Source organism: Mirounga leonina, unplaced genomic scaffold (genome assembly GCF_011800145.1).
Source record: "Mirounga leonina isolate KUSES-001 unplaced genomic scaffold, KU_Mleo_1.0 Mir_154, whole genome shotgun sequence".
NCBI lineage: Eukaryota > Metazoa > Chordata > Mammalia > Carnivora > Phocidae > Mirounga > Mirounga leonina.
In genome coordinates, this window is record NW_023270389.1 from 38,518,619 (window position 1) to 38,590,707 (window position 72,089).

At 42.9% G+C, this 72,089-nt stretch overlaps 1 long non-coding RNA gene and 1 pseudogene across 1 annotated transcript; one reads left to right on the top strand and one right to left on the bottom strand.

Annotated features, from left to right (window-relative positions):
* The first annotated feature begins 8,232 nt into the window (after positions 1–8,232).
* LOC118014327 lies at positions 8,233–8,524 on the top strand (annotated as a pseudogene).
* Positions 8,525–10,860: 2,336 nt separating this feature from the next.
* On the bottom strand, positions 10,861–59,733 carry LOC118014328. The gene is made up of 3 exons (XR_004680262.1): positions 59,716–59,733; positions 19,420–19,484; positions 10,861–10,878 (listed from the first exon to the last, which is right to left on the bottom strand). It is a non-coding gene; the product is annotated as an uncharacterized LOC118014328 (long non-coding RNA).
* Positions 59,734–72,089: the final 12,356 nt, after the last annotated feature.

The following is a 72,089-nucleotide window of genomic DNA, read 5'->3' on the forward strand; positions in this document are numbered from 1 at the left end:
TAGGCCTGGCACAAAGCAGGCTCTTAGTAAATCCATACAAAATGATATGTGGCAAAGATGTTCGATGGATAGATGAAAGAGTAAATATATTGGTTTTCTCTTGCTGCTGTAACAAATTACCACCAACTTAGTGGTTGAAAACAATACAAAGTTATTCTATTATATTCTGGAAGTCAGAAGTCCAAAAGTGGGTCAGCAGGGCTGTGTTCCTTCTGGAGGCTCTAGGGAAGAATCTGTTTCCTTGACTCTTAGAGCTTCCAGAGTCTACCTTCATTTGTTGGCTTGTGGCCTCTTCTTCCATCTTCAAAGTACATCATTCCAAACTCTGCTCCCATCATCCCATATCCTTTTCTCTATATCTCAGACTTTGACATCCCTGCATCCCTCTTATAAGGACCTCTGTGATTATATCATTAGGTCCAGCTGGATAATCCATGATAATCTCCCCCATCTCAAGGTCCTTAACTCAATCACACCTGCAAGGTCCCTTTTGCCATTTCAGGTCACATATTCACAAGTTTGGAAGATTAGGACATGGTTGCCTTTTGGGTGGGGGTTGGGGATGGGTAGCATTATTCAGACTTTCATGGCGAATCAATAGATTTTTCTTTTTAATGCTGAGTGTCATAGCAATAGAAGCTGCTAGTGGAAGTTACAAAAAGCTGAGACTAAACTCTGCCCAGAAAGGCAAGGACAAGCTTCACCGAGGGAATGATGCTTCAGCTGAGCTTGAAGAAGATACAGGAGTTCCAAAGGGACAGAGAAAGGCAGCCCTTCTAAGCGCCAGAAACAGCATAACCAAAAGCACAGAGGCACAGGGATGGGAGCAGTGGGTTGACACGAGGGAAGCAAAGGCTCGAGTGGAGGAGGCAATGAGAGGGAGAGTGGACTGAAGGCAGGAGCTTACCTGCCAAGCTAATGAGTTTGGAGTTTCCTCTGAAGTATGTGGGGAATCATTATGGAAGCAAGCAGAGATAAGACATGATTACATCACATTCTAGAACAGCACTATCGAAGTAACCTTTCCGCAATGATGGAAATGCTCTCTATCTGTACTGTTTAGTAGGTAACCATTAGCCATTCGGGCTAATTATTAAGTATTTAAAATGTGGCTAGCCATGGACTGAACTAAAATTTTATTCTCCTTTTTAAAGACGTATTTATTTTTAGATTGAAAGAGAGAGCGTGGGGTGGGGGAGGAACAGAGGGAGAGGGCGAGAGAGGCTTAAGAAGATACCCCGCTGAGCACGGAGCCCAACGCAGGGCTCGATCTCAGGACCCTGAGATTGAAACCTGAGCTGAAACCAAGAGTTGGACGCTTAACTGACTGCACCACTCAGGCGCCCCAAGAACTGAATTTTAAATTTTACTTAATTTTAATTAAATAGCTATATGTGCCTAAAGGTTACTATGTTGGACAACACCTTTTTAGAAGGATCTAATGGAGAATAGATGGAAGGTGACTTGGAAGTGTGAGAGGCTGAGGGCAGGGAGCCCAGAAGGCATCGCCCCAGATGAAAAGTGGACACTGTCTGAACTAAAACCCGGGTGGCAGTGATAGTAACTGGTGGAGACAGCAGAGAAAATCATCAAATGTAGTGTTAGGGAGGTCAGACTGATGGAACTTAGGTGTAGCCACGTCTAGGATGAGTCTCAGTTCCTCGCTGAGATGGCTGGATGGTGCTCTTCATCGAGCAAAAGGAGCAGAGTTTAAAAGTTAAGATGATAATTTTAATTTGTTCACAGAATGAAGTTTGAGCCACCTATTAAATGGAGACATTCTAAAATAAATATGTCTGGAGCCCAAGAAAAGCAGACCGAGGCTGCAGGTAAAGGTCTGGGAAGTGTAGGCATGTTGGTGAGGGTTGAATCCCCGGGTGTGGATGATCTGGCCCAGGATGAGTCAATAGCATAGAAAAGCAGGCAGCAGAAGACGGAACTGCGGGAAGCGCTAGCATTTGAAGGACCAGCAAAGGCTGGGGAGAGTGAATGAATGTGCTATGAAGAAAAGCAGGAGAGAGTAGGGCCTTGGATTCTGAAGGAGGGAAGAGACTCCGGAAGGAAATAATCCGTTTTTCTTAGGGAGGCCAAATGTCATAATGACTGCAACACTGTCTGGGGCTTGGAGATGGGTGACCCAGCAAGAGCAGTTTCAGCAGAGTGGGGGTTGAGGATAATGGAAGCTCAAGGATTCATGGGTGGTTGTGAGGAAGACAGCAGGGGCACCCCTGTGGACCCCAAGTATTAACTCTTGTCTCAAAGAGCTTGACTGAGAAGGAAAACGAAGTAGACCAGCGGTTAGCAAGAAGCACAAGGGCAAAAGATAGGTGAGGTGAAATTTGTACCCATTTACATGAGGGAAAAAAAAGAAGACAAAGGCTTGAGGGAGAGGGGAGCTAAAAATACAGGAGAGAGAGGAAAAGGTGGTGGATAAAGCAGCCAGCTGTCCAAACCAAGCAGTCTAGTATTTCAGTTTTCCATTTGATAAAAGCAAACAAAAGCACAGACATATAGATTCCATTTTTTAAATCCCATTTTAAAAAGTAATTGTATGTGCATAAGTAGTACAGTGTAAATGTAAAATGTAACTACAACATAGATTTTTATCAACATGCTTTCCCCGTCAGACCATTTTTGGTCCACAAATTCAATTAAAGTGCATCTGGTATTTCTGTCAAAACCTCTGACACACCAGGGAATGACGGATGGAGCAAGGTCTCCGCATCTCAGAGAATGAGCCCCTCGCCATTGGCTGAGCAGAGGCCAGAGTGACCTTTCCAGAGGTGTCACAGGAGACTTTGTGGGAGTAAAGTTTCAAGAGTTAAAAGGCCAGGCCCACCCTGCTCCCTCAGGTCTCCATTGCTCTCCCACCACCACCTCCCTTCCACACACGTGCAAACCCTACTTTCCATCAGGGCGGGTGTCTCTGTCTGTTCTGGTGACTCAGTACCACAGACTGGATGGCTTATAAGCTACAGAAAATTGTTTCTCCCCGTTCTGGAGGTTGGAGTCCGAGACCAAGGTGCTGGCAGATTTGGAGTCTGGTGAGGGCCCTCTTACTGGCTCACAGATGGCTGGCTTCTCACTATATCTTCCCTTGGCAGAAGGGAGGAGGGAGCTCTGTGGGCTCTGGGAGAAGGGCACTAATCCCACTCATGAGGGCTCTGCCCTCCTGACTAATCCCTTCCCAAATGCCCCCCCTCCGGATACCATCACCCTGGGCATTAGTTTTCAACAGAGGAATTTTGGAGGGACATAAACATCTCGTCCTAGAGCCATGACATAGCACAGTTCTGGGCTCACCTCCCATCCTTCACCCTGATAGTCACCGGTAAGCTCAGAACTGTCTCCCAGAAGTGGCCTTTTTATGATCAGAGAGAAAGAAGCGGGAGGGAGCAAGAGAAAGTCAGGCAGAGAGAAGATGGAAATACAGAGATCCCTGCAAGAGGGAGTGTGAACGTAACACTCGCTATACTTGGATACTTGGGGGCACCTGGACACTTTGTTACCCATTGTGGATTTTGGCCTTGAGAGTAACAGGGACATACAGAGTCAAGTTAATGTAATACTGGGAGAGTGACTATAGGCCAGTACTTTGCCAGCTCTCTGAGGAAGAGGAGGACGAAAGAGGAAGGAGGAGAAGGAACAAGAAGAGAGCAGAGGGACGAAAGAGAAGGTGGAGGGGAGGCTGCAAAAAAGGCCAATGCAACAATGTTTTGCTATACTCTCTAAATTCTTCACATATGCCCTTATCGTCGGCCCACACTCCCCATCAAATGCTGGGGTTGAAAATCTGTTCAATGTTAATGTGACTCTGGTGGAAGATTTTCTTCTCTTTATTGGCACTCCTAATGGTGGCAGCCTGGCCCTGTTTATTCATTAATGCCTGGAAGTCAATACTGAAGTAAAAGACAGAAGACTAGCAATGACAGAGCCAACATTTATTCCTGTGTCTCCAAGGAAGGGAGAACTTTCAAGACAGCCCAGATCTCTTTGTACCAGAAGCTAAACAATAATAAACAAACAAACAAACAAACAAACAAACTTCCAACTGGACAAGTCATGTTCAGACAACGAAAATGTGGCTTGGAGATGCTAAATGAATTGCCCAAAGGAGTAAACTGGAGCCCAGGTCCCCTGACTCCTCATCTAGTTCCCTTTCCACTGCCTCTGCGGTTTTCAGGTTCTGTTCCCTGGAGGAGTCATGGAGAAAAGGGTTGGGTGGGAGGAAGCCTGGTGGAGTGGACAGACTGTGTTTCCCCCACCCTTTCAACCACATTCAATCACAGCAATTCCTGTTTATACGACACACACATGCGCGCGAGCTCATGCATGAGCACACACGGGGCTTCTGTATAGTATTTCCTTTGAAGAAAATTTAAACTACTGCTTTACAATCACATTTATATTTACATCTTAGGTATAAGAAGCCAGGCCCTATCCTAAAGACTCATTGTCAAACATAGAAGGCTTTTTTCAATATGAACATGGTATGAAACTAATGAGGCACCTAACTGAATGGGGGAGATGGGTGGGAAAAAAGTTCAGGAGGATTCTTTCACTGGGAAGTGTAGGATGGTGGTTCTCAAACTTTTTTGTGCATTGAAATCACCTGGAGAGCCTGTTAAAGCACAGATTGTTGGGGTCCATGCCTGAGATTCTGATTCCGAAAGTATGGGATGGAGCCCAAGAATTTTCATCTCTAACAAGTTCCTAGATGCTGCTGATACTGCCAGTCTAGGGACCACACAGGGAATCACTGGGGAGAGTCCAGACTGTTGAATAGGAGTAGGTTCTACATGAGGTCCTCATAATGTTTCAAACTAATCTTTTGGAGAAGCAAGAAGGACTTCTTTCTGAGGCACTACTATTCAATCAGTGAAAATAGTATCTAGAGCTTTCTAAGACATAGAAAATGTTTATGCTATATATTGAATTTAAAAAGAATATGATTTCAATGAGAAAAAATAGAAAAAAACCCTGAAGTGTGCTAATTGTTTTCCCTGCTGCATAAAACAGACATTATTTGATCTCCAGACATTATGTAGACATGGTAGTTGGTGGTTGATGTGAGAACAAATGCTTATATCTATATGTATATTGGAGCTACTCATCCATTTAAAAACCATTCATAAACACTGGGGTTTAGGGTGGAAATAAATCCCTATTTATATGCATATGAGTGTCATGTGCGCTCATTCCTTCCACAAATATTTATAAATGCCTACCAGATGCCAGGCACTGTGCCAGGCACTAGGGAAAAGACACGTTCGTTGCCTTCAGTCCAGTGAAAGAAACAGGAAGTGAGATAAGAGCTAATGGAAGCATATGGAAAATTCTATGGGGGAGGAACCATTTGGTTTGACTGATATTCAGATCCGTTTCGGACAATTTAAGTTTGGGCTTGTGGAATATCCAGGGAGAGATATGAAGTAAAAGCTGGAAATATGTGTCTGTAACTCATGAGGAAAACCTGGGTTGGAGATGAGATTGAGAATCTCTAATTCTGGGTATAAATGATTTCTCCATGAAAATGAGTGAAGTATGAGAAAAGGAGTATCAACTAGAGGAGGAGTAGCCAGTAAAGAAGACTGGGAGGTTGACCTTGGGCTAATAGAAATGTAGATAAGGTAATGTATAAAATTAAGGACACTTTAATATTTCTGTTTTAAACAATAATGACTTATTTGCTTGAAATAAGATTTCTTTAGTAATTTCATCAATCTGCCCCTGCAGGAAAGAGGGGATATGCTGAGTGACTCATAACATGTCTTATACTTCCTGGTTAGAATCCAATCTTGCTCAGTATTTTCATATAAATCATGGTGCCTTATTTAAATAAACAAAGATTATCCTCACAAATATAGCTCAAAACCCTAGTTAGTAATGTTTCTAATAGTTTCTCCTTAAGGCCATTAGCTTTTAATCGCTGAGTCATATACATACACAGTATTGGTTATGTGCAGAAACAAGTCAATTTTTATTATTGGTGAGCGAGCAAATGTATGATGTCATCTCATATACATGTGCACACATGCGCACGTGCACGCACACACACACACACACACACACACTATCTTTCTCCCCCTTCCCTAAACCTCACTTCTCCTTCTTGGCTGTCTTTAAGGTACAATTACAACACTATGAATGTCACATTTCTAGTTACAGTTGTCATGAGCTTTTAAAAATTTAAATAAAAATCATTACTCAACCCATGGCTTAATAATCAACTCAATATACATTTAATAAGCACTTTTGTTCACGCTGACACAATTGTGGGTTAGGTGACTCTCCCTGCACCAACTGAACTTATTGAGCAATAAGTAAGTCTTTTTATGATCAGAGAACATCGGCTCTCTAGTTATTTATGTGTGTGTGTGTGTATATATATATGACCTTATTTAAAATGTGCAGATGATGTTGTTTGGGGCTTTTTTATTACATATAAATTATATAAAAATACAATTTCAGGTTATCATTTTGATCATTGTACAAGCTATATATATGTAAAATCATAGATAAGAATGTAAGATTTGTAGGTTTGGGGGTGAAAGGTTTGACTACAAAGAAACAGCACAAGGGATTGTTGAGGGTGATGGAACCATGCGGTATCTTGATTGTGGTGATGCTTCCACAACTCCGCATTTGTCAAAACTATAGAACTCGAAACTCCAAAGAATTTTACTATATGTAAATGTAAGAATAAAACAAAATTTTTAAAATGTTGATCCATAATAATTACTACTTCAAAGGGTGTTATTTAAAATAAATTCGACTTGTCACTTTTTGGTTAAACCATTTACACACACACACTTCTCTGTGTAGAACTTCCAGACAAAGTTATTTATTTGCTTGTAATCTTACTCCAGGGGAATTCGGTTGACTTTCCCAAGATACAATGGAAGGTGGCTGTTCAACCCTTTTTGCCCGTGGTGCCTCAAATTTCTACTCGTTCGTTAAGAGAACCCTCCAGAGACAGATGTATTACAGCATTTTGAGAACAATATTCACACCCATTGCTGGAGAGTGAAAAACGATAGCTGAAGGTTCAGCTCTGTGAAACAATTTAGCGGCTAAATGTGTTACTTAGGAACTAAATCCAAGCAGGTACTTGGAAAGAAGCAATTCGAAATGGTGACAAACACCTCCCACGGTATATGCATATTAAGACTTGTGCTCAGGTCTCCATGCGGCTTCTGAGCACAAGTAGATTCCAACTCCGCATCTCTCACGCACTCTGTTACCTCATGGCCGTCCCTTGTGGGTGATGGATGCTAGCGTTCACAGAACAGCGTGCTGATGCATTTTTTCCTGCCATTGTATGTAACATGTTTTCTAATTCTTTTGCTCTATTCAGCATTTGACCCCAACGATAGGGGATTATGGTATTAACTCTCTACCCAGCACACATTCTTTACCGACTCCCACTAAATACTGTAAGCCTGTGGCAGAGAGGAATAAAAGTGAAAGCATACCGTCTGGTCTTAAGCTGAGCACACAGAGGGTCGTGATCCAATTGGAAGGGAAGCAGAATTTTTAAAAAGAAAGAGGTTTGACCAAATTTTAATCCTTGTCATTTTCATTTCTCTTACCCTGTGGATTTGGGTGATTTTATTTACACTGTCAGCTTGAGCCTAGGGATTGGAAATCAGGCTTTTATGGAGATTATTAAAAGTACATAGAAAAGGTTGGGCTCACTGATATATGCTGCTAAAAATATGAATGTGAATGCCCTGGTATTAGATGCCACTGGCGTACATTTCATCCTCCTTAGAAGGTTATTCTTGGGAGCTGGACCTGGTGCGACGGTAATGAGATGCAGGCTGTCAGGATATTTCTAATAGGTAGCAAATGACCAGGGATGGAGGTGAATTAGCATTACTCAGATGAGAAGGTAGCTCTTTATACCATTAATGCCAATGCAAAGTAAAAGAGAGGGCATTGCAAAGTAGGGGGAGAAGGAGGGCAGGGTTAAAGCTTCAAGGATTTATCGATGGGTTGGACGGGCCGCAATGTCACCCAAGTCCCTAGGCTGGGTTTTCGTTGGCATGAACTTCTCAGATGCATCGCTAGCGACTTTGAGTTAGGTAATGTCATGTAGGCCTAGGTTACGAAGATAAAGCCCTAGACCTCAGCCACAGTCTTTAAGATCTCAGCAGATAAAAATGAAATGGCTTACCCAATCACAAAATACTAGAAGCATTCAATGCCGCGGTCTCGGGTTTGCTGGAGGGTATTTGAAAATGTTATTACAATGCTGTAGGGTTCCATAAACCGGGGTTAATGTGAGATGATACAGCATACGAGAATGATGATGTGAAAGAGGCCACACGAAGGCTTCCTGAGAACCTTTATAACGACAGGATGTTTCACATTGAGAGAGCCCTGGACCTGACCATGCGGCAGCAGGTCTGATCTTCAAGAGCAGTGGACAAAATATGAGGCGGCTAAATTCTACCTTGAACCATATCTGAAAGAAGTTATTCAGGAAAGAAAAAGGAGAGAAGAATGGGCAAAGAAATAATCATGGAATGGAAATCTGCAGTTGCCTCTGCCTTCAAATATTTTTAAGTTGGGTAAACCTGAAATGTACAATTTAGAATGGTTTGAGCTGCAAATGTATTACTTTAAAAGATTTTTTAAATTTCATTTATTTATTTGAGAGAGAGAGAGAGAGCACAAGCAGGGGGAGGGGCAGGCAGAGGGAGAAGCAGACTCCCCGCTGAGCAGGGAGCCCGACTCGGGACTTGACCCCAGGACCCCGGGACCATGACCTGAGCAGAAGGCAGACACTCAACCAACTGAGCTACCTGGGTGTCCCTGTATTACTTTAAATAAATGTTTATTGTAATGATAAACAAAACAAAACAAAACACTAGAAGCATTCATGCTTCAATGAGGCAGGTTTAGGATCTCAAAGACATAGAAGTACTACTTGACAAAGTAGCTGTCTATGTGGGACTCATGTCCTTGCAAGGTTATAGATTATAATGATCTCTATAGGCTTAAGAGGGTTTTTAGAGAACTGCATGCCTCACAGCTTGGTGATGGACCACCAGGAGAAAATGGGGTATCTGAGGCACTTACTGCCAACCAAGGGGGCCGATGGCATTCCCAAGCCTACTGCATGGCCTCCTTGGGTGGCACTGATAGATGGAGAGTCACTACCATGCTGAAGCTGTAAAGTGTGTTCCACAAGTAGAAATGGGGAGGAAGGCAGATGGCAGGAAGCAACTGACCAAGCGTTTATTTCACTTGGAGCTCTCAGGGTAAGGACTGAGGTTCAAAACTCTTTGCCATGTCCTAGATGCCTATGTATAAATGAAATTGTGCTATCCTGCCATAGAAAAAGGTACGATCCAAAAAATATCCAGGCCATTGAGAAGGGACTACTGTGATAGGTGGTCCTCCAATGTCTTCACTGTTTGAACCCTTAGTTCTGAACCACTGGTCCCTACTCACTTACATTCTACATCCTGACTGGGCCTCAGGTCTGGTGATTGGTTTTCCTTTTGAGAGCCTTACCCACTCACCCCCCAAACCAGCCACCCTCTGACTAAAATGTTTATTTCCTTCTTAAGCTTTGATCCCTATTCCTGCTCAGGCTGGGCTGCCTTCATGCATGCTGAGTAAACACGTCCACCTGGTCTGGATGGCCACATGGCCCCTCTCCCTGTCAATGTGTCCCCATGCCCTGAGAGTGGCTCTCCCTCCCGGTGTACCACCAACAGGTAGGATCTGTCTGAGGATACCAGTCAACTGCCACAGAAAGAAGTAAAATGGGTCCTTTAATGGGATGACAATATAAAACAGCTGTGGACCATGGCCCATACCACCCCACCCATCCTTCATTAACTGTCTTTGTAAAATATAAACATATATAGTATGGTCTTTGTATATTTTTTTCAAATCAGGTTTCATATATTTTATTTACCATATGTGCATAACAATTCCTCAAGACAGAAAGGATAAATATGAGTTCTCTCTTGGGTACAACAGTATGAGTAAGATAAAGACAAGTCAAGTGACTTGGCCCATATTACATAGCAAGGAAATAATAGAGCATTCTATAGGGCAACCCTCCTGGTCAGTGTGTAATCTGCTACCTACACTCCCTTGGGCTGAGATCCTCTGGAGAACAGGATCAAATCCACGTGGTCACTCTGTATGGAAACTAATAAATAATTTTGATGGTAGGATGATACATTTGAGGATGATGATGAGAATGATAAATATGTTTTCCATCTCCAAGTGTAGAAATCAATTTCATTTTCCTGACTTGCATATCTGCATGCCTTCAGACTAATTGTTACTTCTACTTAGAATGCCTTCCACCTGCCCTATTTGCCTAGAAAATCCCTCTTCATCCCTTAGAACCTGATACACATGTAACCTCCTCTGTGAGGTCTGTACCTCTCACTGCCCCACCCAACCTCCATACAGAATGAACTATGTCATATGTTAATGGTGTGACACTTACAGTATAATTCTTGATGTCATTATCTGTTTATCTATATGTTTCTCCACCAGATTATGGACAAGACCAGGAACAACGTTTCATTCCTTTTTGCCTTCCAGTCTCTGTCACGGTGCCTGACAAGTTATAGATACTCAAAATGTATTTTTTGAACAATGATGATGATGGTGATGATGATGATGATGGGGTAGGAGGATGATTTCACTCCTTTCAAGAGAAATGAAGAGCTCTTCCAGCTCTAGTGTATTAGTTAAGGTAATCAATCCAGGCTGCTATAAAAGACAATTTCCAAATATGAGTACTAGAACCTGGTACAAGGCTATTACTTACTCATGAACATCTGGTGTAGGTTGGGCTCCTTCCACTGTGTGGTTGTCCATCTTTCAGTCCTTTGCTTCCAGCTATTCAGATGAAAGAAAAACAAGACGTACAAGATTTTAATACAGGTGGCCTTGAAGTAACAATCATCTGCCCATATTCCACTGAGCAAAGCTCAGGATCACATGGCCCATCTAACTTCAAGGCAGCCTGGGAGATGTAGCCTTCCTTGTGTCCAAGAAAAACCCCAAATGGTGAACACTGAAAGATTTTTGCCATAGTCTGCCCTTCTGTACATGCAATATCCATTATACTCTTCCTTTCACTCACAGAGCACACTCACCTCACCAGTCAAGATCCCATCCAGTCACCGCCTTCAAATCAATGTCCAGAATACTTGGGTATTCACCATCAGTCTTCACCATCAGTCTGATACAGTACCTCTAGGTATGGTAGCCCACATATTAAAAAAGACAAGTTATCTACTTCCCAACTTCCCCACAATCACAACCCATTTATAATGGAAAAGAACAACAAATAATCCGTTCGAAAAGGGAAAGAATGGACAACATGCAGCATTATGGTCCACAGTCATACTAAAACCCTTCTGGGTCAGCACTGTGATGTCCATACCCTCCATACATGGTGGATGTGTGTGGAGTTTGCTCTAGAAAGGATTCCCTTCTTTGTTCTTCTCCTTGGCCACATGTGAAGTGAGTTTGGGGGAACACCCTTCATTCAAAACAGTGACACTTTAAAAGCTTGACTTCTGCTCAGTCTGGAATGGGTTGGGAACTTAGGAATTATTATTTTTTTTTTAAGATTTTTTTTTTTTATTTATTTGACAGAGAGACACAGCGAGAGAGGGAACACAAGCAGAGGGAGTGGGAGAGGGAGAAGCAGGCTTCCCGCGGAGCAGGGAGCCCAATGCGGGGCTCGATCCCAGGATCCTGGGATCATGACCCGAGCCAAAGGCAGACGCTTAACGACTGAGCCACCCAGGCGCCCCAACTTAGGAATTATTTTAAGCCTTGAACAAGGAAGGATTTTTTAGGTGTAGGCCCCTGGATTCTTTGGTAATGCAATCCTCAAAAACTTAGAAGGCATAGGATATATCTGCTTCCATTCAGGTCCATGTGCCAGCAACCATACCCAGTTATTTTCTAGACATTGTTATCAAATCTAGATTTTTTCTTTGCATCTTCTCTTCCATGCCTTTCTTTCTCTTAATATAATTATCTAAAGGCATTAAGGCTCTCAGAAATAATAGATGGGAAGGCCATACCATTGATTTGATTTTTGTCTCAAATAATTCCATTCAATTGAGAACTTTTACTAGATACTTATCACTTAAAGCCCTTCTTGGTACCATGGCTTACTGTGTGAATCTAAAATAAATTTATTTCTTCCAATCGTACAGCCCAAATTTCTGGATTCTGTATTCTATTTCTGCTTGCAAACTCATGGTGCTTTCCTGAGTCATCTCCTTCTTGTAATACACATCTTTCTTGTGATACCAAAAACACTGCTGAAATTCTGTTTTTAACCGTTTCCCCTAAATGTATAAACTGTGCATGTTGGCTATCTTCTAACTAATAGCAGGCAATAGTTATACTAAATGATTTGTCACTGCATAACCTGAATTTCTGTCTTCCGTTTTCTGATATTAGCTGCCTTTCTGCCTGATGCTGAACTACTAAACAAATGATACATATTTAAAAGAGCATAACAGTCAAGGAATATGATTTGGTTATGCGAACACCCCACTTCCGGTACCAGTTTCTATATCAGAGCCATAAATACCTGTTACTATAACTCTCAGTGGTCTCACACGTAAGTTCATTTCTCCCTCACATCCACCATGTACGGAGGGTATGGACATCACAGTGCTGACCCAGAAGGGTTTTAGTATGACTGTGGACCATAATGCTGCATGTTGTCCATTCTTTCCCTTTTCGAACGGATTATTTGTTGTTCTTTTCCATTATAAATGGGTTGTGATTGTGGGGAAGTTGAGAAGTAGATAACTTGTCTTTTTTAATATGTGGGCTACCATACCTAGAGGTACTGTATCAGACTGATGGTGAAGACTGATGGTGAATACCCTCCCTCATGCCACTGTCAATGCAACTTTGGTAGCTCTCCTTGGAGGCTCTCTTCCAAGTGGTGACTCAGGAACCCACACTCCTTCCATTCTGTGATGCCAGAATCTTAAACCAGTGGCAACTGAACACTGTGGGAGGGGAAGGGAAGCCCGAATACTGTTTAAGATGTTTTTAAGGGGCAGGGCTACAAGTGGCATATATTCTTCTGTCCTATTTTTTTTGGCCAGAACCGGTCACATGACCCCAACCTAGCAAGGAGGAAATAAAATGTTCCCATGTGCTCAGGAACAGAAAATGGGATTGATGAGCTTTGAGCTCTCCTTCCTGTGTGATAATGTGTCATTATTTGTAATGTTTCATTGACTCCTTACTGATGACTGACCAAACTGAGAAGAGATTACCTTTCTTTTCTCAGTCACCAACAAGACGGCCATTATTGGACAATAAAGACATCTTGTTTTTATATTAAAAATGCAGGTTCAAAACACTTTAAAATTACTTATGAAGAATTTAAGACAAGTATAATTTTCTTCCCACTTAACAAACAATATAAAATTAAAACAGTAAGAGGTGTCACGAGACCCACTGTGAATCATCCAACAAGCTACCAGAACTTTGGCTTTGAAAGATGACCTTCTGGGGCACCTGGGTGGCTCAGTCGTTAAGCGTCTGCCTTTGGCTCAGGTCATGATCCCAGGGTCCTGGGATCGAGCCCCGCATCGGGCTCCCTGCTCCACGGGAAGCCTGCTTCTCCCTCTCCCACTCCCCCTGCTTGTGTTCCCTCTCTTGCTGTGTCTCTCTCTGTCAAATAAATAAATAAAATCTTAAAAAAAAAAAAAGAAAGATGACCTTCTCCAACCAAATCTGTATAACACAAGCAATTACTGTGTAAACTGGCCATAAATGACAATTAGTCATGACCATGCAGGTCCCCACGATGGAGATGGCTTAGTGTAAGTGAGCTGGTTATCCACACACTCTAGTCAGACTCACCAGTCACCCAACTCCCTCTTCTTTGAAAGGCACACCTCAGTCCAAGGGGGCAGAGGACCTGACCTGCCAGCAAGTAGTAATCAGTGCAGTAGTAGAGTGGAAAGAGCAAGGGTTTGAGTGAAAGAGATCTAGGGTCTTCCATTGGTTGTATGTCCTGAGCAAGTAATTTGAACATCTCTGAAACTCAGTTCCCTCATTTCTCATCTGTGAAATGGAGGATAATATATCTAACCTGTATAATAGTGTGAACATCTCACACAAACACACACACACACACACAGCATGGCTGATACTCAGACCATATGAATTGGTAGCAGTATCCTCAATGGTCAGTGTTCATACTATATTAGATACTGACAATTTTAATATTATCCCTGAGTGTACTAAATAAGTCTACACCTACCTCTTTATTTATTTATGCCTACAATAGGCCTATAATTTTTCTAGGCATTATGGAAGATACAAAGAAATTTAATTTAAGACAGGCCCCAACCTCAATTTAGTTTTGAGGCAACTATGTAAGGGTAACTAGAAGTGTCGTAGGAACTCAGAGAAGGAATTCATGTGAGAATTGGCTGGATGAGTCAAACAAGGTTCCATGAAGAAGGTGATCCCATGAGTTTGGAGGGTGCCAGAGGAAAGGAAGTGTTTCTGTAAAAAGCTTGGTAGAGAACACTGAGGAGACCAGTCAGACAGGAGAGGAGAACAACTAAAGAGAAATGAACTTTATCACCAGAGATGTACATTCATTCTGAGTAAAATGATGCTTAATTTTTAAACGAAAAAGGGCAAAATCCCAGTCCCAAAAGGATCATTGTTTCCAGAAGGCAGTGATGTGGACACAGTTATAACAGATTCTATTAACTGCTAAATTTGTACACAGAGGAAAACTTAAAAATGTATATCTTTTGTGAGATTTTGATAAGGTATGATGTATTTGGTGTTTTTCCAATGCAATAATCCTTATCTTTCTATTTCCCTTCTCAAATGTTCTCTTTTTCTACTCCATACGTGATACTACAACAGAGACATGGCAAGTACCTAGGACAGTGGGTTGGCACATAGCAGGCGCCCAGTGAATATTGGTTAAACGTTAATTTGTTTGATAAAGTTCTGAAAAAGTTTTGCTCAGCAGAATTGCAGCTTTTTGTAGTCTTCAAATCAGGCCAAGTGAGTAGAAGTTCACCTCCTTAAAAAAGAGATAAAGAAGACTGCTGATCAATTCTTACAATGAATTGATATGAATCCATAAGGAAGGAAATTAGTAGATGTTTCGATGAAATCTAGTGATCAGAAAGGCAGACAGCCTAGGAAAAGCCCTCTTTGGAAGTTTTAACATAGTCATTGTCTAAATGCCCACTTTTCCAGGCTCAGCACACACTGGTGATACGCTTACAGCTTTGATGGGTCATTCAGCAAAGCACCTTCCTTCCCTAAAGCTTCCCTTAAGGTCCCCTTAAGTAGCTGGATGGCTTAAAACAACCAGGGTGGGTAATCTCCAATACCTAACAGGTATCATTTTTTAAGTTAAAGTGATATAATTTCCCTCTTCCTTTAAATCATGATTCCTTATGATTTCCATCCATCAAATCTATGGTTCCCAGTTTTTAAGTGATAGACAAAATACCAGTAAGAAAAAGAAAGTCATTGCCCAAAATTTATCAAATTAGTATTTCCTTTTGTGTGTGTGAGTGCTTAATAAAATGATCATTTTGAAAGCTAAGCTTTGAGAAAAAGGGACTTCTAAATTTCAAAAGTTCCCTTTATGTATGTAAGCAAAGCTGTACTTGATGTAACAATATGGAATTTTACGGGAGTAAAGATTTTAGAATATGACACAAGGGGCATTCTTACCTGCTTGGGGAGAAAATTTGAAGTTGTTCTGTACCAGGGAGGAAGAAGAAGTGGAAAATGCGAAAAAAAAAAAAAGGAAACAAGCAGGTACATATATCCCTGATTTTTCATGACCCGCACTAGGAACTCCCCAGAGCAATGTGAACATAGCAGGAGAATTTCAGTCCTGCTCGCCCCTCCCCCCAATGCCTGCATGTGTATTGAAACCTCAACAATATGGTAGGTTAACCTGGTTGAGGGAGTTGTTGAGGTGCCCTGGCTTCCCAAGGTTTGTACTCGGTATACATGGAATCCAGAAGTTCCCATAAGGTCCTGTGAAACAATACAGTGGTACTGAGAGGCCAGAGGACATGCAGGGATCTGGAGTAGGAACAAGACGGCCACAGAGTGCAAGGACTCCACCACTAGAGGCAAATGACCAGGACCATGGGCAGGATTAAATGCAAATCCCAAAAGACCAGATGAAAGAGCTATTCCTTTGTGGCCACCAGCCCAGTGTACTCAGGGAACAGACCAAACCTATCTTGCAGCAAAGACTAGCAAGGACTTAGAGGGAACAAGCCAACCCAAGCTTCCCTCCCCACCCACAGGACAGCCTCCTCCCAAGCCCAAATGCTGTCCATAGCTGGCAGGTGGGAGGGGAGAAGAAAAGCCCTAAAAGACTGACATTGACCCCAAAGAGGCTATTGTTAATGTGAGAAAGGGTTGCCTTTAGTTGTCAATTTTAAGTCGCATCTTGTGCACCTCCACTTTCCCATAAGAAAGGGACAAGGGATCAGAGCAAAATGAAAAATTACATCAAAAAGTAACATGCTCTATGCTTTTAACTCAGCTGAGTGTAGTGCATGTGATTTTTAACCCGGACTCTATTAATGATGCAAAGTTGCTGGTCAAAATGCCCAGAAGCCCTGCCCATGCTTTAAGTGATATAATGCAGGTGAATAGAAATACATGTAATGTCATCTAAATTATATAGTTTTATAAGGCTTTTCATCTATTATTAAATTATAAAATTTGGGGGGGTTATATCATAAGTCCACTTGGAGGGAAAAAAATTCAGTCACTACATTTCCACCTAAAAATTTATTTCTTTACCATAGATGGAGAGAACAGAGGCATTCCTTATTTTATTGCACTTTTTTTTTGCAAATATTTCATCCTTTACAGATTGAGAGTTTGTGGCAATTCTATATAGAGCAAGTCCATCGGTGCCATTTTTCCAACAGCATTTGCTCACTTCGTGTCTCTGTGTCACATTTTGGTTATCCTCACAATATTTCAAACTTTTTCATCATTATTATCTTCGTTATGGTGATCTGTGATCAGGGATCTTTGACATTACTATTGTAATTGTTTTGGGGTGCCATGATCCACTCCCATATAAGACAGTAAATCTAAGAGACAAATCTTACGTGTGTTCTGGCTGCTCCACCAACCAGCCATTCCGCAGCTCTCTCCTTCTCCTCAGTCCTCCTTATTCTCAGAGCCACAACAGTTTTGAAATTAGGCCAGTTAGTAACCCTGCAATGGCCTCTAAGTGTTCAAGTGCAAGGCAGATTCGCAGGTCTCTCACTTTAAATCAAAAGGTAGAAATGATGAAGCTTAGTGAGGAAGGCATGTTGAAAGCTGGGATGGGCTGAACGCGAGGCCTCTTGCACTGAACGGTTAGCCAGGTCGTGAATGCCAAGGACAAGTTCTTGGAGGAAATTGAAAGTGCTACTCCAGTGAACACACAAATGGTAAGAAAGCAAAACAGCCTTACTGCTGATATGGAGAAAGTGTTAGTGGTCTGGATAGGAGATCAAACCAGCCACAACCTTCCCTGAAGTCAAAGCCTAATCCAAAGCAATGCTCCTACTCTCTTTAATTCTATGCAGGCCGAGAGAGGTGAGGAAGCTGCAGAAGAAAAGTCTGAAGCTAGCAGAGGTTGGTTCATGAGGTTTAAGGAAAGAAGCCGTCTCCATACATAACAGTGCAAGGTGAAGCGGCAAGTGCTGATGGAGAAGCTGCAGCAAGTTATCCAGAAGATCTAGCTAAGAGAATTCCTGAAGGGGGCTACGTTAACAACAGATTCTCAAGGTAGACAGAACAGCCTTCTCTTGGAAGAAGATGCCTCCTAGAACTTTCATAGCTAGAGAGAAAAATCAATGCCTGTCTTCAAAGCTTCAAAGCATAGGCTGACCCTTGTTAGAAGCTAATGCAGCTGGTGACTTTCTCTTAAAGCCGGTGCTTATGTACTATTCTGAAAATCCTAGGACCCTTAAGAATGATGCTAAATCTACTCTGCCTGTGCTCTAGAAATGGAACAACAAAGCCTGGATGACAGCACATCTGTTTACAAATCATTTACTGAATATTTTAAGCCCACTGTTGAGACCTACTGCCCAGAAAACAGATTCCTTTCAAAAGATTACTGCTTATTGGCCATGCACCTGCTCACCCAAGAGCTCTGCTGGAGAGGTACAATGAGATTAATGTTATTGTCATGCCTGCTAACACAACATCCATTCTGCAGAGGTCAGAGGACATGCAAGGATCTGGATTTGGAACAAGATGGCCACTAATCAAGGAGTAATTTCGACTTTTAAGTCTTATCATTTAAGAAATACATTTCATAAGGCTGTAGCTGCCATAGATCATGACTCCTCTGATGGATGTGGGCAAAGTAAATTGAAAACCTTCTGGAAAAAATTCACCATTCTGTATGCCATTAAGAACATTCATGATTCATGCGAAGAGACCCAAATATCAACATGAACGGGAGTTGGGAAGAAGTTGATTCCAACCATCATGGATGACTCTGAGGAGTTCAAGACCTCAGTGGAAGAAGTAACTGCAGATGTGGTGGAAATAGCAAGAGAACTAGAATCAGAAGTAGAGCCTGAAGATGTGACTGAATTGCTACTATCTCATGATAAAACTTTAAGGGATGAAGCCTGCTTCTTAAGGGTGAACAATGAGAGTGGTTTCTTGAGATGGAATCTACTCCTGGTAAAGATGCTGTGAGGACTACTGAAATGACAAATAAGGGTTTAGAATATTACAATAAACTTAGTTGATAAAGCAGTGGCAGGGTTGGAGAAGACTGATTCCAAATTTGAGAAACGTTCTCCTGTGGGCAAAATGATATCAAACAGCATCGCATGCTACAGAGAAATCATTCATGAGAAGAAGAGTCCATCTGTGTGGCAAACTTCATTGCTGTCTTATTTTACAAAATGGCCACAGCCACTCCAGCCTTCAGCAACCATCACCCTGATCAGTCAGCAGCCATCAACATCGAGGCAAGACCCTCTCCAGCAGTTATTATGAGGCACTGAAAGCTCAGATGATGGTCTGTGTTTTTTAGGCAATAAAGTAATTTTATTTTAATTTTATTTTTAAGATTTTATTTATTTATTTGGCAGAGAGAGAGAGCACAAGCAGGGGGAACAGCAGAGAGAGAGGGAGAAGCAGGCTCTCCCTGCTGAGGACCCTGGGACCATGACCCGAGCCAAAGGCAGCTGCTTAACCGACTGAGCCACCCAGGCGCCCTGGCAATAAAGTAATTTTAAATCAAGGTATTTATATTGGTTTTTTAAATATAATGCTATTACACACTTAATAGACTATAGTATAGCATAAATATAACTTTTATAGGTACTGGGAAACCAAAAAATTTATTTGACTCACTTTATGGCAATATTTGCTTTATTGCAGTGGTCTAGAACGGAGCCCTCAGTATCTCCTAGATATACCTGCGATAAAAAACACAAAGTCATACATGTAGTTGTGCTATGAATCTATATTTGTCATTTAGAAAAACAACACATCAGAAATTTCTGGGAAAGGGGCATATGGGCGGCTTAGCCGGTTAGGCATCGGACTCTTGGTTTTGGCTCAGGTCATGATCTCCGGGTCATGAGCTCGAGCCCTGCTTCAGGCTCCCCACTCAGCGGGGAATCTGCTTCTCCCCGCCCCCATCCCTCCCTCTGCTCTCTCTCTTTCTTTATCTCTCAAATAAATAAATAAATCTTTAAAAAACATTCCTGGGAAAGACATTATTTGCTACATGTTGTCAGAGACTTTACATATACTATCTTATGTATTCCTCAAAGTACAAGTAAATCAGGCATTATTTTCACATTCTAGATGAGGAAAATCAAATTCTGATTAATAAATCAAGATTTATTTTTCCAAGGTCACCAAAGCTAGTTTTACCAGAACTCATATTGGAATGCACCAACACGACCTCGGTAGGACCCTTTCTGTTCCCCTGCCCGGCCCAGGGTCTCACACCCCTGCCCAGCATTTCATACAGACCCCTGCCTAATGACTGCACCCCTGATGAATGCACCGGGCTGATGCCTCCTGTTGCCCAGAGATGGACACTGAAATGTCCTGTCAAAACTGCCAACCTCCGCCTTTATTTGACCTTACTGAGATCCAGCAGCCCACACTATCTCCCCTCCTAAGTCAGGAGAGTTGTTCTTTTTCCCTCAGTTTCCCTATTTTGATGCAAGAGGGAAAGAATTCTTTTTTCTCTCTGGCTGCCACTTTTGCATTCACTCCAATTAGTGCATTCAGTTCTTTGAAGAAAAGGCCAAGTTGCTTTTCTGATTCCTCAGCTTGTCAGGCTCCTGGTCTTCAGGACCATGGTCTTGACAAATCAGCAGCAGGATCGGGGAACTTATTTGCTGGGCTGCTTAGGCTCACCCAGGTGCCTTCAGACACCTACCTGTCCCCTTAGATACTGGACATTCTCCAAGAAGCATAAACAAGGTAGAAAGTAAGGTGCGGTGATCGCTTGGAAAACCAGCCCACAGAAGCATCTGAAGTGAGCATGCAGGTCTTCAGAAGACACTTAGAGAAATGCTTTGTAATATGCAAGCATCACATCCTGTGGAGTCTAAAGCACGTGGTAGGACAATTATGGTGGGCTTTCTGAAGTTGTGTAAAAGGCTAAAAATGGCCAATTCCTCAGGACATAAGGAAAAATAGGCATGGAGCCAGGGGAAACCAAGAAGTAAGCCAGAAATAAATGAAAGCTTTTCTGCTTTTCTTTACTATTCCTTTCTACATTAAAAGCCAATTTTACTAACATTCTGTCAGCCAGAGTCCTTTGTAAACAAATACTTCCAAATTCCCAGACCGGTGAAAATGAAGATTCATAAAGCTGTTTGGAGGGACTGTAACCTTAAATGTCTTTGTGAATCGTTAATACAAATTAAATAGCGGCTGCCCCTTTTTAACGACTGAGTAATGATACTTCATGAAAACAGCTAATTCATAATTAGAATGTTTAGAACATGAAAATCCATGTGCTTCAGAATTAGACGGACGAGGTCACCTCCCAAATGTGATAATTTATTAACTGTGTGATCTTCAAGTCCTTTGAACTCTCTGTGCCTTATTTTTCTCATTTATAAGTGAGGGGAATGCTATCGTCCCTCCCCACCCGTGATGCTTACACGAGATAGGCATGTGCACGTGCCCAGCACAGCCTCACACGTAGGAGATACCCAAATACAACTGCAGTTCTCAGGAGGATGATAACCGTCATTTTTAATAGTGCTATGACTTGTTCTTCCATATCTAATTCTTCCCTTCTCGTTCCACCAGCCTCTATGCGCCCTTGCATTCTGGCCTTCCATACCTCCCCCAGAACACTGAGAATCTTCCCAGATTCTACGGTCATCCCCTCCCTTTCTCATGCAAACAATAAAGAGTTGTTTGGGAATATGGGAGACTCTCCCAGGCTAGCTCTCCCTTCCACAGAGACACCGCCCTCTGCCCTCGTCTTGATTTTCCCCATCATTTCCTCTTTCTCTGGGCCAGACTTGGATAAACTTGCGGTTTCCTTCCTTCACGCTCTCTGGAGAGCCGAGTGCTGCACACTTGAAAGCCTAAAAACTTGTCATTTCCACCTTGAACTAGTGGCTGACCTCACCAGACAGCCTGGGAAATGAATTAGTGTCCTTAAGCGGAGGCAGAATGTGAGCAGTGACCCAGCTCCCCTAAGCAACTATGGAAACTGTCAAACGGTAGTTAAAGTTCCCTTTTTCCCAACCCCTTTAATTATGTTGAAAACTATGTCATATTGTTTTTGAAAAAGTTAATGAAATAGTAGGTAAAGGTGAACCAAGGAACATAATTTACTTGGATTTCCTTGCAAGCTTTTGATAAGGTCCCTCATAAAAGGCTATTAAGGAAAATAGATGACTAGAGGGCTATGGGCAAAAGTCTTCTTGGTGTATTAAAAACTGGTTAAGCTATTTTAGAAGGCAGAATCACTGATGCTGGCTACTTCTTGGAGTAGAGAGAGGTTAATCACAAGCTGTCCCCAGTGTTAGTGTTTGGACTTAAAGTGTTTGAACAATTTATGAAGGAAAATAAAGCCAAGTTAATCAAAGCCACGAAATGGTTATCACGGTATGAGCTTCCCCAAGTGTTTGGCATGAATGAAGGCTCCTTGTCCATCACCATCACCCAGGAACACAGTCCTTGGAAGGAGAACGGGCGTGGCCCAGAAGAGGAAAGTTCCAAGGATGGGGAACGAAGTTTCTCAAAACAATTTGGAGAAAGACCAAAAAAAAAAAAACACCCCACTTTTCATGTGATGGGCCCAAGAGCAGGCGAGCCTGAGACTGGAGGCAAGGGCATGACAACCTTGCAAGTGTCCTTCCCAGCCTCCCAACAGATGGTGGTTTAAGGCCATGAAAAATCAGAAATGAGTGGCATGGGTGGAAAGCATTTAAGCAATATGAAGACACCATTTTGCATGCTTTTCATTCCAAAGTTGTAAAAGAACAATTCTATTGGTGAAGGAGAGCCAAAGGAATGTAACGGGGAATAAGGCTCTCCTGGGTAATTCTTGTGTTTGACCTCATGCTGCGGAAAATAAACAAGAGACCCTGAAGACCTGTTTGCTGCCTACCTTAGGAAGAGCTTCCCTTTTACAAAAGAAGACAGACCTTCCTTTAAGGTGCTTGTAGTCTAACAACATGCTTACTCTCACAGCCTCCCTGCTGCTCCCCTCCGCCCGCCCCAAATATTTTCACTGTAAAACAGGACAGAAGGAATTACATGAATATCTGGATGCTGAGGAGGCAAATCCCAGCTCTTCTCCCAGCCATGGCCCTCATTAATCTTTATGACACTCCTTATTGAGTCTCACCTATGTTTTTTCAAGATCAAAAAGTCCCAAATGCAAAAGTCACACAGCAATCAGTGGCAAAGTTAATTCTAATCTTGGTTTGCCAGACTTCTTTTCTTTTGCCTAGTCAAGTCATGACTCTAATTCATAGATTGGGTGTTATTTGCATGGTAAGAATGCCTTTATTTTGAGAGAGACAGAGAGAATGCGTGAAATAATATATTGCACATAAAAATACTCCTCTAAGGGACACCTGGACAACTCAGTCGTTTAAGGGTTCGACTCCTGGTGTCGGCTCAGGTCCTGATCTCGGGGTCCTGAGATGGAGCTTGTCCCTCTGCCTCTGCTCCTCCCCCTGCTTGCTCGCTCTCTTTCTCTCTCATAAAGAAATAAAATCTTTACAAAAACAATACTCCTCTTGAAGAATCTAGCAATACACCCACACAAATACAGTCAAATAACTTTTGAAAAGGTGCAAAGACAATTCAATAGAGAAGCGATAGTCTTTGAAACAAATGGTACTGGAAAAATTGATAATTTTTTAATATTAAAAAAAGAAGGAGCGCCTGGGTGGTGCAGTCGGTTAAGTGTCTGACTCTTGGTTTCAACTCAGGTCATGATCTCAGGGTCGTGAGATCGAGTCCCATGTCAGGCTCTGTGCTCAGTGAGGAGTCTACTTAAGATTCTCTTCCTCTCCCTTTGCCCCTCCCCCCCACACGCTTGTGCTCTCTCTCTCTCTAAAATAAATAAATAAATCTTTAAAATAAATAAATAAAAAGAAGACAAACCTCAATCCATACCACATACAAAGGTTAACAAAAATGGATCATAAATGTAAATGTAATTATAGAATTATATGGAGAAAATCTTTGTAATATTTGGGTCAAAAATAAAGTACTTAGATACAGCAACAAAAGTGTTATCCATAAAAGAAAAAATAAATAAAATCGGACTTGATAAAAATTCAAAACGTCAGGACCTGAGTCATAAGAAGGAACTGAAACAAAAAGCAAACCTTTCATTTTTCCAAGACTTAGCGACATAAAACCTTTTCTCTAGAACATAAGAAGCAGAGTGAGCAACTAAATTGAAAAATGGCAGCACCTCAGCTAACTTTTCCCCAAAATGGGTCAGGTAGAAATTAATGGCTCTTTCCTCTGCTTTCCTAGTAATTTGTGTGCTTTTATAGTACTTAACACACTCTATTGTCGCTAATTGTCATAGACTCATCCCATCTCGTGCGCAAATGTCCTCACTGAGTTGTGAGCTCCTCAAGGGCAGGGCCAACTATTATTATATCTGTGCACTCTCGGCACTGAACAGAGGAGTGATACAGAATGTGTCGTCAATACAGATTTGAAGAATGAAAGAAAGGAGGAGGAAAGCAAGAAAGGGCGAGAAAGACATTGTGAGAAGGGAAGGAAGGAAGGAAGGAAGGAAGGAAGGAAGGAAGGAAGGAAGGAAGGAAGGAAGGAGGGAGGGAGGGAGGGAGAAAGGAAGAAAGGAAAATATGCCTGGGGTGGAGGAACCAAGGACCCCCAGGGTCCACTGGGAGATGGGGCAGTGTCTGCTGTGAGAAGGGGCAGCCGTGGGCCACCTGGATCATCTGGGGCCCTGCGACCCCAATCAGCCTGTGGTTGCGTGGCCAGGCCAGTCTCTCGGAAATCACCACCAGCACTGTCCCCCAAGCTGCAGCCCCGTAGATGTCAGGAGCCATGGTATGGTTGGGCGCAGGTCTGACCAGCAGCTGAGGCAGGAGGAGGGAGGCCGAGGCGGCGGGCTAGTGCTGCTGGGTCCACTCGCCCCGCTCTGGGGTTGCAGGCCTGGGTGTCAGAGCCAGAACCGTTGGGCTAGGGTGGCGAGGAGCGGCCCGCATGGCCGGGCTCTCACATTCCCTCCTTTCCAGCGGCCCGGCATCGCTGGGGATGCGGGAGGGGCCGGGCAGCCAGCCGCCCAGCCTGAGAATGTCCCCTTGCCAGAGCCAGCTGCTGGCTGCCATCTGGGCAGGGGCAGTGCCAGCTTCCCAAATCTGCCTTCCCTCTGGAAGAGGGGGAGAAAACGCTGCGCTGAGAAGATAGCTTCTCCCTCCATCCTGAGGCTCTCAGCTAAAAACCCAACAAAACCAGCCTTTGCAAAAGGAAGGGATGGGAAATGCTCCTCGTTGGGCTGTTTCCAAAGGAATTTGCTTCCCCTGGGGCCTTGATATCCAAGAAAAATCTCTATTCGCCCTCCATTTCCCCTGGTTCTTGCATTTTATTTCATGATAACCTTTACTTTTTAAAAACTAAATCTCATTGTTTGCACACAAAAAAATCTGTGTGTCCTTTACTTTTGTCATGTCAGGATGGGATCATCTGCCCTAAGCTAAAATTCTGAGAGGTGTGATTTCTTCTTTTTCCTTCACTCTCTGCCTGGAATAACCCAGCACCTCATCTAACCTGGCACTCCCTGGATGCTTTCTGATGGGTCCATTCATTCACTGAGCGCATATTGAGCACCTTCTGAACACACCGGTACGGGACCGATGATGAAGAATTGGAGAAGATCCGGCTCCTGTTCTCAGAGGTCAGCCAGCTGAATGGAAACATTCCCTCAGGTCCTCCCTGACGTCAGCTGCAGTGTGTCAGCCCTGAGACCACATGGTACTTACTGTGCCACCACTGTGTTCCCAGGAGGCAACAGGAAAAGAGTTAGCCCCTGACAGAACACAGAATCAACGACATCCTCTGCAAAACCAAGCACAGGCAAACTGTCACCAGGGGTGACAGTCAATATATTTAACAAGCCACCCGCCATGGGCACTGACCAGTCAGAACAGATTCTGGATTTGTTTTTTATGACTGTTTCAGCTCTCAAATCCTTCCTCTCCATCTCGATACCTTTCCTCGTAGTGAAGCACAGAACAGACCCAACATCCCACCACAGCAAGCAGATGGACTCGGGGGAAAGAAGTGCCTAGTGCTGTGTGAGAACCTCGTCTTCACAGAGATCCTCGTGGTCTTCAGTTTGGCCTCCCAACTTTGCTGGCGTCCTGGTTCTGAAGCAACTCTAAACATGCTTATTATTCATGTAATAGTTGGAGGAGGCAGGCTGAAAGACAAAGAAGGTCTCAAGAGTAAGGTTGGCTCTCTCAAATAGACGGCTTGGTCTCCCAGCTCTGGAGCCTTAATATTTGGTCCGCTTGGGGGCATTCGGGCCCTTAAGAAAAATGCTATCTTGCTCTTTTAAGTGTTTCCTGAGTTAATTCACAAGACTGAAAAATATGGGTTAATGCAGGTTGAATAGAATTGAGCCTCTAGTGAGCACTCCTTGTTTAATGAATTTGAATGTGAATGATCTCTTTTGCTGCTCATTATAGTTGCTGAGACAGGCACGGCGGGCATTATCAGTTCCCATGCTATAGCCCAGCAGGGCTAACTAGCTGGTCCCAGCTGGTATAGTAGGTGGTAGAGCTAGACCAAAAGCTACGTCTCCTGACTTCTAATTTAGCGCTCTTTCCATAAGCCAAATTACTAACTGATAAGATGAACTCCAGCATCCTAGCAATGATGATGACACCCACTGGAGATACGAAGTTAAATCAGAAGTTACACTGATGGGTACACAGATGAAAACGTAGAGCATCTACTGGCTGAGAGCACCAGCTTTGACTCCTGGCGCTATCCCTTGCTGACGATGTGCTATTGGGCAAGTTAACCAGTCTCTCCAAGTCTCTGCTTTTTTATCTACAGAAGGAAACTGCCTCTTTGTCACCAGGTTCCTGTAAGGCTGAATGAGAGAGCCATTCATTCTCATGTTGGTATTTTTCAGTGTGACTTCGATCCGTGTCTTTCCCAGGAACTACGCTTGTCTGTTTATTGGGCACTGACTCTTTCCAGGCATCTTCTCATACTTTAGAAATATTAATTCAGTTCATCTTCACAACTCTGTTAGGTAAGTGCTATTCAAATCCCTATTTTATAGACAGGAAAACTGACACACAAAGAGGTCGAGTCACACTTCTAGGAAACGGCAGAGCCGAGATTCAAGCCAGGTGGTCCAGCCCCAGAACCTGTGTGATGACCCAGCACACCAGGTGGGCCCTCCTTCTAACAAAGGATATGCCTTAAATCAAAGAGCTGTGAACAGAGTACCTTCCTGAGCCTCTGAAATCAGACTCTGAAATCCTTCTCCTACTTTCCCACCAAAACTTGGACAGTACTCTACTAGAATACTGGAGTCTCTTCCTAGAAGCTCCTTGAGCCCTGAGATCTGATGAGTCAGAGCCATTGAAACTGACTAACTGGCCTTGAAGTCCTGGCTACAAATTCTTCACCAAAATCAATTTTCGAAGTGCTTGTCAAGGCATGACATCATGGCAGACACTGGGCTGAGATATTACTAGGAAAGTGCTTCCTGCCCTCTGGGGACCTGCAGTGAAGGAAGACAAGACAGGTGCAGATGCGCATATGGAAATGCCAATGGACAGAAGGCATTCAGATAGACTCTAAAAGGATCACAGGGATGGAGGGACCTCTGGGCGAGCCCAGCCTGAAGGAATGAGATCTGCTGATGCCCACAAAAGTAGCCCCTGAGGGAATATGATCAGAACTTACACCATCATGAAAAGTGCCAGCAGAGTGAAAACAGGTTTGTTGACAAATCCCAAAGCTCTAAAACCAGGAGACATCTCCTGGTTTGAAGGAGGGAGTCTCAAGACAAATAAAAGGTAATCCTACTTCAAGACATGAGTGGTCTTAAGAGATGCTTCAGGAAGGGACCGGACCAAGCACAGCTACTGAGAGACAAAATGTCCCACTCACCAGCCCTTAGGTTTCCCCATTAAACCCAGGCACACATGCATAATAGGCTCACATGAAGATCTCACGGGGGACTCTGCTGTTGATTTAAAAAAATAAATAAAACAACGTATGGGTTTTATCTCTTTATCTCCTCAGTTCAGAGGGGGAAAAAGGGACACAATCTGTTCTCCCAGTGGGACAGCCACCTGATTAGATGTCATAAAACAGAGTAGTCCTTTAGTTAATAATGGCTGGAATACCTCCGACCCACAGTTACTGGAAAGGAAAAAAAAAAAAAAAAAACACACACCTAACTACAGATAAACTCCCTAGGGCTTCAGATCCGTTTTGCAATAAGCTGTGTTATGAAGGAAACCTGGCCCCAAAAGATAGTTTGAATGCAAAATAAAGATAGTTCACATGCTTTGAAGCAGATACAGGGCTCCCGTGGAAGCACCAGAATCATATTTTTGGAGGATCATTATATTTCCTGTCTCAGACTTTATTTGGGTCCCACCGTTCTTTTATACAAGTCCTATTTTTAGTCCTCAGAGGCACCATGTCCTGCCAGGCAGGGGCCTCAGCGGGGCAGGTCTGGGCAGGAGGGGTGTGGGTTGGGTGCCTGGAGAGGCAGGAGAGCTGAGCAGGGAGGAGGCAGGCAAGCTTCCAGCAGCAGGTGCAGTTCAGAGAGCTAGGCAGCCTGGAAGTAGGGCCTGAGGAGGGCAGGGGGTCACAGGGAAAAGATTAGGGAAGCACCATGGGTTTGGGGAATAGGGCTCCAGGGTCCAGGAGGCCAGTGAATTATCAGGAAAGGGCTAGAATATGAACAAAGAAGAGGTGGGCAAGGACTCTGAGTTCTGTCCTATACCCTGTTGCAAAAGAACAGGCAGGGGCTTACATGCATGGGTTTGAGAACCTTGAAGACATCTGCTAGGTGAACAGAAGGCCAAATGATGATTTGTCTTTTATGATGATTTCTCGGAGATGAGGTCTAAAATGGTCCAATTCATGGAATCAAAGAGTGGTCACCAGGCAAGGGGGAAATAGAGGGTTACAACAAACCTGCATCAAGTGTCAGCTAAGAAGATAAATAAGCTCTAGAGTTCTGCTGTACGACATCGAACCGATAGTTAACAATACTGTGTTGTATACTTGAAAATTTGCTAAGAGAGTAGATCTCATGTCAAGGGTTCTTGCCTCAATCAAATAAGTTTCTTTAAAAAGCATGGGTTTAGGCTGAAGAGGTACAGGATGAGTTTGATTCAGGCAAGAGCAGATGCGCCAGGCTTGCAATGCCTACAATCAGAGGCCCTTGGAAAAGAAGACAAAAACACCTGTAGTCATTAAAAACTGTTGTAAAAGAAAACCTTAACCTTCAATTAGCATTCATTCATGACCTCTAATCCTAGGAGATTTCACTATTGGTGAAGAGGTAGAAAAAAAGCAAAGCACAGGGTCTCCTGAGTGAGAATTAGCCAAGAGACATTCTTTATCTGCAGGGCTTTTTAGATAGATTGTTTATCTGGGTGATGGGCCCCATCTTCCTGATGGATCTCCAGACTCCCTTAGGCATTGGATAAAAAGATATCCTGAAATTCTTTTCTGACTCCCAGTTGCTTCCCATCATGTCACACTTGCTTGGCATTTTTCATTCTGTATGTCTCCAAAAAATAACAATGAAATCATGAGGAAATACCACGGCACAGAGGAAGTAGCCATACAAAAGAGTCCAAGAGATGGATTTGACCCAATCATCCAGTTGTCTTTATTTCCAGGTACAACAGGCCTACCTTTCTTCCCTATGGAATCCTCTTTTCCTTCCCACATCCCTGTCCTGACCCTTCTGCCCTTTATGCAATCAACGTTATCTCTACTTTTGTCTCCCAATGTCTTCCTCCTCTGGACCCATGTGTTGTTGAAAGAGGCCTATGGAGAAATGGGGAGGAGCAGAACCTCAGAAGCAGGCCCCAGATAATCCTGGTCCCATGTAGGAGAGGCTGGGAGGAACCACATTACTGATGGCGGAGGTAGGAGGTAGGCTGCCATGATGGTCATAGTCTGGGAAACAGATCTCGGAAATCCCCTCCTGGATTGGCCCAGCCCTTTATAAAGGAAGACACAAAAGGAATTAGAGAAGAAGACCATGCCAGCCCACTACAGGAAAAAAGAGAAGTAGAAGGAAGTGAATGGCCGATCCTTGAAGAGCAGACGCCCAAGGCCCGGATGGCAGTGGTTACCACAGCGGTGCAGGGGGCCAGCTAGTCACACCATCTTCCTCACTGCGTTATGATACACACAGACCAAGCCTGCATCATTCACTTGCCTGTGTATTCATGTCCCTTCTAAGTTCCATGTGCTGTGCTAAGTAATGAAAATCGACAAGACCTTCCATACTGGAGGGCACGCATCTATGGAGAACACAGCCCTTGGAGGAAGCACTGGGACAAACAGAGGCTGAGACAGGACACAAACTGAATGGAAGGCATGTTCCTGGTCATCAGACTGGCTGAAGGGACAAAACAAATCCTCGTTATATATAGCTTGGTGGAACAACTTAGAGAAAACCTTATTTTTTTTTTTTTTTAGCAGCACATTCTCCCACAGAAAGAGATTCGTTTTTGTTGAAAAGATGCCGGCCTTCCTAAGCATTAGGATCAGTTGATGTCTCTGACTAAGAAATTCAGAAGAAAGCTAAATGTCTCTGAGAAAAAAGGGAGGAGATATGCTGTGGCCACCTCAGGAAGAGTTTCAGAGAATGGGGGAGGGAGACCCAGAGGCCCGTGACTGAAGAGGAACACTACCAAGAGAAGGCGAAAATCTCGGTCTTTATTTATTGCTGTATTTATTGTTGTATCATGTAGCGTTCTCCTTCGTCTCCCCATAAGTCACGGTTGTTTTTCTATTACTCACTGATGCTCTGCGGGTTGGGTCTGTCTTGAGGGGATGTGGTAAAGCCTGGAGTCTCGCTTCCAAACGGTCACAGGCAAAGGCAGAGGGTTCTCGTGGGAGAACTAATCCATATGAATTACACCGAGGACACATTTTTAGCAATGCATTAGCAAGTTTAGATGTGAAAGACATGTGCTCAGGAAGTTGAGAGTTAGAGAAATAACCTGAGGATGGGCGGATAATCAAGGCAGTCTTCCTGAAAGAAGTGAATTTTGAACCAAACGTCCCTTAGGAGATAGATTCAGGTGGTGAGCATACAAAGGTACTTGTGCAGGTTCACAGAGACCCCAAAACCTATATGCTGTTTTCCGACCTCAGCTCAAGACCCAGACACGTGCAGACAGACACACGTGTGTATTCAGCTATGCCAACACCTGCCACAGAGAAAAATTCAGGAATGCACCAGGTCATATAACCATACATACAACCAGATATCATTTAGCATTTCTCAGTCTGCAGAAGTGGCCTTTGCTCTCACTGAGATGTACAAAAAATGTTCATTAGTATTAAAACCGCATCCCTGGCAAAGTGCAGAAAAGTCAAATTTATAACCTGTTAGACATTTTTAGTGGAAAATGCAAATATGTAGCAGAGGAGAATGAGCACATGCCCCTTGAAACCATTACTTCACAGAGCTACCATGGGTCCAGGTCTTCCAAGGAGAAAAACTATCCAATCTAAGCAACATCCACGATCATCCCATCAAAGTCAGAACGGAGGCTTTAGAGGACACAAAAAGGCAACTCAGAAAAGAAGAAATACGAATAGCCAATAAAGGATATACATGAAGTAAGCCTCACTGGAAGTTAAAGAAATGCAAATAGAAATGACATGACGCCAGTTTTGCCTTACTCTCCAAATTTTCGAAAGAATTTAAAAGCTCAGTATTGGTTCAGATGGGAGTGTGGAGGCAAGGGCTCTCTCCCACCGCACGAGGGGTAACCGTCACAGGAGGCCACATCTACTAGAAGCCCTGCACACATGCATACCCCCGATCTGCGAGTCCACTTCTAAGCCTGTCTTAATGGAATACCCAGGTAAGTGCATAGAGACGTGTATGTAGGGATTTTCATCATACTGGCCTTTAAAATAGAAAAAAACCCAGAAACTACCTAATATCTAGCACAAGGAGATTATTAAATAAAGTGTGGTATCCATTCAATGAAATACTGTATCGCTATTATAGGAATAATGTAAGGCTTCATGACACAGAAAATGTTATAATACACAGCAGGATGTTGTAAATGAGAAAAGCAGATTCCATATGCCATTAAATATGATACTCTTTGTAATAACAAAACTAGTTAATGTATTTGGTGGTTCAACCAGAATGTAAGCTGTTAAACATTGTCTAAAAAAGTGCCTGTCTTCAGAGTCAGGAAGCCCAAATCCAGAGCCTTTATTCAAACATTTGTCTCTCTCTATATATATGTAGAGGAAAGTCTGGGAAACCGTGCACCAACACATCAACAGCAACAAATCGGACAGCTCTGGGTGGTGGGATCACTCAAGGTTTTGTTTTTCCTTCTCACTTGTCAGTTTCTCAACATTAATTTATTTTAAATGTATGTAAGTAATACTTGTAAACAACATTCAATTTTCTTTAATGAATGCTTTCTCTGACCAGAAGCAGAAGAAAGGTAAAGCAGAGGAGAGGGGTTCTCAAGAGAGAGGGGAAAGATCAGGACAAAGTAGAGTGACCCTAGTTCTCTATTCCCGGGACCAAGAACCTTATAGAAAGAGAAGAGTTTCATTTTCCAAAACAAGGTAGAAAATCTCCAGAACCTACAAGCCCTCTAACTTCCCACGAGTTCTTCCCCGTGTCCTTCAACCCAAAAGGATTCCAGGACACCTCCTTGGGGCTGCTGCTGACACAGACAGGTACACGTTAGCCTTGAACAAAGGGTCTCCTGCAAAGCCATCCTGCATGTGGACACAAGCATGCACATGCCACTGTCCAACAGACAATTCTTGAGTTTTGTGCTGGGCACTGGGGGACCGTGAGGGGTGCAATTTAAATAAGAACAGTCTCTGCCTTCAAGAAGCTCAGAGATTGTTGGGGAGACAAACTGAAAACACGCAAAGTACGGTTGACCCTTGGACAACATTGGTTTGCATTTCACAGGTATGCTCACAACGCGGATTTTCTTGGATAAACACGGTACTGTCCTATAAATGTATTTTCTCTTCCTTATGATCTTTTTAATAACCATTTCTTTTCTCTAGTCTACTTTAGGGCAAGAATGCAGTATATAAAATATACATAAAAGCTGTGTTAACCACCTGTTTACATTATCAGTAAGGCTTCCAGTCAAGAGTAGGCTATTAGTAGTTAAGTTTGGGGAAAGTCAAAAGTTATATGCAGATTTGCAACTGTTAGGTTGGCACCCCTAACCCCCATGTTGTTCAGCAGTCAGCTGTCTTATAGGGCTCATAAAAGGAGGTTCAGAAACGGTACAGGGACACAAAGGGAGGGCGCCTAATTCCTGTACCATCCTACACTCACCTCTATAATCAAGCCCATTTCATCCATAGTTTAACTGTGTGCTTTCTCATTCATCTATCCAATAGTTGATTAACTCCTTGGGGACTGGTGCTATCTCTCCTGTTAATACTTGTGTCCCAGCATCTGGCACCAAATAGCATGCTTCATCAGCAGCTTTGCCTGAATGAATATCTCCAAATGGAGATGGTTCCGTTGGCAACTGTCTCCAGTCTGGCCCACCAAGGATCAGGCCAAGGGAGAGGCTACACCTAGAAGAGAGTACCCTACAAATCTCTCTGGCTCAGACAGAGTGAACTCAATGAACAGATAAGAGGAAGGAAGGAATTCTTAGGTCCAGTGAATGCACGGGCCAAGACCAAGTTTAAAAACAGCTGATTTGTTCTGGTCAAAATAGATGCGACTGTGGCAGAGATGAGTCACGAAGGGCCTTTTAGTTACACTAAGTTCATATTTTATCTTGCCAGCTATGAGGATTAAAAGAGAGAGAAAGAGAGATGCGGTCAGATTTGGTCATAGGAAAATCACCCTGGTAGCACCATGGAAGGTAGTGCCAGGAAGGAAGAAAAGGGGCAAGTCAGAGGCAAAGAGGCCAGTTAAGCCAGGAGACTCCTGCAGAAAAGCAACCAGGAAATAATGAAGACCTGGATGAAGCAGGTGCTCCACGGATAGAGAGAAAAAAGACACCCCAACGTTATTTTCCTCCAGGCCAGCTTGAAACCATTCTCAGGCCTGCAGAACAGTTAAAAACTGACACTGGGGTGTAAAAAAAGGCAAAGACAATCTTAAGGACCCAGCCATCCTGCCTGCTCAGCAGCACCAATCCCCCAAGGTTTCACACCCCACTAGCACCTCGAAGCACACCCCGCCCACACGCAGGAACGAAGACATCCAGGCACCCAGAGAAACACTCAGAAGCAAGCAGCAGAGGAGGGGAAAGTACATTACAGAGCCCAGCATCTGTGTCTAGCAGCTGCCAAGCAACCTCCATGTGTTCCTGCAGCTGTCGGCGTGAGAGCCATGGAAGACGGAACAGAAGGACGAAAAGAACGTTCAGCAACAGGCTCTGAGTGCCAGGCAGGTGGGTGGGCTCCAGGGCAATCGAGGCCGATTCACTGGGCGATCTGAGGATTGCCAGCCAGAGCCCCGAGGGAGCTGGATCAGTCCTGCTGCAGAGCAGGGTGCTGATCACCTCGCCTGAACCAGGTGACCCGGGGAAGCTGAGACTAGACTGGCTTCCTTGGCTTCTTTCGTTTGATTTCAAGGCCCTCGTCTCCATTGCTCTGAAGGTACAGTACGATATATATCACTTTGTGTTCAAATCAGTGAATCAGCCTGAAGTCCGGGGGGAGAACTGTTTGAAAAGCTCATGCCCTCCTCACTACCAAGTAATCAAAGAGATGATCTCGGGTATCGTCATTCAACCCAAATAGGGAATTACTGGTTTTGATACTCACCTGTGGGAGGTCAGAGGAACTGGACCATGGTGATTCAGCCATGAATTCAAAGCCGTATTAAGTACCTACCAAACACATAAGAACACGCTAGGCTTTGTGGCAACTAACAGAGACATGGCAGGCAAAATAATAATGCCTGGGATGTTTGTCATGCTGTACAACTTACAAAGAAGTTCATCTGTTATTCTTTTTACAACCAGAGCTAATGTTCATTTGTTTGCATGGTACATGGACCCCAGATATTAACAGCCATTGACTGTTCTGACTGGCCAGCACCCTTGTGAAGCAGATGTTAATGCAGCATGTTGAAGACCACCCCTGCCCACAGCAATGCTACGAGACCATACTGACATTCTCAAAGTATCTGGCCTGTGACCATCTCTTAGTGAGTGGCAAAGTCGGGATTAGAATCCTCGAGGGGCTTATGATAGAGCTAGAAGAGGAAGACAGACGGTTACAAAGTCATTCTAGGATGACACGAAAACACATGCCTGATATCGTGGGCCAGAGAGTAGACCCAGTATTGGGTAAAATTCAAAAAACACGGAAGGATCATCAGGGACTCAAGGCAAGGTTGATGAAGGATGTCATTTTGTGGTGGGGGTCTGATGGCTGGTACAGGCCTTGAAGGGATTTGGATTCAGACTGGGCTTTGGGCATGACTGTCCGGAAAATAGGCCATAGAGACAGAATCCCCGGGGTTCAAAACTCAGCTTTCCATGTATAAAGTAAGGATGGTAACAGTGGTATCTCCTCAAGGGTTGGGTGCGGAGTTAGGAGATAATCTAGGCAAAGTGCTTAATAATGTTTGTTGTTATTATTTCTTTTCCCTTTGTACATGGCAAGTGGTAAATATCCTCTCTGCAGACTCTTCATTTCCCACGTTCAAGTAACCCCTGGAGGACACCACCTCTGGCTGGTGATGATCTACAAATAGCTACACAGGGAAGGAATTTATTGGAAAGTATTTCAGACTCACCAGAAGGCCTAAAGAATCAGGTAAGAAAATGTGTAAGGACCAAAGCAGCCCAAACAGCCAGGACCACGGGCAAAATCATACTTGAAGACCCACGTGGGGAGAATGCCCCTGCCACACATCACAGTGGACATTGCTCTCAACACCTCCACCATCACTGGCTGGAGTATCCCACTGTCTTTTCATCTTCATTTCAGAATCAAAGCCTGGAAGGGGGCATCTGACTGGCAGAGCTAAGGTACATGCCCACACCTAGCTGCTACGGGGCATCGGGATGTTGGCTCTTGGAAGTTCAACTTTTCTAATGCAGGAAGAGCTCGGCCTCCCAGCAAGACTCATGCCTAAATGTAGTGTCCACACAGTGGAAAGGGGTTCAGATGCTGAGCAGCTTAAAAACAATTGTCCAATATACCATGCTGGACCCACTATGACCAAGATCCTGCCTGCCCCTCCAGTCCTAAAGCCCAGGGCTTCCTGACTTAGGACATCACAGTCTAACAATACGGAACCATTCGTACCTGTCTAACACACTGTGCTCCTTCAGGCCACCAAGTAGAATTTATTTCATGCTATTTATCCTTTCTCCTCCACTTCTTCCTCTGCTTACCATCTACAGAAAACTTCCAGATGCAAATAACAGTTCTGTCTACTCTGACAAGTTTCCTCTGACCTCCACAGTTTGGATCAGCTGCCCTTCTCTGGGTTCCCATGGCATTCAGTATATACCATCCCTATACCACTTACTACATTGAATTGAAATCCAGGCTGATGTATGATCTGGCTTAGTTGTTCTCAAGCCTTAGAATCAGAATCATCAGAATCACCTGGAGAGCTTGTTCAAGCACAGATTCCTAAGCCCCATTCCTAGAGTTTCTGACTCAGTCCTTCAGGAGTGGGGTCTGAAAGTTTGCATTTCTAACAAGTTTTAGGTGATGCTGACATTTTGCTCATGTTACTGGCCTAGGAAGCACACACTGAGATCCAGTGATCTGATCCACTCTTTAAATCAAGAGGTCTCAACTAGGGATGATTTCGATCCCCAGAGGACGTTGGGCAATGCCTTGGGACATTTTTTTTTTTTTTTTTGCTGCAGCCAGAATGGGGGTGGGGGGCTACTGATGTCTAATGGGTAGAGACACCACCCCCCAAAAATGGAATTATTCAGCCCCAAACATCAGTAGTTTCATGGTTGAGAAAGCCTGCTGTAGATTGTAAGATCCTTAAGGGCAGACATTACCATTATTGAGCATTATATTCCCACACCTCACATGTCATATAGTCCACAATGTTTGCTCACTTGGTGGTTATTCAATTGAATCATCTGAATGGTCTGTGACTATATTCTTTTAACCCAAAATTGAAAACAAATCTGAGAAGTACAGGGGAACAGGGGGGTGACTACATTAGATTGGAAGCGGTCATGAAAACACATAAAACCAAACTGTTGGAAGTGAAGTCACAGGAGAATGATCATTCAGACTTCTCATCGCCTGGGTTCACCCCTCAACCCCAAACGAACACCCCTTTTTGCATTCCCAAGGGACCAACTTCTGCTTTCCAACAATTTTCACCCAACCTGCTCATCAGGGCTGTTGGTTATCCTTCAATAACCATTTCGTTCTCTCTCTCCCAGAGGCAGAATCCCAGTATACGGTCACACAAATAAAGATGGGATTTTCCAACCTCCCTTGTCAGTAGCTGTGACCATGTGAGAAGGGCCTGGCCAATGGGACATGAGTGAAAGACATGAGGGCAATTTTGAGTCATGTCTCTTAAGGGAGGCATGCGTCCCTTCTCCCTCCCCTTCCTTACTCGTGCTGTTTTCATTGTGAATGTGGTGGTGAGCCACCTTGGATCAAGAAGAGACAGGTCATACCCTGGGAAGGCAAAGCAAAAAGTTAGCATGAGCCCCAGCCCCTGGAAAATCTCAAGGAGCAAAGCTGCCATATGAACACTGGAGCACCTTCTTCCAGACTCTTCCATGGGAAAGATGTACACCTTGTTTAAGCCATTATTATTTTGAATTTCTGTTACATGCAACCAAATTCATACCCTAGCAAATATTACTAATCCAACTTGAAATCTAACCACTTTTCTCACCATCAACATAAATTCCTGGCACCTGGAAAGCTAGGGAATTATCTATGTGAGGTGGGACATCAGCGGTTTCTAGGTAGACCTGTCTCCCCTGCTTCAAACCTTTCTCCACCCACGGTCCTGAAGATTCCTGAATGCTTACTCTCAGAAAAAGCCAAGGTTTCAATCCCTGTTAAAATATAAATACTCCTAGAATGAAAATATGGCTCTACTGGAAAACCATAGGCCAGAGGATAGATGCAGACCAAATACTGCCAAAGCAACCCTACCATGAATGCCTGGTAAATCTTAATACTCTAGTTACATTTGGGGCTGGCTTCTAGGAGAATGGGGGCTTCCAGCCAGAACCCCTACCAGAACCCAGGGAAGAACCTCTGGGGAAGCATCACTTGCATCATTGGGTGAATTCCACAAAGTTCCTGTGTCCTATCCATGGAAAAGTGGCAAGACAGGGTGAGCTTCCTTTGGGAGAAGGAAAGCAGTGTTCTTCCTCTGGCTGATAGATAGTATTGCGCCCTCCCCCTTTGTCCTTGACTGAGTAGACACTAATTACTGAGCAGTCACTTTCCTTTTCATTTTGGGATCTGGTAAATTTTACCTACCGTCTGTAGTTGACTCAGCATGCCCCAAAGTGAAGGAATCTGCATTTTCTATCAATCTCCATAGCTGTGTTTTAAATGACATTTGGTGATTGAAAGCAAGATATAATTGCCCTATGAAAAAGAAGCTAATGATCGAGTCCCTCTAATAGTCTCTATAGCACTGTTAAGTCACAACATTGTCCCTGTACTTTTTATTCATGCAAATGAAGTTCAAATGAAATAAAAGCAAACCGTCTGTCAACAGGTTGGTTTAAATACCAGATTTCTTTTTTCTTCCCTTTTAAATAAAGAGCAAACAAGGACAGAAAAGAAACAAGATGGTGCCTTTTGTGTTTGGTTTAATAATTGAGTTTTGGTTTTGTTTTGTTTGTTTTTTTTCCTGTCCTTCTCCTGCAGTGGGGCCTAAAAGGTCACAAGATAAGTGTTTTTCATTCATATCCCTGAGCTGTAGGTATTTGGAGTCAGTAAAAAATGCACTTTTTTGTTCTCCCTTTTCATTTGGAGGCCTCCTGTCAAGATGCCCAGAATAATGCTTCTGGAGCAGATGGAGAAGGCACATGAAGCCACGCTGGGAAACCACATTTCCAGAAATGATGTTTATGTCATCCCTGTTCTTCAACAACAAGAGCTGCCCAGGGGAGCCTTCTACACTGTCCTCTGTACCCCACACATGCATCCAACAGGACCTTTAACACTTGGCCATTCCAAGTATTTATTAATTTGGCACCTGCTTCTAGAGACCCCATATTTTACACCCTGAGGCCAATGAGACTTTTCCACCTGATAAGGCTTTGGCTTGATGTTGGCGTTGGAAAGTATCTTGAGATAGAAACCACATCTGCAGCTAAGACAGATGGGGTTACCCCAAGGAGCAAGACACTACACTGTAGGTAGCCCCAGAAAGACAGCTGTTCAAGAAGAGCACTTGTCAGAGGTCTGCAGTCCCCTTGAACCAGGATGTAAGGATTTGGTGGGAAAATGCCCAAGACTCCACCGATTCTCCTGCGGTGTCAGAGACCGTTGTCTTAGGATGGGTACTGTAATGGGTGTTATTCAATATACCTCCAGACTAAAGGGATCCGGGGAAAACAGCCAATATAGCAATAACCAACAGTGTCTCCCCACACCAACCTCTGCATGCCATTCCACCACTGTGCCATTATCTTGTTCAGACCTCACACTCAATACGACATGGATATGATTAAAAATTAGTCAACCCTGGGGCACCTGGGTGGCTCAACTGGTTAAGCGTCCAACTCTTGATTTCAGCTCAGGTCATGATCTCAGGGTCGTGGGATTGAGACCCATGTCTCCCTCTCTCTCTGCCCCTCCCCTGCTCGTTCTCTCTCTCTCTATATATATACATATATAAATTAAAAAATAAAAATTAGTCAACCCTGCTGGGGTCTTTAAAGGGGGCCAATATATAGCACCCCTCTCTACCTGAGATCTGAACAAATTGATAAATAAAACAAGAGTGGCAGATGGAAGCCAAAATAAAATCTTTACCACCAATAAAGGCCAAATAGAAGGACACTGCTTAGCCTGAGTGCCACAGAACTAAACAAAATTGCCCTCCCAGGCACAGGACATGTTGACCTGGGCCAGACAGCCTGTACAGTGTAGAGAGGGAAGAAAACTCCTGCTTCTTGCAGGCAGGCAGATAGCTCCCAAGAAGGAAAGGGGGAGAGGTGAGTCAAACATGTCCAGTTTCTTTTTCCTAAATGTATCAATCAGATGAGTCACTCCCCTGGAGTGAATGACGTCAAGCAATGACAGGGTCTAGAATGCCACGCCTCCTACGTGGAAAGAAACATCAGGAGCAGGGAAAAGCCTCCCCTCCCCAATATCACTGCAGGGATGAGGAAACTGACCCAGAGAGAGGTTAAGAGATTTCACTATGACACCCAACTAGTAAAAGGTGATGTCAAGTCTGCGGACTGCCAAGCCCCAAGATGCGATGTCACCTCTGCAACTTGACTCTCAGGTGTGGAAGGACTTCATCTTCACCACGGTCATCAGCTACTTCCTACCCGGCCCCATGTGGTTTGGCTTCTCCATTTTCACTGAAGTCTCCCAATACTCTTTCTCTAAGGTGATGTTTAAAGCCGACTGATCACTGCCTGACACCCTCACAGAAAACCCCAATTCTTTACAGCTCAACTTACCTGAGAAGCATGTTCTGGAGGACTTGGCAGATAGTTTGCAGCCCAAACTATCCTCATTCATCTTAGCCCTCCTCAGACATAGCATTACTTCTTCCAAGTTGACACTGAAGAAATTTCAGAACAAAATTCTCTATTACACTTGCTAAAGGGAGAGTGTTGAGAATATGGTCCATTTTGTTATTCAGTCTCCTGAAATCAGCACACACACACACACACACACCCCTCTTTTTTAGCCCTAATAGTTGTGGCTTTTTTCCTAATTAGGATACTCTTTGCTCAAAGTCAATATAGTTAATATCAATTTTGCCACTAAGTGGTATTTCCCTTTTTGACTTGGTCATCAGAAAACTCAAAACCAAATTTGTAGTTCAATGGTAGTTGAACAGTATAAGATGTGAAAGTCTACACATTTACAAATTCTCCCTCTTTTGAGACTCTCCCCTTACCACACCCCCACTTTGTATCCTATTTATATTCTTAAGACAGTATTTGTTTTCTGTTTTATGATAGACTGGTTACTCTGGCAAGAAATCATAAATCCCATGGGAAAACAGAGACAAATAGAATGCATCCTTTTCTTAATTAAATTTGTGATAAGTGAATTTTAAAATTTTACAAAAATATTCAATAAGCACATATTACCTGGGCTTTTAAATCTTAGAATCAGAACATAAATTTTAATTCTATATAAAAATTTCCAAATATTTAACAAGCTGCCATCTAAAATCAAATGTATACAATTAGAATAGATTTTCTTTCTAAGTTAAGGTTGCCGACTCATAAATTATCTATTACATTCTATTTTTCAACATAGTGATTTATTTAAACTTACTTTTTTTTATCACTAAGCTAATTAACAACATTAAGAGAAGCATTCAAAGGATGAAGCATTTGACCCAGGTTAATTCTGTTTTATTTCTATAAATACATTCTAGATTTAAAATCATTAAGTGCTTTATTTGGCCACTTTATATGCCATGTAAAAAATATTGGCAGTTAGTAAATTTTGATAAAAGATCCTCACTAAGCACATCTTCCAAAGGCTCTCTCTGTTGGTATCTGCGGCTCAATTTAACCTCCTCTATATCCCGTTGCCTCTTGAGATTGGAAGGGATTTTTTTGGTTCTTGTTTTGGTAGTGCTTTCACTCAGAAGTATCAACTGTTGCTGTCATTCTTACCAAAGTAGGTTATCTCATTGTTGGGTCATATAAGCCAAGCTTATTTCTTGCAAAATATTTTTTAATAATCCAAAGTCCAAAAACTAGACCAGTTGTCATCAGTTTGGCCTTTAATACTGGAAGTAAAGGGGACAGAAAATGAGACCATTTTATTTTCTGTTATCTTCTTCATTTGTTCTACTTCGATTCACAGAGAGTAAGAAGAAACTGGTGAGGGTTTTGTTTTTGTTTTTGCTTTTAATGTCAGATATATGGTGACATTTATTTTATTTCTTTTTTATTTATTTTTTACAGAGAGAGAGAGCGTGAGCAGGGGTGGGGAGATGGAGAGTGAGAATCATAAGCAGGCTCCATGCTGAGTGCAGAGCCTGACAAGGGGCTCGATCCCACGACCCTGAGATCATGACCTGAGCCAAAATCAAGAGCTGGACGTTTAACCAACAGAGCCACCCAGGCACCCCTATGGTGACATTTAAACAGAAATTAAACACTGACTTCTTACATGCAAAAAATTTTGACACACTTGATATTCACCATTCATTTCTTCATCAATTCATTCCCCAAATATTTATTCAGCACCCACTCTGTGCAGACATCAGTCTGTGAGCAACCAAGGGAAGAGCAAAGCCCTACCATGGAGGAAGCCAGAGAAATAGAAACCAAAACACCCATCCCCTGGGCAGTCAACAGGTGACTCTAGGAAACACAGCATACCCAGGGCCTAGCATTCAGTAGGTGCCACATAAATGTAGGCCATACTGAACTGTACTCGCAAAAACAATTTCAGATCTCTAATTCAGCAACATGATATTCATCTAATATCAATATATCCACATAAATACAGATCAACCTGAGAAGCTGTGGACTGAGACTATGTGTGTTACTCAGAAAGCAAGACCATTAGACCCTGCTAATTTAAATTCACCAATTTCATTTCAATTAATTTCCCCCTACGTAGTTGCTTCCTGTTCTCTCCCTAAAATTGGGAAGTACTTTTAGAATGTAGGATCTGAAGCTAGACTTATCTGGATTTTTTTTAAATTGAGGTATGAGTCATATGCAATAAAGTGCAAGATCTTAAGATTTTGAACATTCAGGGGCGCATGGGTGGCTCAGTCCGTTAAGTCTGATTCTTGATTTTGGCTCAGGTCATGATCTCAGGGTTGTGAGATCTAGCCCCATGTTGGGCTCTGCACTTGGCATGGAGCCTCCTTGAGATTCTCTCCCTCTTCCTCTTCCTCTGCCCCTTCCCCCACTCGCACACACACACTCTCTTTCTCTCTCTCTCTCTCTCTCGCTCTCTCAAATAAATAAATAAATCTTTAAAAAAAAAAGATGTTGAACATTTGGTTCAATGAGTTTTGCAGCTGTATACACCCATGTACCTACCACTTAAAAAGATATAGACCATTTCCATCACCCCAGTAAGTTTCCTTATGTCCCTTACCAGGCAATCACTTTCTGATTTCTACTACTATAGATTAATTTTTTCTTATATAACTTAATATAAATGGAATCCTAGACCACGTACTTTTTTTATGTCTGGCTTCTTTCACCAAATAGTGTTTTTGAGATGTTGCATTAATCAGTGGTTTGTTCCTTTGTTTTGCTGAATAGTATTCCATTGTCTGGATAAACTACTATTTGTTTATCCATTCTCTTGTCAATAGAAATTTGGGCTATTTCCAGCTTTTGGCTATTATGACTAAGATTGCTACCATTTTTGTACAAGTCATTTTGTACACATACGTTTTCACTTTTCTTGAGTAAATACTTAGAATGTAGTATTTCTGAGTCATACAGTAGATATATGTTCAATTTTTTAAGAAGCTACCAAATACTTCTCCAAAGTGGTTATGTCATTTTACATTCCTACCAACAAATATACCAAAGGAAGTTCTGGTTGCTCCACATACACACATTTGGTATTGACGGTCTTTTTGGTTTTAGCCATTTTCATGTGTGTCAAATATTAGCTCACTATGGTTTTAATTTATGTTTCCCTGATGACTAACAGCTTTTCATCTCCTTCTCGCTATTTGTACATGATCTTTGTGAAATGTCTATTCAAGATTTTTGCCCATTCTTTTTGTCTTCTTATTGTTGATTTGTAGGAGTTCTTTATATATTATGACTCTGAGATCCTTGTCACATTTATATTGCAATGTCTTTTCTCAATCTATGGCTTGAATATTCATGTTCTTAATGAAAGAGCAGACTTCACCTGGTGCCTTCTCCCAGCTAATTTCTCTGGAGAAGGATTTAGAAGTAATCATCAACTTTTTCTTTTCATCATACAAAGAAAAGCATTTCTCTAATTCTTTTTCTATCCACTCTCAGTTCCTTTGCTTATGGCCTTTGCAGAACTTGACATGTCCCTAAAGGCATCTATATATCTCTCACTTGGATTAATTGCTTTGTTCTCTAAATACACATAACATTTTACTTGTCTCTTTCTTTCTAAATTAATAGTTTGCATGTCGTCAACCCTAAGTTTTTCTTGAGCTCCAGACCAACATCTCTAACGACACATACTTAGTATGTCTACTTGGACATTCGCCTCAATTATGCGGCCCCCAAATGAAATTCTTTATTCCACCTCTTGCAAAGATATTCCCTCTTTGTGCTTCCTGTCATGGTGAGTGGCACCACCATATGCCAAGTTCTTAAACCAGAAACCCAGGTGTTTTTTTATTACCATATCCATCCACTCCTTCAGCCTAAGCCATTAATCTTATCACCTCCCACCCTTCACCCCAAAGATCTTGAATTTATTCACCTGTCTCCATCCTACTGCCACATCCCAGTCTGACCATTGTCATTCCTCGTCTAAATTCCCATTTTAGTTTTGTCATCTTTCTCCCCACTACGTAGTCTTTTGGGTAGTTTCTAGAATGTGCCAAGATGTCTCTTCTCATATCTTTGCCGTTGAAATTCTTTTGCCTATAATGTTCTTCTCTAGGGCTTCCTTGATCTGAATTAGCACCATGTCCCCTGCCTTGATACTCTCCATAAACATACCCTCCTTATTCCCTTCTCAAGACTCATGACAAACTGTGGTCACAATTTCCTTGTGTTTTTCCCGCTAAGATCTAAGTTCCAAGAGGTACGCTCCCTGTCTTTCTTGTTCACCAGTACATCTCCAGGATCCAGCAAAGTGCCTGGCATTTGCTAAGGATTGCCGAATGAAGATTTGTTTCCCTCACCAATTCAAATCAAGGCACATTTTTCATTTCCTATTCACCCCCCAATTTTTTTTTTTTTTCACGAATAGTAGGTATTATAAATGCCTTCTTGGGTGGATTGCATTGACTTCCTTCAATATCTTTTGCAAACTGCATCACCTTTCCCACAGCTTTGTTCACCTCGCTTCATATGCTCTCCAGTCTTTTCCTTCCCTAGCCCATCCATGCCCACAACCCAACCCCAAATCTGTTATTTCTCTTAACATCCATGCACTGCATATATAGAGCTGCATCTATAAGTTACTAAATAATAAGCAAAAGGAATTTTAGGCAGATTCAGTCAATTTGCTGAAGAGAAACCAGCTGCAGAACAGCTGACTAATCAGCTCCATCAGACAATAGACCAGGTAGAAATTGTGTTCAGACACAAAACCTCGCTGTTTCCTGTACCCTCCTCTGCTGGTATCACTCTCCCCTCTCGTAAGGGTGTTTGAGTCTGATCCTCTCAGCCAAGTGGCAGATGGAGAAATTGTTTGCAATTGAGATGAGAATATTTTATCAGACTTCCTACAAATGGGGTCCACTGAATTTTAATCTGCCAGCAAAGCACTGACAAAAAAGGAGGAAAAGTCTCAACAGGACATCCTGTAAGGTCTCCTCAGGAATTAGTGTGTTTTTGGTCAACATTCAGTTGATAGATGATAAACTTCCAAGGGCAACTGAGAGAGCCCTGAAACAGATACTTCCCTGGTCCCTCTAGCCTCCTGGTGGAGGCTGCATGGCAGAAGGGAACCTGGGTCAGGAGCCAGGAAGTCTGTATTCCAGACCTGGTTCTGGCCCTGACTCCTTAGGTCACCGCCTGTTGGTGATGTCACTTTTCAATCTCTTGGTTACTCCATCTGTACAATGGAAAGAACACATCCTATTCCTCCCAAATGGGTTGTGAGGATGCTTGGGAGATTTGTATGCCATCCAGATAGAGGAACCAAAAGTTCTTGTGAAATTAATTATATTTTGTTCTCTTCCCTCTCACACAACTCCACAGTGGGCTCTACATCACAGCAACAGCTTGGATGTTTATTGAGCAGTTACTATATGTCAGATATGCACAGAGCAAATATATACACACAAAAGGTACTTCGTTGCACGTTGCATGAATAATCTCCTTTAACTCTTACTAAAACCTGGGGGAGCATGCTAAAAAGGACACAGAAAATATGTGAAAGAGCGTATCTTATTAATAGATAGATTTCAGCAGTGCTTAGAGCCCTAAGAGTAAATGGTTTGGGAAACCAAGGGTTATGGCAATATGCCATGCCTCAGAAAATATCTTCACAGGCAAACTGAAACAGAGCCAGGCAGCCATCCCCAAAACTGTATTTGCTACCACCTCTGAGGTGCTCCTCCACCACCCCCTTAATGCACAGATACAAATATGCACACAAACACATATACAAATAATAATGAATCCGAATTTATTGTGCACTATGTGCCAGAGACTGTGCCAAGCATTTTAATTATATATTTTTTAAGAGTTTTAATTTATTTATTTGACAGAAAGAGAGAGAGCATAAGCAGGGGGAGCTGCAGGCGGAGGGAGAGGGAAAAGCAGGCTCCCTGCTAAGCAAGGAGCTTGACACAGGACTCGATTCCAGGACTCTGACATCATGACCTGAGCCGAAGGCAGATGCTTAACCATCTGAGGCACCCAGGGGCCCCGCATTTTATGTATATTATCTCAGCTACACATCACACCAACCATTGGAAGTAGGTACTATTTTTAGCCCCAGGATGATAAAACTGAGATGTGGAAAGTAACCTACCCGAGATCAGAGGTAAGTGACCGAACTAGAATGGGAGCCTAGTATTTCTAGGCTCCCATTCTAGAAATTCTAGAAATCCAGAACTTACTATTCTATTCACCACTCCATACTACCTCTCAATGCATTGTTTCTCATTTAATATTTCTTTTTATTATTATTATGTTCAGTTAACCAACATATAGTACATCATTAGTTTTTGATGTAATATTCAATATTTCTAAATTAAGCTTTACAACTGGTGTGTACATTTAATGTGGTAGCAGAGGGTTTTTCTTTTAATCCTCAAAAAACAAGCAGTTGTTATTTAAGCCGTGGTACCTAAGAACAGAGGACATGGTGTGGGGATGAGGGCATGGTGGAGTGGGAGGGGCACATAACTGGGAGGCAGGAAACTTGCTCTCATCTTGGCTTTGCCAGTACTGGCCATATGACCAAAGACAAGCCTCGGCCTCCCTGAGCCTCCATCTCCTGGCTTAGGAAACGAGAGAATGGAGCTGAATGATGCTGAAATGTCATGCGCATTCTCCATCTCTGCATGGAATCTACTCCAAGTGAATGTATATGGGGTCATTCTCCAAAAGCCTGGCTTGAGCCCCACTAGCTCAGGGAGACGAAAAGAGACACATGCAGGACCTCAGCCCCAAGCACACCACGCATCCCTCTCAATCCCAGACCCTCCCTGCGGCTCTCCAACAACACAGGCTGGATCCAAGGCGCCTGTTCCAACATCACTTCTGTTTACTCCACCATCAGGATGGTGTCATTTAGCCGGAGCCATCATTCATAGTCACACCAAATGGCCCACGGAAGAAAAGTTGGTTACACTCGAAGAACAGATGACAAGTGACAGGCTCCGCTCCTGATTTTCCATAATAACAGAAGAGACCAGCAACTGCCATGGTGGTCCAACACCCGAACCACCCCCTCGCTTCCAAGCCGACTCGATCTGCCGATCTCCACTCCTCTCTGGGATTAAAGAGTTTCCCTTGTCCCTGGTGAAGCTAGGCATCCTGTCTCTCCAGGGACAGTATCAGAAAAGCCACCCACACGAGCAGCCCCACTCGTCTGAGCTCTGCTGCTAAATAAGGAAGAGAAGGAGCTGAAGACCAAAAACATGAACGAAAACATACACCCCTTTATTCTGGCTGAGGAAAGGCAAAATAAGACTTCCCCAGTAAATGACTGGACAGTTGTCTTTTGCCTGTGGGATGATCAGAAGTTTCAGTCGCTGAAACTGGGAATTAGGAGAATTCTCCCAGCCTGCTCTGGGGAGGCCATTCAGTTCTAATAAAAAGTTCTTCTAGGAAGGCCAGGTCCAGTGTGAAGAATTCTATTTTTTTTTAGAAGATTTTATTTATTTATTTAGAGAGAAAGAGAGAGAGGGAGCAGGGGAAGGGGCAGAGAGGGAGGGAGAGGGACAAGCACCTGAACACGGAGAGCCTGACTCAAGACTCAATCTCACAACCCTGAGATCACAACTTGAGCCGAAACCTAGAGTCGGACATGCCTAACTGACTGAGCCACCCAGGTGCCCCCAGTTTGAGGATTTTTAAAGTTGAGACACGTCAAATTGTCATTTGCCCATTTTTGACCCACACAAGTAGAAATATCGTATGGTCCAACTTAATAGTTTGTGCAAGCCGCTGCCCTAGGTGTTGAAAATGCATAAGAAGATGAGACAGTCTATCTTCAAGGGGCTGCCAGGAGAGAATCCCATGGAGAATGAGCTGTGGATCGGGCATGTTGGTGCTACGTGAAGGAGATACAGAGGATGGGGGGCTGGGGGACAGAAATGCAGTATCTTGAAGTAGGAGTTCACTCCTTTTGTTAGTAGGAGTGCAGATCCAGTGGAATAAGCACTAAGCCCCCTTTCTTGCCATCTCAGTGTCTGAAGATCATCCAGCAAACCCAGAGTCTCCAAGCAAGTCGAAGAACAGGGTGCGCTCTGAACCTGCTAACCTTGACGGAGTCTCTTTAGCATTTGTTATTTTTATGGGTCCCTGAATGCTTCCCTTGAATATTAATTTTCTCCAATTCTTTAAGTATATATTAGTTATTACATATTTTTGATTAATATTTGATGGCCGCTTAGGCTGCCAAGAGCTCCCATAAATTTCCCCAGTGGATATCTAATGCTAGGTGAGTGTGGGAAACCCCTTGTGTGGAGCAAAGACATCAATCATTTTAAGTCTCTGACTCCACACCTTTAATACCCAAAGATATATTGCTAAGAAGCCCATAGCAAGTCATTAAAAATGAATGTCTTGTGGCAGTTTTCATGCTTGCAGAATTCAGCGGGGGAGGGAGAGGAAGCTGGGATGTGGCAGAGCCCAGATAGCTCACTAACACCTCTTTGGACATTATTTAAAGATTTCCTATCCCTCACTCCAGGACCAGCTACATAATCTGCAAGGTCCGGTGCAAAATGAAAATGCAGGGCCCCTTGTTCACAGTTATTAAGCACTTTGAGACAGCAATGATGGCGCATTAAACCAAGCATGGGGCCGTGATGACACAGGTCACAGAGCCGTGAAGCCCTGCCTCTCTCTGCCCTCCCTGGCACCCACATCTCCTTCTCTCTGGAACTTAGTCCCCATCTGTAAGTGCTTCCCATAACAACAATAATAACAACAGCATTTACTGAAATACTGTAAAGGCATTCACTAACTTTTATTAACTCATAAGAGCAAGAAAAAGTTCTCATTAACCCCATAAATGCTATTATTACCCCCATTCTACAAAGAAGGAAGGAGATAGAAGCTCATGATAGTTCATCTTGTGTGTCAACTTGACTGGGCCACAGGGTGCCCAGATATTTGGCTAGACATTATTCTGGGGGTGTCTGTGAAGGTGTTTCTGGAGGAGATTAACATTTGATTGGTAGACTGAACAGACCACCCTCCCTGATGAGGTGGGTCTGGTCCAATCAGTTGAAGTACTTACAGAACAAAAATGCTGACTCTCCCTCGAGGAAGGGGGAATTCCTCTAGCCTCATTGCCTTCAAGCTGGAATATCAGGTTTTCTCCTGCCTTCAGATGCAAACGAAAACATCATTTCTTCCTGGGTCTCCAGCTTGGCAACTGCAGATCTTGGGACTTGTGAGCCAATTCCAATTCTTATATATGTATATGTACACATATGTATGTATTTCACAGATAGATAGAAGAATAGATGGTAGATAGATGGATAGACAGTTTCCTATTGGTCTGTTTCTCTGGAAAACCTCGACTAAGGCAAAGCTCATAATAGTTAAGTAACTTGCCCAGTGCCTCAGAGCTGGTAAGTGGTAAGGTTGTGATGTGAATACAGTAGATGTACGCCCGCAAATGACTGTGATGGTGTTGAAAAAAATGTGTGAACTTGGCCTGGTTAGGAAGAAAGGACTAAATCCATAAAGCAGGGCCCATAAACAACTGTCATTTGGTCCAGGCCAGAAGAAGCCAAGCAGCTCAATGCAGAGAAGATGGTACTGTGAGCTCAGGCTGAGTGCTCAGATCCAAAGAGACCCTGGCACTGGTCACAAGACTGCTTCTAATAAGATGGCCATGCTAGTCGAGTGAGCCCCTGCTCCTCAGGCTCTGGGGAACCCATCTGGGAAGAGAATGAGCTGGACTTCTTGTCCTCCATGAAATCCCTTCCTGTCTAAATATTGAGGCTTTCACGGTTCAACCCAATGAGCTTCTGGGAGGAAACTGAGATGATAGATACATTCTCTCTTTGGGTTCCTTGAGATGACTTTTGTTTTTTATTCACTATGAAGAAACATACCGGACTAGAGAAATGGTCCCACATCATGCCCACCCATTGCACAGATATATGAATGGGGTGAGGAAGGACGCTCCCAGGTACCAGTGATGCCCAGGGGACATCCTGGATAGGTTTATACACACTCACTCAAACCTTCAGTCCGACCTGAGGCTTACACATGTTTTCTTAGCTGTCGGTGTTCTGAAAGTGGGTGGAATGGGATCCAAGGCAGCTTCAAGGAAACCTTTATCAGAAACCAGAAGTCCCTGTCCTTTCCCACTGTCTTAACCTAGAAGAAGAAGGACAACAAGCCTCAGAGGGAGAAGGGCAAAAAGGAAGGCAACTAGGGGCATCCAGGTGGCTCAGTGGGTGAAGCATCTGCCTTCGGCTCAGGTCATGATCCCAGGGTCCTGGGATGGAGCCCCGCATCAGCCTCCCTGATCAGTGGGGAGCCTGCTTCTCCCTCTGCCTGCCGTTCCCCCTGCTTGTGCTCTCTCTGTGTGTCAAATAAACAAATAAAATATATATTTTTAATGTTTTAAAAAAGAAGGAAGGCAACTAACGCTTTTTTTTTTTTAACCCTCTAATCTGTGCCAATTCCTGAGACAGCCTCTGGTTTATATCATCTCATGACAACCTTACTAGGCAGGAAACACTCTCCCAATTTTACAGATCCCAATCTGAGGGGCAAGGAGATGAGGTGACTTGCTTGTTGTCTCAAGCTTCTGAGCAATGAGCAGAGCTTGAAGTCAGACCTAGACCTTTCCATTGCATCACATTGCCTAGAACGACCTGTGCTGAAATATTTCAGTGTCATCAATTGAAAGAGTCTGGAATTGAGTTGGGCACTTTGAATGTGTCCTGAAGCCATTGGTTTCTTTTATCAAATACATTAGTATTTGTTCACTGTTTACCAATCCTCAGAGCAAGTCAGGAAATGTAAGGTGAATTAAGGCCCCACAAAGGGGGTATATAATGCCTATGATCCCAGTGGCCCTCATTTCCCAGGGTCCCGGGTCCCATTGCTCATCAAAGATTCTTGTGGCTGCACAGGGAAACTTCGTGTCCCACTGCATGTAAGCCAATCCACCTTCTAGTGAGCTCTAAGGAGCATCATCATCTTCGTTTATTGAAATTCCCAGCACAGAACACTCCACCTGCAGCACTATTGGATCCAGAGTCCCACCCATCTTAGGCTCGGTAAACTATAGTATACTTCAGTCCTTCCTGCTGTGATCTCTGGCTCTATCCCACAGCGTCCTGGCCCAGTGGTGGACATGACCCCGGAACTGTGGAAATGCGGCACACAACGCACAGCCGAGCAGGCAATGGGAGTGACCGAGACCTTCTACTCTGCCATCACACACGTGCCATGCTTCCCACATGGCCTCACCTCCTCGCCAGAGCTCTGCATCCTTCCTGTCCCTTTAACTTTCTCATTTGCTTCCCCATATTTAGTCTGGTGGTACTTAGTTAGACCCATGGTTATAAGACAGGGACACTTTTACCCCCCAGGGGACATTTGGCAATATCTAGAGACAGTTTCAGTTGTTACAACTGTGGGACTGCTACCGGCATCCAGTGCACGGAAGACAGGGATGCTGCTAAGCGTCCTACAGTGCACAGGACGGCCCCCACAACAAAGAATGATCTAGTCCAAATGTCAGTAGTGCCACGGTTGATAAACCCTGATGCAGACCCGGGATGGCAAGTTTCTGCCACGAGTGCTCCTCTTTCCACTCCCTTTATGTCCTTTGCTGTCACATCTAGTCGATCAGGACAGTCATTCCCTCTGAGCCCAGTTCAGAACTCAGAATCCTCTCGGCACAGGGCTCCAGGGAGCTGCTAATAAGTGTTAGGTGCCAAAATGCCAAATGAGCTCGATGGGCCATCCTTACACGAGACACTTTCTGTGCTGGCCACATTTACCAACTCTGACCGTCACCCTTTCAAAGCAAGGATCGTGTTTCTAAACTCTATCATCCCCAACAGCTCCAAGGTGAAGAAAGAAGATGGGGAGAGGAAGAGGAAGAAAGGGAGTGGGGAGGAAAGGAGGGAGGGAGGGAGGAAAGGGAGGGAGGGAGGGAGGGAAGCAAAGAAAACCAAAGAGAAAAGAAGGGAAGGAAAAGAATGGTGTAAAAAAAACAAGGATGGAAAGTAGAAGAAATGAAGTTCCAAACGAGACTCCACTGAGATGGACACTTAGAATAACTGAAGCAGCCTCTCTACGTGAGGAGTTTCATTTTGTGTCCTATTAAGGTGTTAAGGTCAAAGCCAAAGGAGCCAACACTGTGAACTTCGCTACCGTCAAAAGGGCAGCTCCCTGTCAGGAGAACCTCATCACTGTCTTCTTTGGGTCATCGCGGTCGGCCAGGCTCACTGTAAGAATTCCCACTTCCCCCAGTCCCTCCATCACCCCCCAAGTACAGAGCTGTCTTGCCAAGTGGTGAGGCAGAACTGTCCTTTGGTGTCACTTTTCCCACGGGCCACACAGAGTGTCCCCGAAGAACGAGGATTCAAGTTCTTCCCCTAAAGTCGGTCAGCCCTCATCTTGGTGCAGATTGCAGATGAAGGCAAGGGCGCCCATCCTAGTTAACGCCATCAGTGGTCAACAATGGTGGTATTGAGCTAAAACGAAATCCTGAACAGTGCTTGACTGTTGACGGAGTCTTGATGGATACACTTGGAGTGTTTTTAATAGCTTCGATCTTCAGAGGAGATTTGGCAAGCCCTTACCATGTCAGCGTTCATGCCATTAGAATGGCACAGCCGCATGCCTGTCTTGAACTTTTCCCTGATAAAGGTGGAATGGAGGCAAAATTCTCAGGTCTACAAAGGGCACACCTTAGAAAATTTTCTAACAAACTTTCCTATTGAGTAAATAAGTAATCAATTTTTTGGAAAAAAATGCTCTTTGAAGGCACGTATAATTTTTGGCACCGTGCACCTTGGGATGTTTTTTTCCCCCACAGCATTGCCAACGAAAAGCCCAAGCACAGGCTGTGTTTCAGATGCTTCCATGCATCTCTACCAGCAGGACTTGCCCTGTCTAAGGTACAAATCAGTGCGGCTTCCCACAGTGGCCAGACTCGCAACCCCCTCCACTGATTTAAAAAAAAAAAAAAAATTTTTTTTTTTTTCTTGAATGTATTCCTATTCTCAGAGTCCATCTGTTAAGTCTTTTTATCGGTGGCATATTTGGGACCCCATGCCATGCAAAATTCCACAAAGGAACCTTCTTTGTCCCTTGTAAAATGAAGTGATCTCTTCCTCCTCCCTGCAAAAGAGAGCCATTTGGATGAGATCCCAGCCTCTGGAGAGAGAAAATGGAGGCAGCAGGAGAATCTGCCCTTCACCTCGGATCCTAGCTTAGCTCCTCCTGCTCTTTGGACAAGGTAGACCCGAAGAACGCAAATCGTTTAACCTCCGCGAGCAACTTCGCAAAGGCGTGCAGAGAGATACCTCGCGCACGTTGCAAAGGGTTTAGCCGAAGTGGGGACCACATGCAAATTCAGTGTTTGGAGAGCCCCGGCGTTTGCTGAGAAAATTCCTGGAGAGAAGTCACTGGACCACCGCGTCCTTTATCACTTTCTGAGTGACTTCTGAGCCACTTCGCCTTGCGCTCCTTTAATTTCTAGGCAACCAGGCCTATGAGGGCCTGTGTGGGCCGGCTCTGCTTTCGCTACTCCTGGCATCTTTCCTCACCTTTGCCTCCTGTAGAGAAGGGACTGGTTCTCATGTTTTCCCCAGCTCAATAGCTCAGGGCTTTGCTAATCTTGCTGAACACTTCAGTTTTTAGATGGTATATCAATGAGGCATTCAAACAGAGCAGTTTATACACAAAAATTCTGTCTGCTTTGTAAAAGATTATCCTTTTATAAACACTCGGCAGAAAACATAAAAGCAAATAGGGGACAGCACATAGAACAGGAAAGATGTTAGCAGGGAGATTAATACTGAATGGGTCGAAATGAATGGCGCTTACTAAAACGAGCTCCAGATACTTTGGCAGCAGTGAAACATAAATAATGGGAATGACACATCGTTTATTCGGGATAATGAGTTGATCCAAAGTAGAGGCCCAGGACAAGAGATTAAAGATTAAATATCCATCTCCTGATGAATATCAGTAGCCAACTTTAACCTTTTCCTTCCAAAAGTACAATTTTACTTGAACAATTATATGGGCTTGTGCTACAGTACAGAAGCTGGATTCTTAAAAAGCAGCAAATACCGCTTGCCTCGTTTTCTTATCCTGGTGGAAAACAAGGTGGCACATTTCAAGAGAGGAAGTGTCTTGGATTTTATTTCTAGGCTCTGAGCCTCCGGACACCGATATAAAGAAAGAATCCCCCCCGCCCCTCAATATTCTGCACTGGAGACATCGAGCTTAAGGACTCTGCTCACATCTCTTCATTCACTCATTTAACAATAAAGTTTTTCAAAAGAAAAAGGGAAGTGAGACTGGCACAACCCCATATGGATTTCACATTGACCGTGCGCCCCACAGAATGATAGAATGGGACGAGCCTCAGAAATGAGTGTGTCCAAACTCCTCACCCCAACTCTGGAGAGGACACTGAGGCTGGCGGCCAGGCTGTGTCCCGGCCGGGGTCCCACAGCCTATTAGAAGTGGAGCTGGGACTAGTACGGAGCCTTCTGGCCTCCAGCCCCCACTCTTCCCACTGCACCCTGCTGCCTCTTTATTCCCTCAAGTTGGAAATAATGACCAAAGCAGCTTGCTGGAAGAGCCAGAACCCCACATGCTAAATTAAAGCCCTGAATTCATGAAAAACTTAGAATATTGGAAGCTCTGAATAAATAAGGGTTGGAAACAAAAAAAGGGGATGGGAAGAGTTGGAGCAGTGGGAGAAAATGCAGAGGAGGAGGCAAAAGGAGCAGACAGCAATCACAGACAGCCGCGATGCCAACCCACAGGCCCTGCCACCCAGGCACGATTCTGGAACAGTCCGAGAGTGGCCCTTTTCTCTCAAAGGGCAAGAAGACACCGGGCAAGGAGAAATCGTGTGGCTGGCCCATTTCTTGGAGCCAAGAAGCTGCCCACTGTTCACAAGCCAAGACCAGGAGAGAGGTTTTGTGGCTGATAGATACTGGGGGAGTAAGGAGAGCAGGAAGATTCAAATATTGCCATTAAAACAACAATAACAACAACAACAAAAAAAAACCAAATCCCAGGCCACCAACCAGGCAGGAGCAGGAGACCATTACAGGTTAATTCCAAAGCCGCTCACCTACAGAGAGCAAGGTCAGGATTTGGCTGTCGTCCCATGTGATATCAGTTTGGTGGTTTCAGTCTATGCTCCAGGGAACATTTGTCTCAGTGCCAAACCAACATGCATGCACGGTTGGCAAGCTGTCCTCCGGAGGCCAGGGATGAGGAGCTGTGGAAGTGTATCCATTTTCACTTTGCAAGTGTTTGCATGCCAACGCCTCGGACATTGCTGCTCTTCGGAGAAAGAGGGGAATTTATGCTTGAGAGCAAGGCTGTTTTCAGCTGCCTTACCCCACATGGGGGTGGTGGAGTGAGCAATTACAATCCTTCTATCCTCTCTTCCTGAGTGAGTTCAGCATTTTGTCATAGGTGAAAATAATTGAACTACTTCCTAGATAAGAAAGGTATTACTGGGACCACCTGCCAGATCTTAGCAGGAAAGAATTTTTTGTGATGACCATGTGACTCATAGGTTTCCACTTAGATGAGATAATCAAGACAAAAGGCAAGACGGTCACGAAACATGCAATTGCCATTTTGGAAAAGGAAGGATGTATGAAATAGAACATTTTTAAAAACGGCTTTGAAAGGGGGTCCAACATAAATTCAAACATGATTTTAAGCACTGAACATGCTTAGCAAAGGACCCAGGAAAAAAAAAAAACAAAAAAAAACAGCACCTCTCAGCCTCCCTAAATTGAGAGAGTACCCCTAGGGTAGCCCACTAGGAAACAGACACATGTTAATGCCTTTACCAAGTGTTATGAGATAATCCAGTGCAAGTAGTTATGGAAACCAGGAGAGGGTAGCTAGGAGGAGGAAGGTGGTCGAAGGACTTTCCAAAAGAAGCGCCATGTTTTCATTGAATCTTTTCACGATGTCCAGCCCTGGTTAAGGTGATGTCCGCGACAAATAGTAACAAACTGAATGTGACACCGCTAGAGATTGTGTGACTCCATGGGTCAGGAGGAGGATGCTACCTAGACCATGGACCCGTCCATGAAGAATTTCCAGTTAAACATCCCCAGTACTTTAAAACGCAATTCACGCTTTCCAGGCGTGACCAACATTGCCTTGTGGTTGAAGCCTATCCGCAGATCTGACCATGAAAAGACTACAGCCTCCAAAGTGAGATTACTGCCTCTTTATCTCCTGGGAGACAATTTAGCAGTTGTAGAAGCAAAGATGGTTGCCCTCAAATTAATCCCCAGTGGCCCAATAATGAGCTGGGCTTGGGAATTTCTCTCAAACTGCCATTCGAAAACGTTGATCTTCCAGCAAATCGCTATGGAGGCTTTATAGGAACTCCCTAAATTGGATCTTCTTCTCAGATTATCAAATTCTCAGCAGATTACGTGGTCTTTCTCATAGATCCCAAGTGACAGGCCTGTGTGGTTGTGAGACTACGTTTGTCCTTAGGGCCAAGGCTAGTGATAGCTATGTGGGCGGGGGTGGGGGGAGGGGGTGTCTTCATAGGCCAAATTCCGATTTTCCCCCAAATATATTCACTGAAAAAGAGTCAATATTTTTATAGATACGTGGGTACAGTGAAAAAGAAAAACATTCTCTTTTATGGCTAAAACAAGTAGTGAGTTCTGGAGGACCCAGGCTCCCAGCATGTTTCCCTAATTCCTGGCCTGCCTCTAACACTGGATGTAGTACAGACTGACATTAGTTGTTCTTATAAATTTACACACGTACGTCAGCACATGTTTTCCAGACTTGGACTTACAATTCCAGGGCACTCAACTCTACATTTGTGTGAGGCCAGCTAAGTTTGATCTCCATCAGTTTGTTAGCTCTGTATATTCTTCATAATTTGGACTGATGGGTGTCACACATTCTAGAAACTCAGTGTTAGCTTGATGGAAAGAAGTAGTAAGAACTGAAGGAGGTAGGACTAAGAACCACAAGGAAGTAAATCACAAATCACCTTTCAGAAAGGCACATTAAGTGAGGGTCTCATTCAGACAGCATTGTTAGCTAAGGGGTCTTACCAGGTTAAGAGGGCAGCAGAGGTCTCCAAACGGTGATGACTTCCTGCCCTGCTACTGGAAGAACTCTTCCCTCGCTCTACTCTAATCAGTAGCTCTCAGCCTTAGTTACACAGTAGAGTCACCTGGGGAGCATTTAAAAAATACCCATGCCCAAGCCTCACCCAGAGATTCTGACTTAGCTGATCTAAAAAGGAGCCCAAGCAATGCATATTTAAAAGTTCCCGAAGAGATTCAAGTGCACTTTAGAGTAGTGGGCTGCCTATCAGCCCCCAAAGATATCAGGTCCTAATCCCTGGAACCCAGAGATGGTACCCTATATGGCAAAAGAGGAGTTTGCGGATGTGATTAAGTTAAGGATCTTGAGAGGAGGAGATGATGCTATATTATTCAGGTGGGCTCTGAATGCTATGGCGAGTGTCCCTATAAAAGAGAGGCAGAGGGAAAGTGGACGCACACATCAGAAGAGGTAATGTCAAGATGGGGCAGAGAGAGAGTTGAAGATCTAGAGTCTTACAGCACTGAAGACTGGAGTGATGTGGTCATGAGCCCAGGAATGCTGGCAGCCACCACAAGTTGACAAAGGCAAGGAATGGATTCTCTCTGGGAGCCTCTAGAAGTAATGCTGCCCTGCTGACACCCAGATTTCAGCTCGGTGATACTGATTTGGGACTTCAGGCCTCCAGATCTATGAGAAAATAAGTTCTATTGTTTGAAGCCAGTAAATTTGTGGATATTAGTTATGACCGCCACAGCAAACTCATAGAGCCAGACTCGGCAACCACGGCTCTGATCTCACTGGTCACTAGGAAAGCCGTCAAAAAAGCCAAGCTCAGTGCCACCTCTGAGCCATTCACCTGCTTCTTCTCAATCTGGGGCACTTTCCTCTATAATCTTCTCTTGGCTGACCCCAAAAGTTCTTCCCTGGTCCCTGACCCAATCTACATTAGATCTGCTTGCTATTTCCTTTTAGAATTTTGTTCTCATCCTTCCTAGTGCTTATCACAATTTATCATCAGTTATTTATTTGTCTGGTTATTTATTTAGTGTCTTTCTTCCCCACTAGAATATAAACTCCCTGAGAACAAGGTCTATACCATTTTGTTCACCACTGCGTTTCCAGCACCTAGCGCGGTAGCAGACACATAGTGAGTGATCAATAAAAACATTAAAGGAAATAATGAACGAATGAATGATAGTCATAATAGGTGGGAATGAACCCCAGACAAAGAGCCAAGAGCGTCAGATCAGGATCTATCTCTCGGGAGAGAGAATGGCAAGGGAGAGGAAGGAATCTAGGGGACCCACATAAAAGAGCCACAGTCCCGACAGTCCCCCAGAATTTGTGGGAGAACTGGAATAACGAGGGAGGTTAAGTGCAAGGGCTGCACACATGTACACTTGATTCTTGATTTGAGCAGCCGGTCACAGTTCTAGATTGCACTTGCTATGCCATGAGGATCTTGATCCAGTGCCAGGTTTGCCTAGTATGGGCTCAAGAACCGGACAGGGAAAAGAAAGCAGGTAAACCACCTTAAGACCTACAGCAAGGCATAATTGGAAAAATGTAGGCACCAACAAATACTCAAGTGAGATAAGACACATCTATCTCGTCATCCCCATGAAAATATAGGACACTGGTTGACATCCATCTCTTTCCAGGTATTTTAAGTATGCTCCCACTATCCACCTGTCTCTAAGTTAGGGGCTACCTGTTTTATAATATTTGTGTAGTATCTATTTTTTAAAAAAATCACTTGAGCAAACCCAGAGTAGTAAGTACAATCCATTGCACTGTTCCTTCCTGTTTGCTCCAACCACAGTAAACATACTCCAGAGGCAAAAGTGATTGACTACCGGATGCTGCTTTTGGGGTCAGGGACCAAGATGGTTCTCCCACCAGAACACTCCACGCCGCTCACTCACCTGGTGGAACAGCAATGGCAAGAGAAATGCCCCTTTGAAAATCTAGGAATTCCAAGATTTAGGAGAGCGATTAAGCAAAAAAGCAGAACGAAAAGCCCTACGTTCAGCCAAAAAGCTAAAATGATCAGGTAAGGGAACAAGAGGGTTGGTAAAGGAGAAATACCCAGAGGAGGATTTCAGGTAGGTTCTTTGATTGCAAGGAACAAACTCACCCACTCATACCAGGAAAAAGATGATGCTTGAACCCTGCCTTTTGTTTTCCTTTGGTTTTACTCCTCCAGTTTTGACCTCAGGAACACGTTGCTTTCGTATCTGTAAATGTAAACATTTTAATCAAAGGAATACCAACACCAGTGAATTTTCATAGAGAAGCTATTTTCTAGAGCAAACTCTATTGGTTCTGGGTATCTCTGGTTTTATCAACTTCACCCTGGTATATCTAAAGGGAGGGGGTTTTATATTTATCCTGCTTGGAGTTTGCCGAGCCTCTTGAATCTATAGGTTTATGTGTTTCTCCAGTTTTGGGAAAATACTTGACAATTATCTCTTCAAATATTTCTTCCTCATTGTCGCTCTCTTACCCTCCTGGGACTCCAATTTATGTATGTGTTAAAACATTTCACTATGTCCCATCTATCTCTTCTGTTCAGTATTTTAATTTTTTCCCCCTGTCATTCAGTTTAGCTATTTTCTTTGGGCCTGACTTTGAGTATACTAATCTTGTCTTCTGCTGCATCCGGTGAGCTATTAGACTCATGCAATGAAGTCTTAATATCAGGCATAATATTTTTTAGGTTATAGAACATCTGATTGATTCCTTTATATAGAGTCAAACTCTCAGTTGGTCCTCTCCCATCTTTTCACCTCTTTTGTGCATCTTTTCCTCTATTTTCTTTAGCATATTTATACCAGCTATTTTGAAGTCTTTGAGTCAGATAAACGTCTGCCTTCAGCTCAGGTCGTGATCCCAGGGTCCAGGTATCGAGCTCTGCATCAGGCACCCTGCTCACTGGGAAGTCTGCTTCCTCCTCTGCCCCTTCCCCTGCCCGTGCTCTCTCTCTCTCTCTCTCTTTCACAAAAATAAATAAATAAAATCTTTAAATAAATAAATAAAGTCTTTGAACGAACTCCAATATCTGGATCATCTATGGGTTTACTTCTATTCCTTGCTTTTCTCTTCATTGTTAGTCCTGTTTTTCTGCTTCTTCACCTCCCTCGTAATATTTTACTGTACAGGTAACATCATGTGTAAAGAGTCTGAGAGACTGGTCTTTGTACATTCCTCTGACAGGCAGATGGGGAGAGGGACTGATCACCTCAGTCCAATGTGGAATTGAGCTGACTTGGAGCCAGATGGAAGCTTCAGTTAGAAAAAGCCCACCCCTGTTTTCAAATATCTCAAGGACAACTGTGTGTTCACTGTAGGCCCTTCCATCACAGGGGCGGGTTTCAAAGCACTTGACTGCAGTAAGACACTGCCCCCTGTTTTCCCAGCCCAGCCTCCCAGACTCTTGAGCCACCCCAGCACTCAGCAAATGTCCCCTGAGAAAACTGGCTAAGACATTTAGGGCTCTTCTAGATCCTAGCTTGTCAGCTTCCTCAGCAGGTTTGTCTTTCCCCTGCAGAGTCCCTCTGTCTAGGCCAGGCCTGACTGACCCTCAGGCTGTGACCATACGTACAGCTGTCCCCAGGAAAGAAAATGGCTAGTAATCTCAGCTAACCCGGGAAGGGAACTTCCCTATGGGATTTTAATATATCTAATACTTTTTGCTTCTTAGTTCTCTAATGTCTTTAAAAATATAGTTTTGCAATTTATTCCATTTTTTTTTTTTTTTAGCTGTTACAGCAGGAGCCAAGAGCCTGCCACAACATACTACTCAGAAGCAGAAGTTCCCATTAGCCCAATTCCATAAATAATTTTCTATATAGAATAGGCAAGCTTTACCAGTATTTTCCACTTCATTCTTATTTACTGACATGATTTTCATCTAGTTCAATTTTTTTCCACATACACTTAACAACCAAGATTTGATTTGTTCATCTGTATTTTTGACCATATGAAATTACATCATTCACAGCGTCAGCTGTTGTGAGTTTTCACCTGCAGCCATAGCTTCTACTGTGTAATTTTACTCATTCAAGATTTGCAGATCTAAATTTAGTCAAGAACATTCCATTTTTTCAGGCAAACTTTAGACTCTAATATATTCTACTAAGTACAGGTGTAGACACTAATTTTTACTTTGTATTGATTATTTTTACCAGGAATATCCATCAAAAACTCAATAAAAGACAGATGATTTGACTTAGGTCTTATTTAATCTCTGAGAAAACCCATGTGCAGTTCTCCTTAGATAGTATAGAATTTTTTTCAGCATCCTGAATTGGTCTATTGCATCTCTAACAAATGTCCCCTACAAGTCTCTAATGCTGTATAGTCATAGTGCCCCATGTTGGCAGTTCAAAGAGCAAAATGATGACATTGAAGTGGTAGGCTTGTCATGGCGAGATCAACGTGCCTTGTATCATGATTGGAACATGAAGACCCTGGGAACTAAAGCAGCTCCAAAGGCTGGGAGTTGACTCTGTCTCAACTAGTTTTGTCCTTATTTGTCTCTCTGCCTCTGCTCTTGCCTCCTCTCTACAAAAAGCTCCCTGTGGGGGGCCTGGCTGGCTCAATCTGCAGAGCATGTGACTTTTGATCTCGGGGTCATGAGTTCAAGCCCCACATTGGGTGTGCAGCCTACTTAAAAATTGTAAGGGGCACCTGGGTGGTTCAGTTAGTTAAGCATCTGCCTTTGGCTCAGGTCATGATCTCAGGGTCCTGGAATGGAGCCCCACGGTGGGCTCCCTGCTCAGCAGGGAATCTGCTTCTCCCTCTGCCCCTCCCCGCCTTGTTCTTTCTCAAATAAATTTTTAAAATCTTAAAAAAAAAAAAAAAACTTCCTGTGGATTCATCATGATTGTTTTACTCCCTCCTAACCTCAGATCTCCCAGAATCCCTCCCTTATGGCCATCCTGGCCCCTCTCTCTGTATCATCCCCTTTCAGCGTTAATCCCTTCCCCTTTTCCAATATAATGTCTGGGTTCAAAATCTTGAGGAAAGGAAGGTGACTAGCCCAATGTAGTCTGAAGGCCATGAGCACCCAAGTTCACAGAATCTTGCTCAGGAATCGCTCTAACTCAGTATTTTTCAGTGTGATCTGCAGATCACCTTCAGGTCCGACAATCACCCTTCCACATTCCATGGCCCTGTGTCTTTCCCCTGAGTAACAGTTCCCTCATCCAGGGCTCCCTGCAGCCCTTGCCTACCCTCTACTACAGTGAATTAAGCATCCTGGTAACGAAAAAACTCCAGTGTCAGATTAGTCTGGGTTCGAAACCCCAGTTTCATTGTCTATAAACTGATCCCAAATGAGTTCTCCAATTCTGAGTCGTACTTTTCTTATCAGTAAAAGGAAAGAGTTCTATCAACTTTACAGAAAGAAATGAAAGAATACATCTAAGGAACCTGGTATAGAAAAAGTACTCACAAATATTAGTTCCTTTCCTTCTGAGGACAAGTCTGTGAGGCCACCTTCATCACAGAGAGGACAGCATCGTCATAGTGTGTGGCCAGAACCAAGCAAAACACATGAGACGAACCCAGGAAATAAAGGAATGGATTTGCCAGCAAGAGACAATGTTATTTTTTTTCCCCTTGCCAAGCCTGAATTTCCCAGAGATACTGCATTTCTTTGGATAACTCAGCAACCACGCAGTCCAGATATAGTCTCTCAGGCAGGCAAAATGTTTACAGTCAAAAAGCTCACTTCCACTTCAAGTTTCCAATCTCCTGCTGCTACTTTCTGCAAACTTAATTAATTAGTTGCCGCTAACATTTGTTCAACCTCATGCAGCAATGGGAGACGGAAGGAAATGGGCTCCCATAAATTAAAAACATCTCAAAATATTGTCTTCTCCCAAGAAAACAGTTTTTTTAAATTAACACTCCATTTGGATAACTTTAAGGTTTCAAAAGAAAACAAACAAGGGAGTTCCAATTCATATTGATTGCCTTTAACTATTTCCCTACCATCGATCTCCACTACCACTCTGACTATCCTAAGCATTATTATCCCTGTAACAGATTCGCAACTGCTCCTATACCTATCTCCTTTGTAATGCTTAGGTAATTATATCACATATGGTCCTGGTGTGAAAATGTTTGCCACACACTCCATCAGTCAGCAGATTAAGAGATGCCTAAACCCTAAGTGATAATGTTGTCTTAGAAAATTAGAATCTCAAGTGCCGTATTGAAGGCAATGATGTGTAACAAGAAGGTACAGTAAATTTTTATTTTTCTTATTGATTTGGTTGTTTCACCACCAAGACATAATTACACTGGCTACGACTAACTAATAGGGAAAGTGGCTAGGAAATAGCACTGTAAGCAAATATCAACTTATCCCAACTGATTAATCCAAGGGATTCAGAGTGGGGCATTCTGATCCGTTAGCCGGGTTATCAGCTACCAGTTGAGTATTTGTAACCAGGGTGGGGAAGGTCCTCCAATGACCAATGAGTATGAAATAGCATCCCAATTACAGATCATCCACTACCTGTCATGATTTTTGTACAGTGCATCCTTATGTAAAAAAGATCAATGATATTTGCTCTGTCTACCGTGCATGATTGGTGAGGCATTCTACAGTTCCACAAAAACATCAATTGCTGTCGTTGTTTTACTGTTGTTATGAATAACACAGTAGAAGGAGTTTTGAACCTGGAATTATGACCTGAGTCCTAATCAGAGCTCTGCTCATAAAATGATCAAGTCACCACAGGGTGGTGAACAGTGACATAGGATGAACGGTGACAACTGGAAGACCCAATATTTGGGGATGCTTCCATACGTTCTGTGACATGGTCAGAATGCCCATGACTATGTGGAATTTTCACCAGTGTCTTCTTAGTTTACTTTGGTGTAATCTTCATCTTTTCCTATGTGCTGATGATACTTATAAGATTCAAAAATATGTCACACAATTTGAAAATTACTGGTGAAATCATGGAAGTGGACAAGAATGAAAGGGGAAACTTAATGCAGAAACTAAGCCCTGGATCACTAAATCAGTACATTTAACTTCTAAGAAATGGGAGGCTATGATTTTTGAGACATTCCTGTCAACAGTGAGGTTGACTGCAGGCACAAGAAAACAAATCAAAGCTGCCATACAATAGAAAAAAACTTAATTTAATTTTGTACAAATAACACCAATAGTTAGGTAAGTAAAAAAATACCTCCGGGGCGCCTGGGTGGCTCAGTCATTGGGCGTCTGCCTTCGGATCGGGTCATGATCCCAGGGTCCTGGGATCGAGCCCTGCATCAGGCTCCCTGCTCGGGGGAGAGCCTGCTTCTCCCTCTCACACTCCCCCTGCTTGTGTTCCCTCTCTCGCTGTGTCTCTGTCAAATAAATAAAAATAAAATCTAAAAAAAACCCCCTCCATTTGTGTGTAACTACAATAGGCATGGTAATTAGCATCATATTTAACATATCAGATTATTTTTATTGTAATTTTTATTCGTTTTTGCTCAGTTTAAACAATGTGTATGTATGAATGCTCAAATAGAGAGAGATAGATATAGCAAATCTCTCTCTTAATACCTATCTATCTATCTATCATCTATCTATCTATCTATGTAAGATAGATATTGCAGATTCGGTTCCAGACCACTGCAATAAAGCAAATATCACAATAAAGCCAAGTTGAATTAATTTTTTTGTTTTCCCAGTGCATATAAAAGTTAGGTTTGCACTACATTCTAATCTATTAAGTGTATAATAGTGTTATGTCTAAAAAAAACTCCAATGTACATCCCTTTAAAAATACTTTACTGTTCAACAAAACTGTTATGTGATCTATAGCAAGTTGTAATCTTGCTGCTGGTGGGCGGTCCTACCTCAGTGTTGATGGTTGCTGACAGCTGGCTGCTACAGGTCTCGGTGGCCGTGGCAGTTTCTTCAAACAAGACAACAGTGGAGCTTGCTGCACTGACCGACCCTGCCTTTCATGAATGATTTCTCCGTCGCATGTGATGCTGCTTGACAGCATTTTACCCATAGTAGAACTTCTTTCAAAATTGGAGTCAATCCTCTCCAACCTTGCTCCTGCTTTATCGACTGAGTTTAGGCAATATTCTAAATCCTTGGTTGTCATTTCAACAATCTTCACAGCATCTTCACCAGGAGTAGATTCCATCAAGAAATGATTTTCTTTGCTCCTCCATGAAAAGCAACTCTTCATCCACTAAAGGTTGATCACGAGAAAGGCAGCAATTCAGTCCCATCTTCAGGCTCCACTTCTGATTCTAGTTCTCTGGCTATTTCCACCACATCTGCAGTCCCTTCCTCCACTGAGGTCTTGAACCCCTCAAAGTCATCCATGACGGTTGGAATCAACTTCTTCCAAACTCCTGTTCATGTTGATATCCCCTGAACTATGAATGTTCTTAATGGCATCTAGAATGGTGAATCCTTTCCAGAACTTTTTCATCTGTGTGTGTGTGTGTGTGTATGTATATATATATTTCTGATATTTAATATTTTTAAAATTTTTTATCTGAGTATAGTTGACATACAACGTTACATTGATTTTAGATGTAAACATAGTGATTCAACATCTCTGTATGTTATGCTGTGCTCACCACAAGTGTAGCTGAACTATCATAGTATCATCAACTATATTCCCTATACCATGTTTTTATTCCCATGATTATTTATTCCACAACTGGAGGCCCGTATCTCCTACTCCCCTCCAACCGTCACCTCATACCTGCCAGAATGGCTAAAATCAAAAAGACAAAAAATAACAAGTGTTGGCGAGGATGTGGAGAAAAAAGGACCCTCATGCCCTGTTGGTGGGAACGTAAATTGGTGCAGCCACTGACTGTGGAAAACAGTATGGAAGATGCCTCTAAAACTTAAAAATAAAAATACCATATGATCCAGTAATTACAGAAGGGTTTCAATTTACTTTGTCCAGATCCATCAGAGGAATCACTATTTATGGAAGCTCGAGCCTTACAAAATGTATTTCTTTAATAATAAGACTTGAAAGTCCAAATAACTCCTTGATCCATGGGCTGCAGCAGGGATATTGTGTTAGCAGGCGGAAAAACAACATTGAGCTCATTGTCCATCTCCATCGTAGCTCTTGGGCGGGCAGGTGCATTGTCAATGAGCAGTAATATTTTAAAAGGAATCTTTTTTTCTGAGCAGTGAGTCTCAACAATGAGCTTAAAATATCCAGGAAACCATATTGTAAACAGATATGCTGTCATCCAGGAGTTGTTGTTTTATTTCCAGAGCATGGGCAGAGTTGGTTTAGCATCATTCTTTAAGGGCCCCGGGAGTTTTAGAATGTTAAATAAGCACTGGCTTAAAGAGATAGTCACCGGCTGCATTATCTCCTAACAAGAGGGTCAGCCTGTCCTTTGAAGCTTTGAAACCAGGCCCTGACTTCTCCTCTCTAGCTATGAAAGACCTAGATAGCATCTTCTTCCAGTATAAGGCTGTTTCCTCTACATTGAAAAGCTGTTGTTTAGTGTAGCCTCCTTCAGGAATTCTCTTAGCTAGATTTTCTGGATGACTAGTTGCAGCTTCTCCATCAGCACTTGCCACTTCACCTTGCACTATTATGTTACGGAGATGGTTTCTCTCCTTAAACCTCATGAACCAACCTCTGCTAGCTTCAGACTTTTCTTCTGCAGCTTCCTCACCTCTCTCAGCCTGCATAGAACTGAAGAGAGTTGGGGCCTGGACAGGACTTTGGCTTAGGGGAATATTGTAGCTGGTTTGATCTTCATTCCAGACCACTAGAACTTTCTCCATATCAGCAATAAGGGTGTTTTCCCTTTCTTCTCATTCGTGAGTTCACTGGAGCAGCACTTTTAATTTCCTCCAAGAACTTGTCCTTCACATTCACAACTGGGCTAACTAGCTCAAGAGCCCTAGCTTTTGGCCTGTCTTAGCTTTGGGCATGCCTTCCTCTGAGCTTAATCATTTCTAGCTTTTGATTTAAGATGAGAGACATGTTACTCTCCCTTTCACTTAAGCACTTAGAGGCCATTGTAGGGTTATTAATTGGCCTAATTCCAACATTGCTGTGTCCCAGGGAATAGGGAGGCCTGAGGGAAGGAGAGAGAGATGGGGAACAGCCAATTGGTGGAGCATTCAGAAGACACACACATTTATCAATTAAGTTCACTGTCTTACATGGGTGTGTTTCCTGGTGTCCCAAAACACTTACAATAGTAACATCAAAGATCACTGACCACAAATAACCATCTCAAATACAATAATAATGAACAATTTTAAACTATTGCAGGAATTGCCAAAATGTGACACAGAGACAGGAAGTGAACAAGTGTTGTTGGAAAAATGATGCTGATAGACCTGCTTGGCACAGGGTTGTTACAAACCTTCAATTTGTAAAAAATACTCACATTTCAACAAAATGAAAAATGCCTGTGTGTATGTATGCATATACACACATGCACATATATAATATATATTGATATATATTTTTATTATTTTTTATTATATTTTGTATTATTCAAATACAGATAAAGATATAGAGATATAGCTTAATCTCTGTCTCTCTCCACTTATGTGTGTGTATGTGTGTATCCAAACAAGAATTTATATAGAGGGATAGAGACAGAATGAAAGAGACAGACAAAGACAGAGCACAGAAAATTAGTTGCCTGTGAGTTGTCAATCGCCCTTCTGTTCATTAAAATAACCCAGATTTTATTGGAGAAAGCAATATGTCCACCTAAAAAAAAAAAAAAACAAAGATATTTGCAGCATTCCTTGCAAACAAGAATGGCTATATATCTAACTGCTGACCAGCAAAATGTAAGCAGTGCTGTGGCATGTAGTGTCCGGAGAAGCACATTAAAAGTAGGGCTGATCAGGTTGGAAAGCCCATTTGCTCCTTGCTTTTCCCTTCTGCCTGCCTGCAGCATCGACACTTTGCTTGAAAAGGATCAGCCAGCTTGTGATTCTGAAGTGACAAATCCATGCTAAGGATGGCTAAGTGGAAAAGTAGGAGGAGGCTAGGCCTCTGCTTTTTTCAAGATTTGCCAAGTCAGCTTAGGATTAGCTGCCTTCATACTTCTCATATATGAGCAAAGTCAAACTCCAAATTTTTTTAAAGCCACTGTTTGGGAGCTTCTGTTCTCAGCAGTACAACATAATTCCTAACTGATGCAGGAGGAACAGCGATCCTTACCCTCGAGGCCTTTATAGTTTTACCAACAAAACAAGACAGGTATTCATGTTTGACCTGATTAAACAAGAACATAGACATGTATATGATCATGTGCTTTACAAAGAGTGCATGCTGTAAATGCTACAGGGGGTTGACAAAGAGAAAGAAGAGTGTGCACTGGAGTTCTTGAAAAACATCTTCACATGGAAAGGACCTGAGCTGGCCCTGATGCAGAGAGATGTTGATAATTCGACATTTGGGCAATGGGTCCCAGGCACGAAGAATAGCAAGAACTGAAACACAAAGACCAAAAAGTAAGTGTAGTTTGCTAACTAACTGGACCAGGAGGGGAGGTGCAGACTGTGGAGTAGCTGAAGATGAATTTGAATAAGTTGGATGGGGCTAGATGACAGCAGCCTTGAAAATCGGGCTGGGGAGTTAGGGTTTACAGGCAATATGTAGCTCTTCATCATCAATTCTTCATGTCTTCTCCTGGCCCCTTGGCTAGTTACTACTCCCACGTTTATAATGGCCTATAGGATGGTTCTACCGGACATCCCAATTGATCCCATTGACAACCTGTCTAAAAATAGCAGTCATCATTTTCCTTCATCAAGAGATCAGTGGTGTTATCAATTATCCAGCCTTCTAGGGTAGAAATTGTGGGGGGTTTTCTTTAACTATATAGATAGTCAATATAGAAAGTCAATGCCGCCTTTTCCCATCCTTCCTTCCTTCAAAATGTCTCTTAAGTTGATTTCTCTCTATCCATTTCCACCATTACTATTTGGAGTTTTCTTGTAACCCTCTCTCACAAGAGTCCCCTAACAAATCTCCCTCCTGACAGCCTGTCCCTGCTATAGTCATCCTATAAATGCCAGAAGAATCTTCCTAAATTACTATTCAAATCACATTACCCCACCCCCATCTCATACTTCAAAACCTAAATTCCTCTGCTGAGCTTTCAAAAATTTTCATATTATGTCTACTGAACTGATCTACCTTATTTCTCACCACACAGGAACCAGGAACCAGTGCTGGAGTCTTCTGCACCTGCTCAAAGGGCCTACTCATTCATTCCTAGCCCCCAGTCACTTAAAATGTCCAGTTTTCCTATTTGGTTATCTAAACACTATTCATCCTTAAGATTCAGCAAACTAACCTCTTCCTCAAAGGTTATTCAATCTACATGGATCTCTTTTCTGGACCCCCACCCGCTTTACAGTTTATATCACAAAACATGTTATTTCTAATTGTTCATGTATTTCAGGTCTATCAGCCAGGTAGATTGTAAAAGAAGGTAAGATCTGTGGAAAGTCGCCATCAACTCTTAGGTTGGAGGGACCTTCGTAACGGATCCTCAGCGCTCCCCCTATAGAAGTCTTCAGCCTCTGCCAGAGCAAATCCAATTCTACACTCTTCGAGAGAATAGACCTTCAACAAATATCTATTCAATTAATGATTTATGAAACTTTTTTGATACTGTGTTAGGTCAATAAAAACCTGTTAATCATTTGATGATAATTACTGATTAAGGTTTGCAATGATGACACCACGAACGTATGCTTTACGGAGATTAATCATTCTTGTTGTCCATATCCATGAATGTTGACTCTGCCATGAGAGTTTTAGATCTATTAAGCCAATATAGTTTACATTAATTAAAAAAACTAAAATAAGTTCCATTGTTATGTAGAATTTATTCTGGTTTAATGACCACTGATTATAGTTTGGTTAATCCCCATTCATAGACAAATTTACCTTGAATTGCTGGACAATTAAATATACCATTGTTCAAAAGGCAGTAATTATTTCTAGCTGAAAATTGAGAGGTATGGAACTGAACCAGCCATCCAAAATTCCTAATGAATTCTGAAAACCCGTATCATCCTTTTTCATTTACCTGATCCACTTGGTATTATTGTAGTTTTCCCTTTTGATTCAAAGGAAACTATTCCACTAGTAGACACAAAGAGAGTACCTATTTAAAGGTGAATTTGAGCAAAGAGAATTATATCCTTAAAGAAGCAATTCATTATCTTCTTATAAATAATTGACACCTCTGCTAATTTCTCAAAAACAGGAAAACTGAACACTCAATCAATAAACATATATCCTTAAAAATGTATTGTTACTAAATCAACTACATTACTTTGTTTTAACAGGTCATATGATACATCAGAAAAAAATTCTAGATAATGTGTTTTTAAAATTTTCCTTTTATCTTGACATCACTAAATGGGAGTATTCACCATTAAGTTCTTTAATGACAATATCCTTTCTCTTACAAATGGCTTTGAAGTCTTCTACCGCCTATTGCAAGTATGTGGATACTTCCCCAGCAAGGGTGGGCAGGGAGCCAATACAAGCCACCAGGTGCCAATATTACACCTGACAAATTAAGCCACACGACTGGAAAAGGGTGGGTCCATCCTCCTGTTAGAGGTTCATTTCCTCTCATTTTCCCATGAACAGGAAGTTATTGGAATGGGGAAAAAAGCTTTCCTTAAAGACCCAGATGGCCAAAGGTCTGAACTTGTTAACTCCTTGCTAACAAACAACTTGGAAGCAAGTTCAAGCTGATTACAAGACTTTATTTACATTGACTTGTTCAACACTGCTGATAGCCTGGGTTCCAAGGTGTTGTGATTTAGTTAACACTCTGGGTGTTCCTGGGGCAGATGGGGAGTGTCCCTGGATGTCATATAGAATAATCACAGCTGACGGAGGAGGCAGTTCTACCTCAGCCCTTGCACAAAACCCAAGAACCTAAAGATTGAAGGGGTCCTGACAAGATCCTACCACAGCCATGGGTTAGGGCCAGAGCTCTCTTTCAATGACCTAATTCAACAGGATTGATTTGAAGAATGTAATCAGAGCTGACTGAAACTCCATAAAATGCTGCACTATATTAATATATATACTCAATTCAATTATACCCCTGAACTAATGACTTGTAACTGTCTCCTAAAGATCAGTTATTCAGCTTGATGAGTGTTAAATAAAGCATAATAAAAGGAACGTTTTCCAGCCGAAAAGTAATCCAAAGATTACAGATGTATACTTATACTCATTTAGTGCTATTCCAAGAGATAGCTACCATACAAGATAATGTGTATTTGTAATGCATAAACAATTAATTACTAACAAATTCTAGTTAGGTTTGTTTTTTTAAAAAGTATTATGAAAGTGACATAATATAATGTAGAGTGTTCCACAACTTGCTTCTTTCACCTAGCAACATATTCCTGACATCTGTCCTTAACGGTCTATATGGTATATTCATTCATTTTAGCTGATGTATCAAATGAGTTCCCTTAGTTTT